We start from the raw sequence: 72,089 nt of genomic DNA, 5'->3' as shown, positions 1-72,089 counted from the left end.
CAAAATATGATAAAAGAACCAAAGACCCAGATTTTATAGCTTCTACCCGGCAAATTCCGCATATGCGTTCACATTGTTGCATATGCGAGCTCCGCTTCTGCGGAACAATTTCGCTTCTCCGAAGCCTCACTGAAGACCAACCTTCCACGCCTACGAGACTTACTACGCTTCTGCGCACATGCAAGTGCAGTGCACAATCCCGCTTCTGTATTCAGTCTCACTTCCGGGCCTATGGACAACGCTTCTGTGCGACCACAGATGCGCCTCAAGCTCTGCATCTGCGATCTTCCTCACCTAAGCTCTCACCTCGCTTTTGCGACACCTTTGTCGCTTCTACAACCATCGTACCTGTGCAAACCAGACATAGATTCGATTACACCAGATCATGCCACTGATCCAAACAATTCGAACCTCGTCCGAAACTCTTCCGAGCCACTCAGGACCCTACCCGATTATACCATCTAGTTCTATAACATAACGCAGACCTACTCGAGGCCTCAAATCATGCATAACAACATCGAAACAACGAATCACACCTCAATTTGAACTTAAATGAATCTTGAACTTTCAACTTCCGAAACTCGCGTCGAAACATATCAAATCAGTCCGAAATGAACTCAAATATTGCACACAAGTCCTAAATGACATAACAAAGTTATTCCAATTCTCGGAAGCACAATTTGAATCCGATATCCTCAAAGTCAACTTCCAATCAAACTTATGAACTTTTCATGTTACACCCCATGTTTTCATATGTAAAAGTACGCCGTAAGTCAATTGATGTAAGCTTGAAATGAGATTCTCTTTGAATGTATATAAAGTGATCTAATGATATTACATCCTGTATTTCTTTTCAAAATACAAACGACTAGGTTGAGGACGATTGCACTTAAACGTGAGAAAGGAGATTTTGGACAAATAAAAATGAGCTGATTGCTTACCCGACGTGCCTGCTTCACCAACTTACTTTTCGTTCTACTTTCTTGAGTTCCTCAACACATGTCTAAATTAGGATGAGACACATGTTTTAAAATGGAAAAATAACCAACATGAATCACCTTGTTGATTAAGTAGGTGACAAGTAGATGCATCACCTACTTAGAGCTTGTAGGTCAAATTAAAAGGGAATGGAAAAGGACATGAGATGGGCAAGTCTTGGGGCAGCCCAAGACCCATCTGCCCAAGCTTATTAGTGGGGCCATACAAACTTAGATATATCTCAATTTCACTTAGAAAATAATTTATAATCTCTCTCTCTATTAAAACATGGAGAAGCTCCAAAGTATCATCCCAAAAACTTCTCTCAACTTTATCCTAGGCTTCAAGACCAAATCCACAAGTTGATAAGGTGATTTCTCTCTTGGAAGATCAAGATCACCTAGTTATCTCTCTACTTTGTTGATTGGAGTAAAGAGCTTATTTGAGCTTGAAGTAAAGCTTAGTTGGACAAGTATTCTTGCTGCCAAGGTAAGGTTTAACTTCTCCTATATATTTAAGATCATCTTTGTATATCTAGTTGATTTGTTAAAGGAAACCTGAACTAGGTTGAACTTCATGTTGAAGTGTTGTAGTTACTGGACTATTTTGGAGTTGAATTCTTGATGTTTTATGGCTGAAAATCAGTAGAAATAACTTAAGAATACTATTGTTATTGTGGTTGATGTGTTTGAAAGAAGAGAAGGCTTGGAAAACTGCAAGTTAGAACTTGGTTGTTGGGTGAGATGGTGTGGACTGTTTTGGTGATGTATTGTAACAAATATTAGGTTATATATTGTATTAAAACGAATATTAGGATATATATATATATATATATATATATATATATATATATATATATATATATATATATATATATGTATGTTTGTTGACATTGTGGATATGTTGGTCTTGTTGTTTGATTTGAGGAAAATGAAAATAATAAGAGGAGGTGCTGTCCAAAATTTCATAGACGAGCTAGTCGCACATTTGTGTTGAGTTCTAGCTTCCGTAACCTTAACAATGGTCCCTTATTGTTTGTTGTAGATTGAAGTGCAAGTTCTTTCAAAATAGATACCAAACTTTAAATATTCGTTCCAAACCAACACCAAATTTGCAAATAATGGTAAATATTTTATTTGAGCATTTATATTTTTTTTCCTGTTCCAAAATAAGTTTATAAAAGCTTTGCAATGATTATTGGAAAAAAAAACTTTTTAATGATCAACCTTTATAACTTGAGATAGAAAGTCAACTAAGCACAAAAATTGGGGAAGCCTTTTAGGTCAAATCTCATTGGTGGATAGAAGAAAGTATTGTTTTTAAATTGTAACGGCTGTTGTAGCACAATTTAATTACTTATATAATTGAGTTCACGTATAAATTCAATTATGATCACGTCTTGAAAATGCAATTTAAATCTAAACAAATGGGGTTCATATTAAACCGATGCCTATCTAAACGGATAAGTGTGACAAATATTAATCAATCAAGCAACAGAGTACCAGAAGACTATAGTTAATCACCAAATAAACTATGACTTTACCATTCAGCTAATAATAGTAGCACGATGGAGTATATACAGACAATCAAATATTATATTCAGATTTGATTACCCAGTGAAGATTAATTTCTTACAAAAGTACATCGACCATCATATCTTTATTTGGTATGTCTACAAATCTATCAACAACTAACAGTCTTTTTAAAATAATCATACATTTGAAGATCAAAGGAGAAACACATAACATGCCAGCCATGGTTCTCAAAAAAAAAAAAAAAAATTTACTAAGAGATTTATGTGGTTCTCAAACTTGGATAGTCACCACTCACCATCATGGAATATAATAGAGAATTGACTTGGACTTACTTCTGAACCAGAATAGAAAAAAGTTGCAAAGAATAGAGCAAAAAGATGGAAAATCTACCCGTTTGAAATGCCATAGAAATAGCGTTGTTGAGGCCCACCTTCTTAACTGGGATTGAACTAAATGTTATGGCTTGAAAAAGTATCAAAAATTGATAATTGAAGAACAAAAGAGAAAGTACAAATACTGACAGGAACAAAGAGGTGAAGAGGTTTTATGTTATGGATCTTTTTTGAAAGAGCGCATCTCTTGACATGGAAAAAATTGGGATCAAGTTACAAGCCAACCATGTGAACCATTTGAGCTTTCATCAAAACCATTCTTACTATTTTGTTTATAGAACAGTTCAATTATGTGATAATTCGTCGGGTTAATTTCACTTATGGTCACTCAATTATGTTTTAATTTCACTAAAGTCACTCAACTATTTTTTGTCACTTAAAAGTAACTCAACTTTCACATTATCACTTAAAAATCATTTTGGCTCAAATCTCTACCATAAATATGACATGACATAAAATTTAATGAAAAAAATCCAAAAATAAATGTCACATAAGCTTAAATGGATCATACCCACTTTAGATCCATTTCTTCCTTAATGCGATTTGACTCATAATCCAAATGGGTTTCAATAGGGGGAAAAAACACCCCTAATAAAATTAGGTCTTGTGATTTTTTGTGAGATTTTTATCGTACAAATACAATGTTTCTTTTGTCTAAACAATTGCAATAGGTTGTCTGTAATTGCATGTTCATTATGAAAATAGACTCTTATTAGCCTTAGTATTGATCTTGTATGCTTATGATACATTAATATGTTATGTAAGATGAATACAATATTATTTTAATTTCACTAGAAAATTATAAATATCTTATGTGAGTTGGATACAGTAGTATTTTAACTTTAGTAGAGTTATAAAACGACTCGGATGGGCATACAAACAAGATAAGAATTTTTTTAGTATAGAATAATTGTAAATGGACATTATATAACAAAAAAGGCAAGAATTTTGTAGTATAGGATACTCATTTTAAACTAATATGAAATTTAATATTTTCTTTTATTGAAAGCATTTGAGTTATGGGTCAAATCACATTAAGGAAGAAATTGATCTAAAGTGGGTATGATCCATTTAAGCTTATGTGGCATTTATTTTTGGATTTGTCTCATTAAATTTTATGTCATGTCATATTTATGGTAGGAGTTTGAGCCAAAATGACTTTTAAGTGACAATGTGAAAGTTTAGTTACTTTTAAGTGATAAAAAATAGTTGAGTAACTTTAGTGAAATTGAAACATAGTTGAGTGACCATCACTGAAATTAACCCTAATTCGACTTAGGTGATTTAAGAACCATATAATGCATTTTTCTTGAACTACAACCACAACTTACATACGATATGACCTACCTATGTGCATGACAAAGTTCAATTTATATTCATAATTTACATTTTTTTTAATAGAAATGAAACCTCAACATAGTTTATTAGTTTTACACTGATGTTTAATTTGCCTAACTTCCCTGTTTTACCTAGACCTGAAATCGGCATATGTTGTTGTCACAAGTGAAATCCAACAACAATGATGTGTGTGTTCTCTTTTGCAAGTCAAATCAAAATTTTGCGTGATTCCACTATGGCAATTCATAAAACCTCTTTGTAGACATGTAAAATATTATTTAGTCCGTATAAAATTTGGATTAAATTCTAAATTACTTTGGGTCGAATAATTAATTTGAACTTTATAAATTAAATAAGTCCATTTTAATATTTTTAAGCCTAAGGTCCATTTCATCTTAAGGCACATACTATACCATGTGTTAAGTGACATGATATATCCACTCAAACTCCATGCCAATAAGGTGACGCCATGTGTTAAATGATGTGACAATCCAAGTCAAAAAACAAGAACCAACCACAAGTCGCCCAGGGGCTAAAATGACACGGGCCAATCAGAATCAAGCAAGAGAGTTCTTATGTAACTTGACTGTCCATCCGCTACAACTATAAATAGAGGGGTTACATAACTCTCAAGGGACATTCAGAGTTGGAGAAGAACACGCCGCAATTGGTGAAGGCATCCACAAACAGAGAGATCAATCATCAAGTGCAGAGTTCTTCAACAAAGGAGTGATCAACGGAGTTTTTTCCGGAGATCAACTTGAAACAACAAAGTGCTACTTAACGTTCTTGGCGATTAAATACATCGCAAAGAGGTCTACATCATTCTACATTCGAGAAAGATGTTTCTCAAGCCCTCGAATCACGGAAAATTTCATAGAAGAGAATCAAGGGTGCATAGAATTGTACTCACAAATATTTATCAATAAAATCTCTCTTTTTTTTAGATTATTTTTGTTGCAAACAAATTTTGGCACGCCCAGTGGGACCAATTCTGCCCTTCATCTCTCCTTCTTGCAAGTTGAAAACTATAAACTTCAGATCTACTACTACAATGGCCTTCCACAAGTGTGATGTTTCATGCAAAGATGCTACTGTTGTCGTATCCGCTAAGCTCAGACATGTTAGCCCAATCACTCGAAGCAAGTTCAAGGCTAGTGGCTTGGATGGATCTGAATACTTCTCCTCCTTGGAGATGGAAAAGAAGAGGAGATCTTATATGACATTCGCAACCGCAATCTCTGGGGGCAACACCCCATTCTCACTGTTTGACAAACTTTCTCAAACAGCCTCAAACCTTGGCAAATTTGAGGATTTGGTGGATTCTTCAGTTTCAATGAAAGTCAATGCCTTGATGACTGACGCAACTAACGTGGACGAAAAGTTTGCCATGATGGAACAGACTATAGAGGTCTGTTGAAGACAAAGACCTTCAAATCGCTCAACTCGTGAACAAATTAGAGGCCTATGCACCTGGAGAGTCAAGCCTTGTCCTTCCTCGTTTACCTGTCTTCACCTCCCAGAAAACAGTTGTCAAGAAATCATTTGCAAAGTTAAACATTCAAAAGGAAAAGAAATCTACTTCAGTTGCGACATTCTATGTCCAACAATTGCAAGACATGATAACAAACACCATCAGAGCTCAATATGGCGGACCATCGCAAAGTTCGTTGTACTACTCTAAGCCTTATACTCAAAGGATTGATTGTTTAACCATGCCAACCAATTATCAACCACCAAAGCTGCAGCAATTTGATGGCAAAGGGAATCCAAGGCAACATATTGCCCACTTTGTCGAGACTTGTAGCAATGCTGGAACACATGGTAACCTTCTAGTAAAATAATTTGTTCGTTCTCTTAAAGGGAACACATTTGACTGGTATATTGACTTGGAGCCCGAGTCCATTGATAGCTGGGAGTAACTTGAGAAGGAATTTCTCAATCGTTTTTACAGTACCCGAAGAACTGTAAGCATGATAGAGTTGACAGGCACCAAGCAAAGGAAGGACGAGCCCGTGGTGGATTACATTAATCATTGGAGGGTGTTAAGTTTGGATTACAAAAGGCCCCAGTGGAGAAACCATCATTAGACAACGAAGCTGATGTCAAGCCAAGAAGAAAATGAGGCTCAATGGACTACTACCAAGCTGCCTAAGAAGGGAACGGAAGAAGTCTCCATTAAGGTATCATCATCTGAAGGTGACATACAGACAAAGACTTGGGAGCATCTGGTTTTTCGCTATGTTCCACGTGAACGTCGAAAGAAAGGGCAACCTTTGCTACAGGAATGTACTCCAAAGAAGCAAATGACTCACAAAGATATCCAACATTTGAAGGAGCATATGACAGTCCCAGTTGCACTAATTCCATGACTTGTGAGTCTGCTAAATGCAATCTCCAAGCTGATAAAATAAAAGGGCACTATGATCCTAAGGCCTTCATACTGCTTGAAAAGTCTGGTTATGACTTCTCTAATCTATCACAACTAGGATAACACAAAGACGAAGTCACTGGTGAAAAGATACATGGGCTCAATGAGTCCCAAATAAAGTTGAGAAAGCAAGGGTACGTCGCCACTCCAAAGTTTGGGTTGGGGTTCAGTTTGGCAGAGCCTCTTCGAATTTCATCAAAGAGAAGCAAAGAGATAGCTTCATCAAAATACACCTCTGTAGAGGAGATGAAGGAAGTTAAGGGCAATAAAATAAAACAACGAGCTTCAGTATTTGATCGTATTGGAGGCTCAACCCCTCCGGTCTCGGTGTTTGAAAGGCTAAGTCACAAAGGTGAACGTGTATCTTCCAAACATCTAAAAGAAGTTTCCACTACCTCAAAGACCTCTATCTTTTGTTGCCTAGGGACCACAAGGAAGTCTCCATATAGAAAGATACTGTCAAAACATAAGGAGCAAGTCCATGAGGAGCGGGATCATTTTGAGGTTGTTGCTAACAAAGAAATCCGTAGTGCTTTCCCATCACGTATGAAGAGGAAGTCTATTTTTTCAATATCTACAGATGGGTCGCTGAAGGTGCAAAGGAGAACCATTGTTTACACTTGCTAGCCTCGTAAAGAAACAAAGAAATAGAAAGAAGTTGTAACGACCCGACCCGTCGTTTTGAGCTTTTGCACTTTGCTCGCCAGTTCTCGGGCATGACTTGCCCCGTGTGGTGTATTATGACTTATGTAAATTGTTGGTGTTGGTTTTTAGGTTAATCAGAATTTAATTTGGAAGAACAGTCTCAGTTGAAAGCTTAAAATTTGAAAGGTTTGACCAATATTTGACTTGTTTGTATATGATCTCGGATCGAAATTTTTATGATTTGGTTAGCTCCGTATGGTAATTTTGGATTTAGGATCGTGCCCGAAATTTTTGAAAGCTTAATTAGGCTTGAAATGGCGAAAATGAGAAGCCAAAGTTTGGAAATTTGACCGAGGGGTTGACTTTTTGATATCGAGATCAGAATCCGACTCAAGAAGTTGGAATAGCTCCATTATGTCATTTATGACTTGTGTGCAAAATTTGGGGTCAATCGGACCTGATTTGATAGGTTTCGGCGTTGTTTGTGGAATTTGAAATTTCTAAGTTCTTAAGCTTGAATCCGAAGTTGATTTGGTGTTTTGATGTTGTTTTGAGTGATTCGAAAGCTCGACAAGGTGTTAATGATATTATGGGAGGTGTTGGTATGTTTGAGTTGAGGTTTGAGGGCCTCGGGTGTGTTTCGGGTGAGTTTTGAGCGAGTCCGGACATTCCTGAACTTAGAAAATGGATGGGGGCAGAAATTTTAGTGCTGAGCGTGGTGAATTTAGTGCTAGGCGCGGTGGTTTAGTGCTGGGCGCTGAAAATGGTCCGCAGTCATGAAGATCCGCAAGTCGTTGGTCCAAATTCGGAAGCTCATATCTTTTGATATACAAGGAATGTTGAGATGATTCAAAAATTAAAGTTGTAGTCCTTCGTGGCTAGTTTCCAGAAAGGTATAGATATTGCAATTTGGACATTTGTAGCAAATGTTATGGCCAAAATACTGAAGCCTGTCACTGCAGAGGAATGTTGTGCGGCCGCGGTCGTTTTTGTGAGGACCGCGGTCGGTTTTGTGCGGACCGCGAAGGGTGAAAACTGAGTTTCTCGAAGGTTTTTCAATAAATTCATCGGGGTACATGAATCTATCACTGAATTCATCATTTAATTCGTGATTTGGGATAGAATTTGGGAAGAAAATTGTGAAACCTTTCAAAAATGTAAAATGATGATGTGAAGGACCAAATGGTATCAGAATTGGATAATTTTGGTATCGTTAGACTCGTGAGGGTATGAGGATTCTAAAAATGTAAATTTTATCCGATTCCGAGATGTGGGCCCGGGGCTCGGGTTTTGCTAATATCGGGATTTTTGATATTTTTCGAATGTTTTCGCTTGGGCTTTGTTCCCTTGGCATATTGTGACGTATTCGTTCTGATTTTGGATAGATTTGATGTGCGTGGAGGCCAATTCGAGGGGCAAAGGCGTCGCGAGCTAGAGAATTAGCCGGTTCGAGGTGAGTAATGGTTTTAAATGATATCCTGAGGGTTTGAAACCCCGGATTGCACATCGTAGTGCTATATTGAGGCAAGATACGCGTTGGATGATGAGCGTGGGGTCTTTTACTCCTGGGGATTGTGACTTGGTCCGTCTCAATTGATGATTTTACCGCGTATTTGACTGAAATTCATTTGTTATCATCATGATTTGGGCTAATTGCCATATTTGGGCTTCGTGCCAACTATTTGAACCCTTCAGGGATTTTTATCACTGTTTCCTCACTACTTGACTTATTATTTGAACTCAGTCCTGTTGATATCTACTGTTACAAACTCAGCCACTTTTACTCAGATTTGAAACTTAAATGATATTTCTACATCATGTTTTGGGCTGAGAACTATTGTTTTACTAATGCCCAAGGGGCTTGTGATGATCTTTGGACTGAGTGAGGCTGAGGGCCATATGTGAGGATATGCTGAGTGATATGAGGCCGAGGGCCTGAGATACTTTATATGCCACGAGGTGGCTTGAGTGATGTGAGGCCGAGTGCCGAGTGATGTGAGACCGAGTGCCGAGTGATGTGAGGCCGAGTGCCGAGTGATGATGCCACGGGGTGGCTTGATATAGCGCTTGGGCCGTAAGGGGCCCCTCCGGAGTCTGCACACCCACAATGAGCGCGGTACCCATTATAATCTGAGAGTGAGCCCGAGGGGCTGATACTGTTTTGAGTGATTGATACTGAGCCCGAGGGGCTAATACTGTGCTGAGAGTGAGCCCGAGGGGATGATACTGTACTGAGAGTGAGCCTGAGGGGTTGATACTGTTCTGAGCGATTGATACTGTGCCCGAGGGGCGGATTTCTACTTGATATTTACCAGTTAAATTACCTGTTTTACTTGTTTTAAAAAGGAATATCATTTGATTTCTTCACTGATTTACTACTTTAAGTAATTTTACTGCTTGATATGGAATTGCTTTGTGCCTTTACGTGTTTTCATACTTTCATCCATTATTTATAATTATTACTCACTGAGTCGAAGTACTCACATTACTCCCTGCACTATGTGTGCAGATTCAGACATCGCAGAGTCCTCTCCTGGGTGCTGATTCTCCTAGTCCGAGCAGTGATTTGGAGACTACGAGGTAGCTGTTGGCGTTCGCAGCCCCGTGCCTCCCTTATCTTATCATTTTCATATTTTTAGAACTATTGTATCAGATCTAGTGTTCAGTAGACTTGTAACCGGATTTCTTAGTTGCTCATGACTTGTTACACCCCGGTTTGGGCTGTGTCGGATGATTTTTGTTGTTAGTATCGTTAAATTCCACAATCTATGGATCTTATATTATGTTTATTACTGTTTATGATAATTAACTGCTTAAAGAGGTGTTCCATTTTGGTCTGGCTGGCCTTGTCTTCACGAGAGGCGTCATCACAATCGGATTCGGGGAATTGGGTCGTGACAAGTTGGTATCAGAGCCTAGATTACATAGGTCTCACGAGTCATGAGCAGGTTTAGTAGAGTCTCGCGGATCGGTATGGAGACGTCTGTATTTATCCTCGAGAGGCTGCAGAACCTTTAGGAAAAACTTTACACTCTTGAATTCTTATCGTGCGTCCTTGATTCAGCTTGGAAAGTAACTTTTGAAATTTCTTCCACGCGTTCGTATGCACGCATGAGCGTTCAGTATCAGATGTGCATCAATGGCTTGTGATCCCCTGATCGAGGGGTGAGATATGATCTCGGTGAGTTGATGTTGGGCCAGTCTGGAGGACTTGAGGCCGGATCTTTGCCTATGGCTTGAGCACCGAGGTGCTGATTGTGTGAGGTAGTGTTTTTGAACTTATATGATCGGTAACACCCCTATTAGTAGGAGTGACGGTTGGGTAACTATGTGATGAGTATTTTAGTACTGCGAAATGTATCTATATAACTTGGAAGTGATGATGAAGGTTTGCTGGAGGATAGAAGAACTATTAGGTGCTTGATTTCCATCTTGATTCGAGGTATAGCCACGAGTTATGGTGTATGAAGGATCTTTCAATGTTTTCCAGTTGAGAATGAAGTAAATTTCATGTTGCGGTATGAGTTCAGACTCAAGAAAACTAAGTAACTACGTACGGTTTGTGACGGTGGAAGGTATATAGAAATGTTAATTGAAGGCAAAGCAGGTGACTTATCCCCTGCGAAGAACTTTGGGGTTGTGTGATCCTTATGTGTCCGTTAGAAGATCTCATTTACCAGTGAAATATAAGTGTTGAAATTTGAATGTGGGTCGCTTCAGAGAGTAGGCTTGACTGTTGCGCGAGTGAATTATGAGATTTGCAGAAGAGTTAAAATTCTAGATGAGCTGTGTTTTCACCAGTTTATAAAAGATTTGAGTTTAATCTCACTATGGTATTGTGGCATCAATAGCGTATAAGTGTTATGAGTTATTGAGAGTATTTTGATCTATGGCTCCGAGCCAAGTGGGGGAGTCTACTGTGAGTAGTTGATTGCACGGTTAGGTGCTACGTTGGTTCCAGTTGGAGGCATGCGGGCGAACCAGTTATGGCTTGCAGAAATTGAGACCGAGGATGGCTCGAGTAATGGAAATTTTTGACGAAGATTATATTATGCTTCATAGGTGTGTGAGAATCACGGGATGTCTTGAGTTGTTATTGGCGAGAATGCTCGGTGCATAGAGCAGGAAGTTGCTTGGTTGTATTGGGATGAGGTTACATTCTGCGGTGTCGGAGTGCCAATGAGGCATGGGTTGTTCGGTTCATTTGATCAGACTAATTGCAATTTGAATAGAGTGAATGACTCTCGGGAATGGTTCTAATAGGTTCAAGACTTTCAGGTAATGATTGGAGATTTTCAAGTGTATAATTGGGCTAGAAACGGAGGTTTGCATTAGAGGGTGCCAAGACTTGTGTCACTTATATATCAATTATGGGATCCTATGAATCAGTATCAGGAAGGTAAAGGTAACGGATTTAGATTCGTAGGAAGTTTCCTCAGAGTAAAGTATTTTGAATGTGGTGCCTTTGGGAATAGATAAGAGAGTATTCAGTGGCTTATGGGTCTCAGACGGTGTGGCTTTATGCTTGGGTCCCGTGTGGTAAGTCTGGGTTGAGGAATTGTGGTGCTACAGCAAGAGGGGATATCAAGTTGAAGGCAAATCAGAAGGAAACTCGGATAAATGGGATAGCTGGGTAGTAGGCTGGATCAGTATGGTAAGGATATGATTAGTTCCTTGGGTGTGTACGGGGTAATGAGTTCCTACAGGTATTTCGCGGCAATGCTCTTAGGTTTTGATGGCTTGCGAAGCTTGGTCGAGTTAGAAGGATTCAGTCCTGGAAGGTCTGGTTTGTGCAAGGGGAACTCGGAGAGTCCTTGATGGTTTTTACCATGGCTTGGAGATGTATATTTTCTATGGGCATGCAGAGCATGGGATGTATAGTGATTTTTCTTCTAGATTAAGACCAATGGAAAGTTCTTGACCAATTGAGTACGTAGATGTTTATGGCTCGGAAGGAAGATGAAGTTCTCATGTTATCCTGAGATGGTATGGTATATGCGGTAGGTTATGGAGGATTGACAATTGCGTGTGGAAGGTTACAGTTCAGTTCTGAATGGAAAGTCATGAATTTTTAGGCAGCATGGGCAGTTTCAGATGATTAAGGAAGTGGTAGTGCTAATTGGGGTGATTGACGAGGGTATGTGTTTCAGAAAAGACAATGTGATTAAGCTGATGGTACTTTGGTAGTATTGCGGCACTTTCTTATTAGATCGACTGGTGATATTCGAGTTTGCTTGGTGGCACAAGGAAATTTTTGAGTATCTATCATGGAATGATTAGGTATTTGAGGCGTAACATGTATTCAAATGGCGAAATTGGGATCAGATATGGTGATTCATGGGCCGTGTGGATTTGGAGACGAAAGTTCTCATATTCAGGCTATGTTGTGGTTGTGGATCGTGTGTATTGGCACTTTTTAGCGACTATCAGGATTTGGAGGCTCGAGTGGATTTTTTTCTTTGTTGGTATGTTAGATGTTGGATGTGATGTTGGAGCTCAGACCGGTTGTCTCAGTGTTGAGTTATTCTGAACTATTACGCTATGGGCTATGCTGGAAATGCCACGGGTTGAGTGGCGAGATGCGGCAGATTATGTTCTAGTAGAATGGTTTATATTTCAAAGACTCAGCGAACGGTTGGGAAGGATTGCCTTTCTTAATTGAGCCTTCGTGATGGATGTCAGTACAGAGGATTCTACCACTGATTCAGTTTCAGTGTTGATGGACTCTCCAGATGTGTTTCTTGTGGCCAGGCATGTTGCCGGGCAGGGTTGTTGATTTCGGTATTGAATTGGTGCCAAGCACCGTATTGTATGGCTCCGGCAGGAGTTATAGTAGTGAAAGGAGCAGCTTCAAGCTTCCTTGATAAGGAGTTCGTTGGCAAGCCTATGTGGATGCGTGTTCTAGCTGAGTCGGCTTAGTTGTCCCCAAACTGTATTATTGAGGGACAGGTTGAATCGACCGTTATTGAGCTTACTAGTGATTTGGGAGATCTATGAGTTGCCTTTCTGTGTTGCAAGACATTATGATTTGTTGGTTATGGGCACATATGGTACGGTTCTATTGGGGTTCATAGTCAAAGTCGAGCGGGAAGAGTAATTGGGTGTTTCTCGGTGAGTGGCGTATCGGTCATGTCCTATCGGGTTTGCGTGGTATATGTTACTTGTTTCACCGTGGGTGTAATGAATTGCTTTGGTTCCAGACATCAAATTGTGCGTGGTTGTCGATTTCAAGCATAGTGGCTTGAGGTGGTTCATGTGGAACAGTGTTTGGATAGAGTCGTGCATCGCAACGAAGATTATGTGGAGGTATGATCTTTCGGGTTAAATTCGTGTGTTCTATTTCTATGATGTGTGACGGGTCCTCAGCCTTGTGTTGTGGTGGTTCTGGTGAGCTTGAGGTACAACTCTTTTATTTAAGTCATTTTCACGATTTGAGTATGTTCAGACTGTTGCCTATTGGTGTGTGTACTGCCCAAGTTGTGGCCTAAGCCTGTATTGATGTGTCGTGTCGCCAGAGTAGTGTGTTGGATTAGAGAAGATCGATGGGATCATTAATGAATACGAACAGATTCGATTTCAGTATGCTGGAAGAATAATATCGAGGTTCGACTCGGAAATTTGCTATGGTATTTGCCAAAGGAGAAGTGGCTTCATGAATAACTGATCTGAGAAATAGTTATGGTTTGTTGCATGTTTCATTTATCGTTGGCAGTCTATGAAAGTATTGGGGTGAGACTTTAGTTGATAAGAGGTTTTTATACCAGTATTCGGTTTTGTGGCCAGCTACTATGAATAGAAGTTATCGCTACGAGTGTTTGAGTTATGTGGTATATCATGTGATTGCACCGGAGACCACAAGTATGGGTGACTACAGCTTGTTCGGGCTTATTCTGAAAAAATAGGTGTGAGATTCTGATCTTGTGAATGATTTCAGAAGTGGAAATGTGGTTCTAAGGCTTATGGGCTAGGTTGGAATGTGAAAATTTCAGTTATATTGTGTTATCGAACCTATGTGAGATAGGGTAACGTGGGATCACCCCCGGGTATATGTGTAAGCACGTGATTTTTGCCAATATGAGAATTACTCCCAAAAAATTTCAAAAATAAAATGATTTTTCTTTGGTGTGCAATTTTGTGATATTTTGTGATATTTTTGAATAATTATTGTATTTGTCTGTGCATGTTTATTTGTTAAATTAATAAAAATACAAAAAGATGTCGCATTTTGCATGTAGGATTTAATCCTACAATTGTTAGTAATTAAGTTTGTTTTACAAAAAAATAAAAATTACAAAAATAGGCATCGTTTGCATTTTTAGCATTTAATGTCCAAATATACAATTTTATGCTTAATTATTACTTAATTGTGCGTTAATTGTTATTGGGAGTTAATTTGCACTTTTATAACTTAATTTAGTTCTTAATAATAATTTAAGTATTTTTATAATTTAGTTTTAGAAAAATAAAAGAAGAAAAGAGAGCAAAAATATAAAGAAAGTCGGAATTGGGCCTTTTCTTCAAATTCAAGCCACAAGCCCAAAAAATACCCAATCTTCCAAAACGACCCAGTCCATTTCGAACTGGGTCGACCCAATCCATACCCAAAGACCTAATACCCCTATTATCTTACATTTTTACAAAACAAAACAAAAGAAAACCCTAAAAAAAGAGTTAACCAATCCGCCACCCCCCCTCATTTTCCTTCTTCTTCCTCAAGCTTCACCAAGCTCCATCAATGGCTGCCCTCCTTCTCCTTCTCCAACACACACAGCAAACATATACTTACACACACACACACACAGCAACGCAAGCACACACACACACGTCGTCTCCAAGCTGCCCTCCCATGAACAACCTCAAAAACCATGAACGACCTCAAAAACCACCATCGCTGCTGCTTTTTCTTCTTCCTCCCCCTTGTGTCCCATGAACGACCATCTGTTGGATGACCTCATCGCCGGACAGAATCCCAGACGAACCCAGTCGCCAAGTTATCGCCCAGGCATGAACTGTTGTTGTCGCGCGATATAGCTAGTCGCGAGCTACGTGAACTGCTGCGGCCGCGTATAGCTTCATCATTATCTTCGTCGTCGTCACGTCCAAACGACCATCGTCGTCCATGCTTCTTCAGCTCGTGCTTCTGATGTTTCTTCTCCTCCGAGCTGCTGCTTCTCCGCCATGGACGAGCACGCACAGCTGCTCACGTTTCTGCTTCGGCTTGCCGAGTCACCTTCACGCTTTTGTTTTCTTGCTGCTTCTTATATGGACAAAGAAGCCCAGTTGTGGTTGTTTCATCTTCTTCGTTGTTCGTCGTTTCATTTCCGGTTAGTTGGTTTTTGAGTCTCATTTATTGTCCGTAATTTTGTTTGATATTTTTCGGATCCGAAATCGTTAAATGTTTGTTTCGTTCATTATTTTGTGAATTTTTCAGTTTGTTTCATGTTTGTTTTATCGTTCTTGTTTATTGTCTAGGTAAAAGTTGTTAGTTTAATATTGGTTAGATACAAATTGAAGTTTAATTAATTGTTTCTTCAATTTGTTTCATGTATTTTATGTATTTACCAGAAATTGTTACTATTGTTAAGTTCAAGTTTAAATTCATAATTGTTTCTTCTTAGGTTTTGTTTTGTTATTTGCCTAAAAGAATTTAGTTGTAAAAGAGAATTGTTAGTTTAAGTTCAATATTGTTAAATTTAGTTTAAATCATGTGAATCCGTCATGTTTTGTTGTTTAAAATAGATTTAATTCATGTTCATCTTTGATTGAAGTTCGCTTTTAATTTAGTAATTTAATGTGAAGTTATGTTTTGGTTTTAATTTTTGGATCATGTATCTTTGTTATAATTTTGTTGGATTTGATTTTATTGATTATTTGAAGATTAGTGATTTGAATATGTTTATTTGTTTTGTTTAAGTTTAATTCGAAGTTTGAATAAAGCTTGTTGTTGTTGTTGTTGTTGAATCTGAAAATAGGTTTGTTTGTTGCTAAAAATATTGTTCAATCAAAATTTTAGTTGTTCTTTGTTGTTCAATTTGTGTTCATGTGATATTGTTGTTGTGTTGTTCATCCGTGTTCATATGATTTGTTGTTTGAATTTGTGTAGAAATTGGTCATATTGGCTATATTTTGGTTGAGTTTGATTAATTGATTTGTTATAGCTGATGGGGGTAGTTTGGTAATTTGCCGTACGTTCAGGGTTAGTTTGGTAATTTCAGTAAAGGCAGAGGGGCATTTTTGGAATTTAATTTCTGAATAATTATTTATTTTGACTGTTCTTTCCATTAAAATTAAGATAATATTAAAGTAATTAAGCATGGGGGACAAAATGTAATGGGTTGAGTTTTGATATAATTGTTTAATTTAATGCGGGACAAGACAAAATGTAGTGGAGGGGAATATGGCAATTGTTTATGGTAGGCATGGGGGACAAGATGTAATGGGTTGGTTTGATATATTAGTTTAATATAGTGGGGGATGAGTGGGAAGATAATGGGTTTGGTAGGAGAAAATGGGTTGATTTGAATTGATTAAAAGATTTCTGGGATGGGATATAAAGGAGAGGTCTTGATACAAAAGAAAAAGAAGAAGACACGGGAAGAGAGAATAATAAGAGAGAGAATAAAAACACAAATAGAAAAAAAGAGCTGAATATTTAAGAGAGAGAAAAATTCTGAAAAATATTCAAACTTTCAAATAAAAAAAACTAAAAAAAAAATCTTCTGCTTTCTTTCATTGTTTGAAATTAGCATTAATTGTTGTTGTGTCATCAAAGCTTGAAGCTTTTGTTTTGGGATTAATACTCCACCGGTTTGCAAACTCTGTTCCTGGGTTGTTACTGCTGCTGGACTGTTGTTGTTGTGCTGTATTATTATTACTGCTGTTGATTCCCATCTTCATCTTCTTTTGTTTCCAATACCAGGTACACGACTGTAATACTAGCTACTGCAAGCTAATAATGTGGAAGCATGAATACATATGAAGAATGAAATTTTGAAGTTTTAATTTCATTTTTTATTTCCTTTTATCGATTGTATTTAAGCTATTTCATGTATTACTGAATAATAATTGAAATAAGAAAAAAAATAACATAAGTTAGTCTTTAATGAATCGGTTTGGCAAAACGGGTTAATTCACTAGTTATGAAGGTTTCAAGATTATCAACAGTAAGTTAATCATGAACAAGTAGCTAAATTTAGCTAAAGCATGAATTTGAATTAATTTTCGTAAATTAGGCATTAAGGCATTTGAGTTCAGGCAAGATTAGAAACTTCGTTTAAGTCTAATAAACCATCTAATAAGCTTTAGTAATTATGGTTAAATCTAGTTTCAAATGGTTGTGAATAATTAATCTCAATAGTTTTTTTTTATAACAATGTTGAGTTTTAATCTAGCTGTATTTGATTCTTTTGAATATTAGTTGTCGAATTTCTATTTTTTTTATAATTTCGATTTTTTTTTAAATAAAATTCCTTTTCATCAATATTTGTATTAATCTAGCAATTAGTATGTCATGCTTTCTTAAATAAATAAAATAAAAACTCGTAATTAATTAGGATTTTCTTTCTTTATTTTAGAGACTAATTTTAATAGGAAAAATGTAGTCGCTTTAGGATTTGTCCATTTAAAATAAATGAGACGAGCCTCGCCAAATAAAACACACAGATTGTGGGACCCTCACAAATGTATGTATTAATTATTTAGAACATCGGAGTTGGCCGTCTAGTGAAATTTTACGGCATTTCCCAAATCAACAATACGCTAGTCGCTCTAGGCGCGTCTTTAACAAATTATTTTCTTAAATATGGGTGTGCATTTATGTAACCCAAATCCAAATCTCAACGGAGTCGAAATGTGTCGATAACCACGGGTGTATTGATTGCGACGTGGTTTGAAATACGTTTTCACAATGTTGCAATTCTCCGTAAAATAATAACAATAAATAAAAAATAATAAAAGCGGCTAAAGTTTATAATAAACACCTTCTCCCGGGTTAACAGAATTCCTTATCCGGATTTCTGGTTCGCGGACTGTAATACAGATTCATTCTTTTCCTCGATTCGGGATTAAACTGGTGACTTGGGACACCCTAAATCTCCCAAGTGGCGACTCTGAAATAAATAAACAAATTCCGTTTCGATTGTCCTTTAATTGGAAAAACTCCCTACGCCCCCCGCGGGGGGGGGGGGGGGGAAGGAGGTGTGACAATATGCAGGGTAAAGTTATTCAGCTACAGGTTGGCTTTTAGAACAACTCTGGGTACGTTCGAGGACGAATGTGTGTTTAAGTGGGGGAGGATGTAACGACCCGACCCGTCGTTTTGAGCTTTTGCACTTTGCTCGCCAGTTCTCGGGCATGACTTGCCCCGTGTGGTGTATTATGACTTATGTAAATCGTTGGTGTTGAGTTTTAGGTTAATCAGAATTTAATTTGGAAGAACAGTCTCAATTGAAAGATTAAAATTTGAAAGGTTTCACCAATATTTGACTTGTTTGTATATGATCTCGGATCGGAATTTTTATGATTTGGTTAGCTCCGTATGGTAATTTTGGATTTAGGATCGTTCCCGGAATTTTTTTTGGAAGTTTGTAGCTTAATTAGGCTTGAAATGGCGAAAATGAGAAGCCAAAATTTGGAAATTTGACTGAGGGGTTGACTTTTTGATATCGAGATCAGAATCCGACTCAAGAAGTTGGAATAGCTCCATTATGTCATTTATGACTTGTGTGCAAAATTTGGGATCAATCGGACCTGATTTGATAGGTTTCGGCGTTGTTTGTGGAATTTAAAATTTCTAAGTTCTTAAGCTTGAATCCGAAGTTGATTTGGTGTTTTGATGTTGTTTTGAGTGATTCGAAAGCTCGACAAGGTGTTAATGATGTTATGGGAGGTGTTGGTATGTTTGGGTTGAGGTTTGAGGGCCTCGGGTGTGTTTCGGGTGAGTTTTGAGCGAGTCCGGACATTCCTGAACTTAGAAAATGGATGGGGGCAGAAGTTTTAGTGCTGGGCGCGGTGGTTTAGTGCTAGGCGCGGAAAATGGTCCGCGGTCCGCGGTCATGAAGATCCACAGGTCGTTGGTCCAACTTCGGAAGCTCATATCTTTTGATCTACAAGGAATTTTGAGATGATTCAAACACGAAGGTTGTAGCCCTTCGCGGCTAGTTTCCAAAAAGGTATAGATATTGTAATTTGGACATTTGTAGCAAAAGTTATGTCCAAAATACTAAAGTCTGTCACTGCAGAGGAAAGTTGTGCGGTCGCAGTTGTTTTTGTGCGGACTGCACTGGTTTGTGCGGACCGCGGTCGGTTTTGTGCGGCCCGCAGAGGGTGAAACTGAGGGGTACTCTATAAATACAAGGTTTTGGGTTTTATTTGATATTTTGACCTAGAGAGCTCAAATTTTGGCGATTTTTCGAAAGTTTTCAAGAAATTAATCGGGGTAAGTGATTATAACTCAGATTTGGCTAGAATATATGAATCTATCACTAAATTCATCATTTAATTCGTGATTTGGGATGGAATTTGGGAAGAAAATTGTGAAACCATTCAAAAATGTAAAATGAAGATTTGAAGGACCAAATGGTATCGGAATTGGATAATTTTGGTATGGCTAGACTCGTGAGGGTATGAGGATTCTGAAAATGTAAATTTTACCTGATTCCGAAACGTGGGCCCGGGGCTCGGGTTTTGCTAATTTCAGGATTTTTGATATTTTTCGAATGTTTTCGCTTGGGCTTTGTTCCCTTGGCATATTGTGACGTATTCGTTCTGATTTTGGATAGATTCGACGTGCGTGGAGGCCAATTCGAGGGGCAAAGGCGTCGCGAGCTAGAGAATTAGACGGTTCGAGGTGAGTAATGGTTGTAAATGATGTCCTGAGGATTTGAAACCCTGGATTGCACATTGTAGTGCTATATTGAGGCAAGATACGCGTTGGATGATGAACGTGGGGTATTTTACTACTGGGGATTGTAACTTGGTCCGTCCTGATTGATGATTTTACCGCGTATTTGACTGAAATTCATTTGTTATTATCATGATTTGGGCTGATTGCCATATTTGGGCTTCGTGCCAACTATTTGAATCCTTCGGGGATTTTTATCATTGTTTCCTCACTACTTGACTTATTATTTGGACTCAGTCCTGTTGATATCTACTGTTACAAACTCAGCCACTTTTACTCATATTTGAAACTTAAATGATATTTCTACATCAAGTTTTGGGCTAAGAACTACTGTTTTACTAATGCCCAAGGGGCTTGTGATGATTTTTGGACTGAGTGAGGCCGAGAGCCATATGTGAGGATATGCTGAGTGATACGAGGCCGAGGGCCTGAGATACTTTATATGCCACAAGGTGGCTTGAGTGATGTGAGGCTGAGTGTCGAGTGATGTAAGGCCGAGTGCCGAGTGATGATGCCACGAGGTGGCTTAATATAGCGCTTGGGCCGTAAGGTGCCCCTCCAGAGTCTGCACACCACAATGAGCGCGGTACCCATTATAATCTGAGAGTGAGCCCAAGGGGCTGATACTGTTCTGAGTGATTGATACTGAGCCGAGGGGCTGATACTGTGCTGAGAGTGAGCCCGAGGGGCTGATACTGTTCTGAGCACTGTGCCCGAGGGGCGGATTTCTACTTGATATTTACCTGTTAAATTACCTGTTTTACTTGTTTTAAAAAGGAATATCATTTGATTTCTTCACTGATTTACTACTTTAAGTGATTTTACTGCTTGATATGGAATTGCTTTGTGCCTTTACGTGTTTTCATACTTTCAGCCATTATTTATAATTATTACTCACTGAGTCGGAGTACTCACATTACTCCTTGCACCATGTGTGCAGATTCAGGCATCGCAGAGTCCACTCCTGAGTGTTGATTCTCCCAGTCCAGGCAGTGATTCGGAGACTACGAGGTAGTTGTTGGCGTTCGCAGCCCCGTGCCTCCCTTATCTTATCATTTTCATATTTTTAAAACTACTGTATCAGATCTAGTGTTCAGTAGACTTGTAAGCAGATTTCTTAGTTGCTCATGAATTGTGACACCTCGGTTTGGGCTGTGTCGAGATGATTTCTGTTGTTAGTATCGTTAAATTCCGCAATCTATGGATCTTATATTATGTTTATTAATGTTTATGATAATTAACTACTTAAAGAGGTGTTCCATTTTGGTCTGGCTGGCCTTGTCTTCACGAGAGGCGTCATCACGATTGGATTCGGGGAATTGGGTCGTGACAGAAGCCATGCTGACCATCCAAGGAAGTTAAAGAAAAAAGTCAGACTTTGTGGAAACATCATATCACATAATTGTGGAAGATAGCCCATGCCTTAACGTTGATGATGGAGTACATGAGGCTCCCCCTCAACTAGAAGATGGTGGGCAATGAACTGTGGATGAGCTTAAAAAACTCAATTTAGGTACTCCGAAAGATCCATGCCTCACCTTCATTAGTGTGCTTCTTACGCCTCAAGAGGAGGAGGAATACTCCAAGTTGTTGACCGAGTACAAAGATGTCTTCGCTTGGTCGTATAAAGAAATGCCTGGTCTTAGTCCTAAGGTAGTTGTTCATCATTTAGGGATCAAAAGTGGAGTACACTCTGTGAAGCAGTCACAATGCATGTTTCGACCCGAGCTTGTATCACAAATTGAAGTCGAAGTCAACAAGCTCATCGAGGCGGGATTTATTCGAGAGGTGAAGTACCCATCATGGATATCAAATATTGTACCTGTCAAGAAGAAGAATGGTCAAATACATGTTTGTGTTGAATTTCGAGACCTAAACAAGGCATGTACAAAAGATGACTTTCCGCTACCAATTATTGAACTCATAGTTGATGCTACAACAGGGTATGAAGCTATGTCATTCATGGACGGGTCGTCCGGATACAATTAAATCAGAATGTCTCCAAAAGATGAAGAGTGTACTACTTTCCGAACTCCAAAAGGGATATATTGCTACAAAGTGATGCCCTTCGGTCTGAAGAATTCGGTGCCACCTACCAACGCGCGATGCAAAACATCTTTGTCGACATGCTTCACAAGAGGGTTGAATGCTACGTCGATGACTTGGTGGTGAAGCCGAAAAGTAGGCGTTACCACCTTGAAGACCTTCGAATTGTTTTTAAAAGGTTAATAAAATTCGACCTGAAGATGAATCCACTCAAGTGTGCATTTGGAGTTACCTCAGGAAAGTTTCTTGGCTTCATTGTGTGTCATCGTGGAATTGAAGTTGATCCTGCAAAGATTGACGCCATTTAGAAAGTGCCCAAGCCAAAGAACTTGAGAGAGCTTCGAAGTCTCCAAGGAAACTTAGCATTCATCTGGAGGTTCACCTCTAATCTAGCCGGACGGTGTCAACCCTTCAATCATCTATTGAGGAATGGGATCAGTCATGTCAAAATGCTTTTGAAAGCATCAAAAAATACTTATTGAATCCACCTGTGCTAGGGGCACCAATGCTTGGAAAGCCATTGATACTCTACATCGTGGCACAGGAACGTTCACTTGGAGCACTACTTGCTCAAGAGAATGAGGAAGGAAAGGAAGAATCCTTGTACTACCTTAGCGGAACTCTGATAGGAGCTGAGATGAACTATACGCCTGTTGAGAAAATATGCTTAGCGTTACTTTATGTGATAAAGAAGCTAAGGCATTATTTTGAAGCATACACCATCAAACTCATCTCTAGAGCAGATCCCCTGAAGTTCGTGATGACTCGACCTGTTCTTTCTGGACGCCTAGCAAGATGGTCCATATTGTTTAACCAATATGAGATCACATACACACCTCAAAAAGCTGTGAAAGGACAAGCACTAGCCAATTTTCTGGCTGATCACCCTCTTCTGGCGGAATGGGAGCTTTCGGATGAGTTTCCAGATGAAGACGTTTTGTTCATCAAAGAGTTTCCACCATGGACAATGTTCTTTGATGGATTTGCACGTCGTAATGATTGTGCGAGGGCAGGTGTTGTGTTGATCTCTCCAGAAAGACAAGTCTTGCCATTCTCCTTTGTTTTAGGTAAAACATGCTCCAACAATGCCGCAAAGTACCAACCTTTGATCGTCGGTCTCGAAATGGCATTAGAAATGAAGATTCTACAGTTGGAGATCTGCGGTGACTCTAACTGATCATCAACCAACTTTTGGGAAGTTACGACGTAAAGAAGGAAGATCTATTGCCATACCATCAATACGCTTCTGGTTTACTTGAAAAATTTAACCAAGTGTTCTTAAACCACGTCCCAAGAGAAGAAAATCGCAAGGCTGATGCTTTGGCTAACTTGGCTACGACAATGGCACTTGGAGAGAATGCGTCAACAAAGGTATATGTGTGTCATCGATGGGTTATTCCTAGACTTCTGGATCTTCAAATCAACAAAAGCCATCATACGTCTGTTCAAGTGATTGAAGAAGAATATTTGAGGCAACCACTAATAGAGTACCTTGAACATGGAAAGTTATCTGAAGATCCGCGACAAAGAATAGACATCAAATAAAGAGCACCACGATTCATCTTCTATAAGGGGATATTGTTTCGCCGCTCTTTTGAAGGATTATTCTTGTGATGTCTTGACAAAGAAGAAGCCCGCCAAGCGATGGAGGAAGCACATTCTGGCTCATGTGAAGCACACCAATCTGGTCCCAAGCTCCATTTTCGCATCAAGAGGATGGGCTACTACTGGGCGACAATGGTGAAGGATTGCATGGATCATGCAAAAAGATATCAAGTGTGTCAATTTCATGCCAACTACATCCACCAACCTCTAGAGCCTATTCACCCAACTGTAGCTTTATGGCTTTTTGATGCATGGGGACTTGATGTTATTGGACCACTTCCAAAATCATCAAAGGGACAGATGTACATATTGGCTGCTACGGACTAGTTCTCTAAATGGGCTGAAGTTGTTCCACTCAGGGAGGTGAAAAAGGAAACCGTTGTTGATTTAATCAAGTCATATATAATTTTTAGGTACGACATACCCAGATGCATAATCACTGAAAATGGAACGCCATTTGACAACAAGCTCGTGAAGAGTCTGTGCAAGAAGTTCGGTTTCAAACAACATAAGTCTTCAATTTATAATGCACCCACCAACGGCCTTGCCGAAGCTTTTAACAAGACACTTGGTAACCTTTTGAAGAAAGTTGTTGAAAATAACAAGAGAGACTAGCATGAGAAAATTGGTGAAGCTTTGTGGGCATACCGAGACAACCTTCAGAACTGCTACACAAGCAACTCCTTACTCTTTGGTATATGGCGTGGAAGCAGTCCTTCCGTTGGAGCAACAAATTCCACCATTGCAGATCGCAATCCAAGAAGGACTCACGTATGAAGAGAATGCTCAACTTCGCCTAGCAGAGTTAGAGGCATTGGATGAGAAAAGATTAGAAGTGCAACAAAAATTGGAGTTCTATCAAGCTCGACTAGCTAGATACTTTAACAAGAAAGTGTGGCCACGATCATTCCAAGTGGGAGACTTAGTCCTAGCTATTTGATGACCCATAATCCTCAACAAACGCATAGGCGACAAGTTTACCACAAAATGGGATGGGCCATATGTTGTGAAGGAAGCCTATTCAAGTGGCGCATACAAAATTGTCGATAAGGATGGTCTCAAAGTTGGTCCGATCAACGGAAAATTTCTGAAGCAGTACTTCCCATGAAAGTCACCGACGCTCCTCGACGTGCGATCCTAAATTACAAGTCATGACGCTCCTTGATGCATGAGCCTAAACTGCATGTTTCTACACTCCTGGCCCGCATGAGTCTAAAGTGTGTACGACAAAAAAAAGAGTCTGCTAGGTTGAAAACCTCGAAAGAGGCGGCCTAAGCAAAAGTCAAGACCAAAAAAAAGATCTCATCCTTCTAAACTACGTTATGACTTGATCCTCTTCATCGAGGTACGTAGGCAGTATAGAGTTTCATTCTAAGTTCAGTCGCATGAGTTTAAAAAGAAAAAAAACAAGGGTTTGGCATCATAAGATCATCATATTAAGTCTATTGAATTTAAAGACATATGAAATTGAGGAAAAGAAGACAATTTGGTGCCAAAGCATAAAAGATATTTTATTGCTTCAATATAGAAAGAGTTATGTACATCAATGTTAAAAGCAGAATGAGACATCATCCTATACAAGGAATCTAAAGTCATGTAAATGATCGAAAGATAAACATGGTCGCCAACTCGTTCGTGACTTCTCCATATGATGGATCATCCTTGATGGCGTGCCCATGATATTTAACAGCTTCCATAATCACTTAACTACGCATCTTGTTGTTGAGTCGTGGGCACAATGGCCTACTTCTTCTGTTTGAAGTTCCCATACATGAGCATGCACCTAGCTCCCAAAAATTCTATAATTAGTGATCACCTTGGGCAAGCTTCATGAATATCAAAAAACATAGAGTATACACGACTTTTGGGAAATGAGTACTTTCACATGATAGTCTCTCTGCAACAAGTTCGTCTTTTGCAGGGCGGTTTTGCTTGTTGTTGGTTGCTCGAAACATCAAAATATCTAAATATTGTGTACCTTCTTAGTTTGACACTAAGACATTTTGATCTCCTTCGCAAGTCTGCAAAAGAAATAAACAAAGAGATAAGATTCGTGATGATAGCCAAATCCATTACAAGGCTGTAGAATCAACTTCAAAAATATTTGTTAGGCTAACTAAGAATGAATGGAGCTTCATCTTCAACAATATTAGAGTTCTCGATGTCGGAATTTCATAGGATCAAACTGTTGGTGATTTCGACGCTCCTAGTTCAAGATACAGTTTTTCTGGCCAAAAGCACGCACACCTGAAAGTCCCCTGCGGTCAGTTCGACTTTCAATACTTTTTTGTTTCTAGCCCGAGAGGAGTTCCGGGATGAAATTTTTATGTTGTAGCTCTAGAAGTTTTCTTTCCAACAGCACAAACGGATTATAATTTCGATACTCCTAGATCAAGATACAATTATTTTCGCCAAAAGTACACAAATCTGAAAGTTCACTGCAGTTGAGTCGACTTCACGAATTTTTTGTTGACAGTACGAAAGGAGTTCTGTTATGAAATTTATATGAATATTACATCTCCGAGTCAACTTTTTGATACCACAAACGGATTGTAATTCCAATACCCTTAGCTCAAGATACAATTATTTTCGCTAAAGGTACACAAATCTGAAAGTTCACTGCAGTTAAGTCGATGTCGCGAATTTTCTGTTGATAGCCCGAAAGGAGTTCTGCCATGAAATTTGTAGGTACTTCAAGTCTCTGAGTTTTCTTTCTAATGGTGCAAACAGATTGTAATTCCGACACTGTAGCTCGAGATATGAATTTTCCACCAAAGCGCGCAAAGCTGAAAAGCAATTTCGCGGACAGATGGGTCAAGTTCAGAAAGTTGCTGCGGACAATCTGCTAGGAATTCTTATATGATATCTTGAGGATTTCATTATCTCTGAGTCTTCTTTCCAATGGCGTAGACGGCTCACGATTTGGACATTCCTAGCTTGAGATATATACGTTTTGATGACAGCATAGAGTGCAGTAAAGTCAAAATGTTAGATATGTATACCAGATTCAAAAGTCGACTCCGACTAATCCTCAAGGAATTTATTCGTGAGTTCTTTAAAGGATGTAACTTTTCAAGTTTTGATTCTTTAAAAGTAAGAAGCTTCAGATTTCATTGCTCCTACATCAAGGAATTAATAATTTTGCAAAGGTTCGCCAAGCACTCGCCTGCCAAGGATGAAATATGGTCGCTCGAGCTCCAAGCCTCTTTCTTGCCAAGTTGCAAGGCTGAGATGCACCATGTTCTCGCTCCCATGTTGCAATGTGGATATGGATCGTCGATCAAGATCGCTTAGGAATATTCTAAATGCCTCCCTTCAAGCTGCAAGAAGGGATGTACCAAGTTACTGTTGTACTCTCTTTAAAACCTGCAAAAATAAGAAATGATTTTGGAGCCCTCGGTGCCAATAAGATAAAGTTTTTGCAGATACGGTGCGAGTATCATGATGATCATCTCGATTAATGGATATCGGTGCCATAGCACGACATTTCTGCTTCTACTGATATGATTCCAGTAGCACAATGCTTTGATTCGGTATGATGGACATCGAGACTAACAACGTGATTTTCCAAATCGGCATGGAAAGGGAAATTAAAATTTGGGAGCCTAATTAATCTCTAAGCCTCGACCATGAGTTAGGTCATTGAGTATCCGAAATCAGAAGTTTCACCAGCCACGCGCAAATTAAAGTTGACTGATCGATATTGCTTTGTAGGCATGCGAAGTTGACGGATTGATACTGCAATAAAAAAAACTCAAAGATTAATAAAAAGAATTAGAAGGAAGAAGTGAAGGGAAAAATGAAAAAAAATTAAAGCCTTGAAGTAACCATAAGCGAATCCAATTCAACAGCGCTGCCCAACATTCAAACTTGAGAGCAGCTCGGTATCGTAATCGTTTTTAGGTTTGTTTGCCCTTATCCTATGGAATTTTCTCAGGAGATAAAGTCGATGCCCGTGTATATGAACTCCTCAAACTTGAGAGCGGCTCGGCAGTAAATCACATGGAATAACTTTTAGCAAAGTGTTGTTTATATAGATGTTCGAAGGCGATGGAGCTTTTCTTAGTATACAAGAATTTTCCTTCGAAGTAATAGTCGAGGAAGTCAAATATGGAAAAAATATTACTAGTTCCTGAGATGCTCTTGAATTGGAATTAGTGCCATATTATATATGGGGTTCAAATAAAGAAAGACTAATTTCATGCCAATATATATCATTCTTCGGACACTCCTAATTCACTAAGGACATGGAACCTAACCTTCCTTCATATGTAGTTGAAGTCGAAGACATGCTCAAAAATTGATAACGTTATGTTATGAGGGAATGGTATCTACTTGACAAAGTGGTTCAATTAAAATTGAAATTACTTTGAGAGCTCTGAACCATCTCAAGTGCAGACTTGGAGTTAATTTTGCAAGGCACGCGCAAAGGACTTCAAGTTTATCGGGGATTCATGACAACTATATTGTCTTCATTGGTACTTCAAGTCTCGTCTTTATGGCTCGACAAGTCTATATTGAGACAAGGCTTGAAGTAGGGGGTATCTGTAGACATGTAAAAAATTATTTAGTCCGTATAAAATCTGGATTAAATACTAAATTACTTTGGATCGGATAATTAATTTGGACTTTACAAATTAAATAAGTCCATTTTAATATTTTTAAGCCCAAGGTCCATTTCATCTTAAGGCCCAGACTATACCATGTGTCAAGTGACATGACATATCCACTCAAACTCCAGGCTAATAAGGTGATGCCATGTGTTAAATGATATGGCAATCCAAGTCAAAAAGCAAGAACCAACCACAAGTCGCCAAGTGGCTAAAATGACATGGGCCTATCAGAATCAAGCAAGAGAGTTTTTATGTAACTTGATTGTCCATCCGCTACAACTATAAATAGAGGGGTTACATAACTCTCAAGGGACATTCAGAGTTGGAGAAGAACACGCCGCAATTGGTGAAGGCATCCATAAACAGAGAGATCAATCATCAAATGCATAGTTCTTCAACAAAGGAGTGATCAACAAAGTTTTTTCCAGAGATCAACCCGAAACAACAAAGTGTTACTTAACGTTCTTGGCGATTAAATACATCGCAAGAAGGTCTACATTATTCTACATTCGAGAAAGACGCTTCTCAAGCCCTCGAATCACGGAGAATTTCATAGAGGAGAATCAAGGGATGAATAGAATTGTACTTACAAATATTTATCAATAAAATCTCTCTCTTTTTTATATTATTTTTGTTGCAGTTTATTTTTCGTACTATAAAAATTTGTTGCGAACTAGCAAGAACGAAGCTAGACTCTAGTTAGGATTGTCATTTGATCACCCTTCTTCGGAAAATTACACTGCATATATAGATAAAATATTAGGTTTTAGAGGTATATAACATATACTGAATACCCTTTGTCAGGGATTTTTTGTATTTCTTTCAAATTTGAATAACCTTAGAAAATTTTTTGGCTTCGTCACTATCCATTAGGTATTTATGTCTTACATTTCTATGTTGCTACTAATCTAACTAATGATTAAGACATTGAGCATACAGAAGAGAATTATGACTTGTGTGTATATATATACACACCCATTATCGGATTACACTTGAAAATACTGCTATTAAGTCCACTTCTACTATGCATTAAGCTCTCCTTCCCCTGGTATGTCTCTTGGTTATTTCATACTTTTTATTCTTGATAGACTGGTTTTCCTATCTTGTTTGTTTATTCCATTCCTATATTCTTGGGGTTTATTTCACAAATGGTCATATAACTATGACGTGTTTTCATTAAAGTCATATAACTTTGTTTTCTCAAACAAAAGTCATATAACTATGACTTTTTTTCACTAAAGTCATATAACTTTGTCTTTTCACGCAAAAATCATATAACTATGATTTTTTTTTTTACCAAAATCATATAATTATATTTTCTCACACAAAAATCATAAAACTTTTACTAACTCGCAAACATCACAGTGATCGGAAAATATAAATTTTCAATAGTATTTTCTTTGTAGATTTTTATTTTCTTATTTTCAGCTTAATAAATAATAATCGAATTAAAATAGGAATGACTCAATCTGACCTGGCCCACCCGACCCAATACTCATATATATAAATTAAAATAATACTAAAAGTGAATAGTAAATCCTTCAAAACATGAAACTTCTATTGTTTATTTTAATTTTCGAGATTTTTATTCAAATTTATAGCATTTTTATTTCAAGTGCTCTCTAATTACACCTTTTATTTCTTTATTTTTCTTTATAAGAATCTCATGTATTCCGAATTGATTTTTTATGGGGAAAGAATTCACTTTTAGTAAATAGGAATGACCCAACTTTTAATTTATATATATGAGTATTGGGTTAGGGTGGGCCAGGTCGGGTTGACTCATTCCTATTTTAATTAGATTATTATTTATTAGGCTGAAAATAAGAAAATAAAAATCTACAAAATAAGAAAATACTAGCGAAAAATTATATTTTCCGATCACTATAATTTTTGTGAGTTAGTAAAAGTTTTATGATTTTTGTGTGAGAAAACATAATTATATGATTTTGGGAAAAAAAATTTATAGTTATATGATTTTTGTGTGAAAAGACAAAGTTATATGACTTTAGAGCCATAGTTATATGATTTTTCTGTGAAAAATAAAGTTGTAACTTTTGTAAAAAAAAGTCATAGTTATATGACTTTTGTGTGAAAAAACAAAGTTATATGACTTTAGTGAAAAAACGTCATATGACTATTTGTGACCGGTTATTGCTTGGCTTATGATGTTGGACTTTGTTTATCGGTTTTGTGATTAGTTAGTCTTCTAATTTCATTCTTTTCTCCATGTTGGAGGTCAAGTTTCATGTATAAGCTGTGTGTCAATGACATGGTCATCTCTATTAGGGTTTTAGTGTAGGAATGCACAGTGTTAAGGCCATGGCTCCTGTTTCTCTAAGTTCTCCCAATCACATTTGATGCTAAATAACTATAATGTGAAACTTACCTATGTGAGCTGTGTATAACCTGTCTCAAAACCAGATCTAACACCTATGTTGCGTTGGTTGATGGCCAGTGTAAAAATAGTCAAATTATAATTAATCTTTATAGTAGTGAATGCGTCAGGTTGTGCTGGCAATTGGCCTAGATAGAGTGGAAAATATAACAGAATTTATATAGCCAATCCCAATTTTGCTTGAAATTGATGCATAATTGACTGATTGATGATTGCATTTGATGTTATGAAGAAAATACTTTCCTTTTTGGTTTCCGGAGTCAGGTCTGATGACAAGCTAATTATGTTAGGCAGTGGATCTTATTTACTGCTGTCCATAGAAATTAATTCCCTTCTGATCTAGCAGAACTTTCTTTAACAGTTCGATTATTTGTAAAAACTTAAAATTCTACTCTTTTTATGAAAAATGTTTATGGTAATTGGGCATTCCTCTTGTAGTTAATTTTTGTATTCAGTTCTTCTGTCACCTGAAATCTTCTAATTAATACCTGATAAATAACTGTTGCATATTGACAGGTCTCTTGCTTCTGTTAGGAGGAATATCTGTTCCCTGGCTTGAACTTTAAACATCAAATTTCTGTTAAGAATCTTAAAAAATGACCTCTCTTAGTAACTATACCACTGAGCTCAGACATGGATTTTCAAATACCCTTGGGCATGAGAAGTGTGGTGCCTATTTACTTTTCCATAATGAAACTTCTCTTGGCGATGGTGTTCGAGTCTTCTTGTATTTTACGGGTCTTGCCTACTGTTTTATTGGATTGTCAGCTATAACTGCTCGATTTTTCCTGTCCATGGAAAATGTTGTTAAGCATACTCGGGCTGTGGTGGTGGTGGAGATAGATCCTTGCACAAACAAGAAAATAGTTAGTAATGAAAAGGTGTGGAATTACACAATTGCAGATATCACTCTGCTGGCATTTGGGACTAGCTTTCCGCATATCTCCTTAGCTATAATTGACGCAATACGAAACATTGGAAACTTATATGCTGGAGGTATGTTCTGAGTTCTGTTTCTATGCACAAAATGTTTTGTTTTCTCGTTCATAATATTGATGTAAAACCGAGATTTTTGTAAGGATCGAAATAATAAGGTGTCATATGTTAGTCAAGCAAACCTTGAACGATAATAAATCAGACAACAAAAGAGAAATCTACCAAAAGAGACACAAATATTTAACGTGCTTTGGTCATTTGACCTATGTCCACAGGCGGAGATGAGCAATTCACACTATATAAAAGAGAGTACAAAATATTGAGAAAATAACCTCACAAAGAGGCAAACACAAGTGACACAGTAACACTTGTCCTGAAAAGTTATCCCCCTAAACAAGACTCTCAAACCCCTAATGGCTGCATTGTGGATGCTACTAAACGAGAAGGAAGGATCCCAATTTATAGAAGTTCAAACCTTTTCCTCCAAGAAAATGGACTAGCCAAATATGAGAGATTATAATTTCCTTCTAGGAAAAGTAAAACTCAATTATGGAAAATATGTTGTTCTTTCCTTCAAGAGACATGAAAACCAAATATGGTAAGAAAATCAGGACAAATACCTAACAAGTTGTTGGTTACTTCTTTTTTTCCAAGTAAGAACCAACGCATTTGAAACTGGACATTGTCATTCCCTCTGCAATTTATATGGCACTTTTGCATTTTGGGACTTTCCGAAATGTTTGACACTATTCTACTAATAGTATCATACTGAAGAGCTTTTACAAGTTTGAATAAATAGATCACTTAATTGATTAAACTTAAGTTTTTCATATGATGTTTTTTAATATAAAACTAACTAATTTCTTTGATGTTCTCTTCCAAACTATTTAAATACTATAAATTGGGAAGGAGGGAGTATTAACTCACTGAAAGGGATGTCTCACTATGTTGGTTTTATGCATATAATCTCCAGGTATAAGAGCCAATTGTAAGATTGTTATGCAAAGTTATTCTCTTTCTTTTCCCCTAAAAGTTTGAGTTTACTGCTTTCGCCGAATATCTGGATGTTTTAGCATGTATATCAAATGGATATCTCTCTCTATTGAATTTGGTCTCCTTTTTCCTTCATGATATCCTACTTTGCACTTGTTATATTTTCCCAACTTCCCATTCAAAAACTCTCTTTTCCTTTGCAGATTACGACTTGTTTCATTTCTCTAAAGGTTGCACCGCATACATTTCAGTGTCACTAAGTGCTGCATCTTTCTTGTATGCAAACTTATATGCTCTATCCGACCGCATTATATTGAGAAGTTTTAGCCATCTCTAGTTTCCCTTAGCTTGTCCAAATCTCTGGTCCTGATAAAACCCACTGTGAACTTGCTTTTCGGATATTGAAGAACATGCTCGAAAGGTGTCCCTACACTCTTCCACCTTTCTTTTAAAGGAAGCTAACATGTGTTGCTGAAATAGTTGACCATCTGATTAGTCTGTTGAGATAATTTCATGATTATATCCCTTTCTGGTTTCCAGAAATTGACTGAATCTCTTCTGACCATTGCTATCTTGCTAATAATACATTGTGTTTTTGACTCGGCTAATAGGTTTGGGTCCAGGAACCCTTATTGGCTCTGCTAGCTGCTTTTGATCTGTTCCCGATACATGCTGTTTGTGTGGTGGTTCCTAAAGCTGGAGAGTTGAAGAGGATTGAAGACATTGGAGTTTGGATTGTAGAGCTATTTTGGTCTTTATCTGGCTTTACATTATTTTAGAGGTTATCTACATTTTGTATTTAAACTTTGGAAAGTCATTCTCCATTATCCTGTTTGCTTCTTAACATCGAAATGTCGATGGTCTAATAGTGAAATGGTATCATGTCTTAATCCTCCTGCACTTCTTGACAGAAAAATTAGGAATCATGTAATAACATCATGTCGTTGAACATTATTGATTTTGTAGGTGTGGACTCCAAAGGTTGTAACTCTATTTTAACAGTGTTGCAATTTGGCCTCTTGCTACTACATGCCTACAAGCGTTGGCCCTATATATCCCTTCCTCTGTATGTTTTTTCGTTTGTTATCATTAAGTTGTTCCTTATTCCCTTTTCATGTTTGTTTCATCTTAGTTTTGCATGGATAAATGCCCTAAATTCTGCACTTTGATGTTTTCTGCATATTTCAGAGCGAAAGGTGAGAGACCAGAGGAGTGGGTGCCTGCTGAGGAAGCTGTATACCAACCTCTTCGTGATCAATGCTCTGAAATAGTTCAACTTGGTGAAGAAGAGAATCGAAGAATGGTTGATATTTTCTCTACTCATTCAGGAGATTGGACAGGTAACTTTTAGAAAGATTGGATGTTCGACATTATTCTTGGCAATTAGATGTTAAGAGAAACTCTGGAGATCATATATAAATTCTGCACAACAGGCATTAAAAAACGATGACGGTGGTTGAGGAGTGTTTAAAGGGAACAAGAGCAAACTGTTGTTCCATAAGAAATGGTGATATTTTTAGGTTTTTGCGCAATGTTAAGAATTTCACATGGGTAGAGGAAATGAGTTGTTGTCTCCTGGTCTTGGGGGATCCTCGTCTAATGAGCTTATTTTGGGGGTTGAGTTAGCCCCAAGCTTCATTTTCTTACCCAATGTTGGGTCCTATGTTATATTGTCCACACACCAAATGTCCACTTCTGGGAGTGCGGTGGGTGTTAAGTGTCCTACATTAGTAGAGGGAATGTATTGTTGTCTTCTTATATAGTCTTGGACAATATTCATCACGTACAATATATTATAAAAGTACGAATATAATATTGATAGATCGAAATACCCCAAAAATATTAAACAGAAGAACTCATAGGGAAAGGGCATAGCTGTACTAACTTATTTTTTTGGACTACAATAACTTATATGTTAATTTTTTAATATTTAAGATTTTAAAATTAATACAAGCTTGTCTATTAAAATCTTATTAAAAATATGTAGGAAGTTTTAATAAAATCAATTTCATAAGAATTCTCCATATTGGTAATACATTACCACTTTATAATATTCAATACCGAAAAAAACGTAATGCTAAACGGACTGCCTAAAGCGCTGAAATTGAGGAAAAAATACATACGATAATATATTATTATATTATATTTGAACTGCTTTCCTACTCAAATAATTTTTTTTTGTTATTAATTTTTTGTGTAATATAGAAAAATAGACCAAGTTATTATAGAACAACTAAGAAATTTTTTTAAGAATATAAATGTGTGAGAAAAGAAAGAAAAACGTTGGTAAGAGCCAATACCACTAATGATTTTGTAAACATAAAGATCTAAAAGTGGAATGTCATCGATCTTTTTACTCTTTGAAAATAAAATTTATGGTGGATCAAATTATAATCACGGTTAAATATTCAAATATGAGATTAACTAATATTAAGAACATAAATCAACAGAAAATAAAATCAAATAATTAAAACTTTCAATTAATTATTTAGCAAGAGAATCCAATTAAATTATTTGTTAAAATTCATCATATGAGTAAATTTATTTTTTTGAAATTGAAAAAACATATAATATTACAAAGGTCCATACAAGTATTTGAGGAAGCACAATCAAAGCTAAATTCTGAACAGGAATAAGCTTTCAAGACTATATTATAAAAAATTAATCCTGGTATAGCACGATTATTCTTTGTAGATGCCTTCGGCGGAATCGATATAATATTCCTATGTCATGCATTACTTGCAAATGTCAAATCAAGAGGCATGATATTGTTAGTAATTAGAACAAGTAGTGTACCAGCAATAATTTTATTATGAGGTCGTACAACTCACTTTAGATTTGATATACCTCTTCAAATAACTGAAATAACCATCACAAATATATAAAATCAGATCAATAGTACTAAATTTATAAGAAAAGCAAAAGTGATAATATGTGATGAAGTGTTTTTGGCTAATCGTCAGACGATCGAAACAATCGCCCAGAGTTTTAGAGATATATTGGATATTGATGAACCGCTTGGTAGAAAAGTAATAGTTTGGGAGGTGATTTCTGTCAGTACGATCAATAGATCCAAAATTGACCAAAGCAGAAACTGTAAAGCTACACGTGCCATTATTAACGTGCAACGCACGTTCATAAATACTATTATTTTTAAAATTATGGGTTCATATCTACTATTTTTGCAATTTTAATGAATTTTTACATACAAATTTTTACTCAACGTCGAAAGTTATGGGTTCAGTTGAACCCGTAAGTAGTACACTACATCCGCCTCTGCTTATGTCATTGCATTCACGGCGCTAGCTGCTGGAACTTCATGGCCTGATCTTGTGGCAAGCAAAATTGCTGCAGAACGGTAGATAACAGCCGACTCTGTCATTGCTAACATCACTTGCAGGTTTCTTATCAACTACTATATGTTTATCCTGTGAATAAATTAGTTGCCTGAGACAGTGTTAAAAAAAGTGGGTGATTCCTCGCTTTAAGCGAGAAGCGAAGCGGAACGGAAGGGGCATCGCTACTGCCATTAAAAGCGGCTCAGGTATGCATAAGCGACCGCTTCTCTCTAAAAAGAGAGAAGCGGTGAAGTGCATAGAAGTGATCGAAGCGGACGTTTTTTCAATTAAAAGACCCAAAGTCTTTTTTCAATTAAAAGACCCAAAGTCTTTTTTCAATTAAAAGACCCAAATCGTTGTTTCTGTTTTAGCACTTTTTCGACTTCTTCAGCAACAAACTAGGGTTCTTCAAACCAGCGATTTCTTCCTCACTTCAAGCAGCGATTTGTTCAAGCAAACTAGGGTTCCTCTTCTTCTTCTTCTTCAACAGTACAACATCAACTTTCAACAGGTATGTTCTGCACTTTTTATTTTCATTCTTCTTCTTCTTCTTCTTTTTGGAGTGCCACCATTTATTCATCATTTTTGAAAAATTTGCATCCAATATTTGCACCAAGCAAATAAGACTGAAACATTTATATTCTACATGCATTTATGTGTGTTTGTCTCTCTTTGGAATCGGCGACACTTCCTCTGCAACACCCAGTCAAGTGCCGCCATCGATTTGTCTGCACCTTTTATTCCTTTACGAAAATCGATAACTCTGCTTCCATACTTGTATGTGCTGATTTTGTCAAACCCACTTTGATTAATCTCTCTTTACTATTACTTTTTTGTGTTTAATTTCTTTACTTAGAACTAAATATAATTTTGGTACGGATTTTTAGTGTTGCACTCTAAATCTTAATGGATTTGAAGTTGTGAAACAAAAACCCTTGTTGCACTTGAATGATTGTTTAAGGGCTTCTCGTGCTTATTTTCCCCTAATATTTTCAGGTTTCTATCATAATTTTTTGTCATAATTATTTGTCATATTACGAAGATCTGTATTTTGTCAAAGCAAAGGTTGGATCTCAAAATCGAGCTTTGTTGGAAATCCAGCCCCTTTTGAAAAACAACTTTCAGATTACGCCAACTCAAAGGTAAAGTAAATCAACATTTCAAGAATCGTGCATAATCTAAAAAGATTATATCTTCTCTGTTTTTATTACTGAGATTAGCTTTTTATCTTTTTCGTTTTCTGAATTAACGGCTAGTTTTATATTCTTGCTGTATCTGTACACAGGATTTTGTTGGTAGAGTCCTGACTTTACAGTGATTTTGTTAGGCTCTTTTGTTTCTTCGATCTATTGGTTCATCAAGTTTTTAATTGAGTTTACAGTGAATTTTATCGAGCTCTCTGGATTCACTGATCTACTGCGCAATCGAAATTTTGGCTTGATTTTGCTAATCGTCGGAAGCTAAGTCAGGTCAATTAGATTGATTTTCTTGATCAGATTGTATTTGTGCTTGTTATATGCATACTTTTACTATATTTTAAATAATTGAGCAGATTGTGCTGGTTTCGATTTTGATATTGTTCTACTCCCTTTCTTTTGCTCTACAATCTGTGAAATCCTGATGTTAGTATCTTAGTTTTCTTCTTCTCCTTTCTTGGTACATTTTATATTGTTGGGGCAATACCAGTGGTAGCGGTGATAGCTCCTTCTGGTTTTTGGGTCGTGGTATTTTCTGTGTTTTCAGGAATTCTCAGAGTATCGGAGACAAGTTGGGCGCACGAGCACTCGCAAAGGAGAGCAACCTGGGCGAGTGTCAGCAAAGGGCGGTAGGAAGTGGTGCGTGAGCGTACAACTGCATCGAGTATAGCAAATCAGCCACAGGTTTTGTTATCGGGAGTTGGTACCTCCTGTTTTAATGTTTTCCTTTTGGTGTTAGCTAAATTACTGTTACTTTACTTCGCAATAGTTAAACCTTTCAACTAGGTTACTAGTTACCACTTGTTTCCTTCTAGTTTGATTTGCGTACGTGTGCACTAGCGAGTCTTCTCTAGATTGTTGTAGGTGTAGTGGATGCAGTCTGGGATGATAGAATAAGGGCATGTCCTCGGGTGGGGCAGAGTGTGGGGCTGGGGTCAGGGAGTGAGACAGGGTAGCAGGGGAGGTAGAGGGGGCAAGGGGGCCTATAGGTTGAGAATCGGGTCATGGAACATAGGTTCACTAACGAGTAAATCCATAGAGTTGGCGAAAATCCTGCAGAAGAGGAAGATTGATATAGCGTGTGTCCAGGAGACTAGGTGGGTCGGATCGAGGGCGAAAAACGTGGATGGGTATAAGTTGTGGTACTCTGGTGTCATGAGGGGTAAGAATGGAGTGGGTATCCTGGTAGATAGTCATCTTAGAGAGTCCGTGGTAGAGGTCAAGCGGGTGAATGATAGACTAATGACTATTAAGTTGGTGGTGGGTGAGGGTACTTTAAATGTTGTTAGCGCGTATGCACCGCAAGCAGGCTTGGATGAGGATATTAAGAGGCGCTTTTGGGAGGGGTTGGATGAGATTGTTCGTAGTATACCGCCTTCTGAGAGGTTATTCATAGGAGAAGATTTCAATGGTCATATTGGGTCATCTGCAGGTGGGTACACTGAGGTGCATGGCGGCTTTGGTTTCGGAGAGCGGAACGGAGGGGGCATTGCGCTGTTGGACTTTGCCAAGGCTTTCGATCTAGTCATTGCGAACTCGAGTTTTACGAAGCGGGAGGAACATTTGGTTACTTACCAAAGTTCGGTGGCGAAGACTCAGATTGACTATCTCCTCCTCAGGAGATGCGACAGAAGGTTGTGCGAGGACTGCAAGGTTATCCCAGGTGAGACCCTCTCAACGCAGCATAGGCTTTTGGTGATGGACATTTGTATTAGGATAAGGAGGAAGAAGAGGTCAGTACAAGGACGCCCCAGGATTAGGTGGGGCGCCTTAACTAAGGATAAAGCTAAGGAGTTGGAAGGAAGGTTATCGGCAATGGGAGCTTGGAGAAGTAGTGGGGACGCAAAAACAATGTGGTCGACGACGGCGGACTGTATAAGAAAGGCGGCAAGAGAGGTGTTAGGGATATCTACAGGCCACAATGGTGGCCACAAAGGAGATTGGTGGTGGAATGCAGTTGTCCAAGATAAAGTGGAAGCAAAGAAGGCGGCTTACCTGCGGTTAGTAGGGAGCACTGACGAGGAGGAGAAGAGAGAGAACAGTCAAAGGTATAAGGTAGCTAGGAAGAAGTCAAAGATGGCAGTGATGGAGGCTAAGACAACAGCTTTTGCTCGTCTGTATGAGGAACTAAGGAACAAAGGCGGGGAGAAGAAGTTATTCCGACTCGCTAAGGCGAGAGAGAGGACGACTCGAGATCTGGACCAAGTGAGGTGCATAAAAGATGACGACGGCAAAGTTTTGATGGGAGATGACCAGATTAAGAGGAGGTGGCAGACCTACTTTCATAAACTTCTAAGTGAAGAAGGGGATCAAGATATTAGACTTGGGGAATCGAGGAATACCGACAGTCGCCATGAATTAAGTGATTGTAGGGACATTGAGATCGATGAAGTCATGGAGGCAATGCGTAAGATGAGAAGGGGCAGAGCTACCGGGCCAGACGAAATTCCGGTTGAACTGTGGAGGTGTGTAGGTAGAGCAGGCTTGGAATGGCTTACTACACTGTTTAGTGTTATATTCAAGACTAATAGGATGCCCCAATCGGTGGTGATCCAAATGTCGCATCTTGTCCTAAAGTTCCGAGGCATGTGAAGGAAGAATTGAAATCATACCTTCAACAACAACAAAAAAAGTTAAAGACTCAAATGATTCATGAACAAAAACTTTATAATCTTGATGATGATGACGATGAAACATAATAAGGTGACGATGCTTCGTTGCTTCCACCAAAATCACAAAAGCGGGGAAGGATGCTTCCACCAATGTCTTCTAGTTGTGGATCTACTGGCAAGACCAAAGGTCCTATGGATTGTTACTTCCCGCAAAAATCTAGAGATAAGGGAGGAAAAAGTGGTAATCCTCAAGTTGATGCAAAAACGATTTTGAGGGACCGTGCAATTACCTTTTTTACCCGGTAGATATATGATGCAGGTCTTCCTTTTAATTGTGTTAATTATACTGACATTTTTGCTGTTTTTATTGAGGTCGTAGGCTAATATGGTCCAGTAATGAAGCCTCCAACTTATTATGAAGTTAGAGGGCCATATCTAAAAAAAGAGGTGGCAGAGATGAACAAAATCGTGGAGGAGCACAAAGTAGAATGGAACAAGTTTGGTTGTTCCATTATGATGGATAAGTGGACAGCGAGAAATAGAAAAATGATCATCAATATCTTGGTGAATTCTCCTAAGAGAAGCCTGTTTCTTGAGTCTGTTAATGCAAGCGACTCTTCGACTGATCAGCCAAACTGTACTCCTTGTTCAAGAATACAATAGACTCTATTGGAGCAGAAAATGTTGTTCAAGTTGTCACGGACAAAGGCAATGAAAATGTTAAAGCTGGTGATATGATGTCTGCTTGCTACCCGCATATCTATTGGACTCTGTGTGCAGCACATTCTATTAATTTGATCTACGGTGATATTTTCAAGGAAAGACCCTTCAGTATTGTCTTTAATCAGGCAATTAGAGTGCATTCCTATATTGTTCAAAGGCCTTTGTTATTAAACATGATGAAGAAATAAAGAAGCTTGGTGAAACCTGCAAAGACAAAATTTGCTACTGCTTTCTTGACTTTGGCTAGGATGTATGAGCAAAAAAGCAATTTGAAGAAGTTGTTTGTTTCAGATGAGTACACTAGCAGTGCCTATGGAAGGGAAGCTCGAGGGAGAGAATCTGCAGATATTATACTTTCTCCTTCATTCTGGAACAATGTGGTTCATGCATTGAAGATTGGTGGCCCTTTAGTTAAAGTGTTTCGTTTGGTGGATGGGGAGCAAAGGCCACCAATGGGCTACCTGTACGAAGCAATTGATAGGGCAAATGAGGTTATTCAAGCCTCTTTTAGTGATCAAAGAAAATACAAAAAAGTCTTTAATATCATAGATAAAAGGTGGGATAGTAAGCTTCATAGCCTTTTACATGCAGCTGGACTTGTTTTGAACCCGGAACTGTTTTATGACAATGAAGAGAGGATTCTAGGAGATGAACCTTTGTGGAATGGATACTATGAATGTATTGAGAAGTTGATACCTGAAAAATCCGTGCAAGATAAATCCATAGAGCAATTTAGTATTTATAGGAATGTTGAGCAACTTTTTGGAAAAAACATGGCCATTAGACAAAGAAAGACGAAGTCACCAGGTGAGCGAGTGCTTATATGTTGTTTTATAGTTAATAAGTTATTTCTTTATCAATATTATGTTTTGAAAAGTTTTCCATCAAAGTTCTAAGTCTAACATGTAGCTCATCCGGGTGTGAAAGGAATTGGAGCGTGTTTGAGCATGTAAGAACTAATAAGAAAGATTTAGTATATTAAGATAATTAAATTATATCTCAATTGTCCTAATCTTACTAATTACGTATTATTTGCAGATTCATACCAAAAAGAGGAACAAACTAACCTTGAAGCGTCTCAATGATCTAGTCTTCATTAAGTACAATAGAACATTGAGGCGTTGTTATAACGCTCGCAATGTAATTGATATAATTAGTTTGGACAACATCGATGGTGCTAATGAATGGCTAACTAGAGTCCCGGAAGATCATGCAAATGAAGAAGTATTTGAGGATACTTCTGATTTCACTTGGGGTGATGTTGCGGAGGCACGTGGAATTGGGGAGAGGATTTATGGTTTGAGGGAGAGTACCTCAACTTCAAGTTCACAGAGGAAGGGAAAACAGGCACCTACTTTGTCCCTAGTTGATGAAGAAGATGAAGTTGAAGAAGATGACGAGCAATATAATAATGATAGTGGAATACAAGAATTTGACAATCTTGTAGAAGAATATGATGCTCATTTTGTGCTTTAATTGATGTTACTCTTTAGTTTTTTAATTGAAGTATTGAACATTTGCTTACATGTGTTGTCTATACCGTATTTATTTTAATTTTTTTAAAAATTCCGCTTCACTTTAAAAAAAGCGGGCGCTTCGCTTCTCGCTTTTCGTAAAATGGGGGTTGTCGCTTTTTCTCGCTTCACGCTCTTCACAACACTGGTCTAAGAGCAAAGATATTTTGCAGAATTGCTTTCATTTACTTGTTTTTGAAGTTTGACTGATATCAACTAGCTATTGTAGAGTTCATAGATCTTAATCTCCTATTAGCAAGTTAAACGACAAAAATTAGTAGTTTACTAAAACCTTATTCATATACTGCCTCCATTCACTTTTACTTGTCCAGTATTCTAAAAATAGATTTTCACTTTTACTTGTCACTTTTAGCATATCAATATTAATTACTCATTTTAAATTATTTTCTCAAATCTATAATAAATATACATTAATTAATATGGGTATCATGGTAAATTATGCACTTCATTTATTATTTCTTAAGGGGTTTGCAAAGTTCATAGTGGACAAGTAAAAGTGAACGACGGCATTGGCGGAGCAAGAATTTTCATCAAAAGATATCAAAATATAAATAATTAGATAAATCGAAAAGTCAAGGAGAGTCAATGTATAGTAAATATACATAAAAAAAATTATCTAGCAATATAGTGTAATTTTCCGGCGAAGGGGTGTCGCTTGACACCCCTTGGTTCAATGTGGCTCCGCCACTGTACGGAGGGAGTAAATTATAAAATGAAAATTTTCAGTTACTAGCCTAAATATTTTCATGATCCCTACCGCCAAAGCGAGGCTAGTGTATCAGAAGTGTGTGCTTATACATTTCCATGCCTTGAACTTGAGACTTTACCGTGTTATAAAAGATGTGGATATTCGAGTACCTAATGTACTTACATCCTTCCACTCTTCTTCCTTGCAGCAATTCAATGAACATTTATGCAGGCATTGGTCTGCCCTGGCTTATTGACACACTGTACAACTATATCGCATACAATGAACCACTGCAAGCAGAGAATGCAGAAGGACTAAGTTTCACTTTGCTTGTTTTTCTTCTGTTGGTTGTATTGGTGTTTTGGTATTCAGGCGACTGACTTTGGGTGCTGAGCTTGGAGGACCAAAACTTTGGGCATGGGCGACTTGTGTGTATTTCATGTTGTTATGGCTTCTATTTGTTGTACCATCATCTCTTAGAGTTTCTGGTGTCATCTATAGTCTGAAGTTGGGGTTGCCAAACTTATGGCTTGTTTTTAGCACTTTTTAACTTTTTTTTTTGATGATCGAGAAATTCGTCTGGGGTCGATCCTTTGGACCAACCGCAGCCTTCAAAACTCGGTGAATAATGGGTCCGCCCCTCTACCCTTCTCCACTTAAATACCAGGTTTTGCTTTGCATGGTGTGGGGCCTTGAACCTGTGACCTAAGACACAAATCCACCACCCTTTGCCACTTGAGCTAGGCCCTGGAGGCTTTTAACTTATTTTAAGCATATTTTAATATTGCCAAACACTGAAAATAGCTAAAAATAGCTTAAACGCTGGTTTGACCAGACTCATGTTTTGGGGAACCATGTTTCTCACACACTGAAACATTGAACATATATTTCCTCAAGTATTTTCTCTGTTGTGCATGTTCTTAAGATACAACAACAACAACAACCCAGTGAAATCCCACTAGGGGGTCTGGGGAGGGTAGTGTGTACGCAGACCTTACCCTACCCCGAAGGAGTATAGAGGTTGTTTCTGAAATACCATCGGCTCAAAAAGACAAAAAGACAAAAGAAGACAATATTAGTAACACCACAGAAATAAATATGGAAGAAAATATATATATATATATATATATATATATATGAAAAATAAGAACATGAAATCAAGAAGAATGATACAAAGCAAAAGCAAAATAATGTCCCTACCAAGCTAGTCTCACAAAGTTATGGCATAAAACAAGACTCAACTACCTTTTAACCTACAACCCTAATACTCGACCTCCACATGTTCCTATCGAGTGTCATGTCCTCGGAAATATGAAGCATCACCATATCATGCCTAATCACTTCCCCCCAATACTTCTTAGGCCGCCCTTTACCTCTTCTCAGGCCCTCCGCAACCAGCCATTCGCAGCTCCTTACCGGAGCATCTGAGCTTTCCGCTGAACGTGCCCGAACCACCTGAGTCTTGCTTCCCGCATCTTGTCATCAATGGGAGCCACGCACACCTTCTCCCGAATAACATCATTCCTAATCTTATCCATCCTACTATGCCCACACATCCACCTGAACATCCTCATTCTTGTTACCTTCATCTTCTGGATATGTGATTTCTTAACCGGCCAACACTCACCCTCATACATCATGGTCGGCCTAACCACCGCTTTATAGAACTTACCTTTGAGTATCAGTGGCACTCTCTTGTCACACAATACTCCAGATGCTAACCTTCATTTCATCTATCCTACCCCGATACGGTGTGTAACATCCTCGTCTATCTCTCCTCCCCCCTGGATAACCGACCCAAGGTACTTGAAGTTGTCTCTACTTGGGATGACCTGTGATTCAAGCCTCACATCCACACCCACTTCCCTCTGCTCAGTGCTGAACTTACACTCCAAGTATTCCGTCTTTGACCTGCTAAGCTTGAAACCTTTAAATTCAAGATCTTGTCTCCAAACCTCCAGTCTCTCGTTAACACCGGTTCGCGACTCATCAATCAGAACTATGTCATCGGCGAATAGCATGCACCATGGCACATCCCCTTGAATGTGATGTGTCAACGCGTCCATCACCAGGGCGAATAGGAACAGACTGAGCGCAGAACCTTGGTGTAACCCCATAACAACCGGAAAATCCTCAGAGTCGCCTCCTACTGTCCTAACCCGAGTCTTTGCCCCATCATACATGTCCTTAATCGCTAAAATGTAGGGAACCGACACGCCTTTTGCCTTCAAGCTTCTCCAGAGAACTTCTCTAGGAATCTTGTCATACGCTTTTTCTAGGTCAATAAACACCATGTGCAGGTCTTTCTTTCTATCTCTGTAGTGTTCAATCAACCTCCTCACAAGGTGTATAACTTCAGTGGTAGAACGACCCGACATGAAACCAAATTGGTTGTCGGAAACGGACATCGTCATCCTCAACCTTGCTTCGACCACCCTCTCCCATACTTTCATAGTATGACTCAGTAATTTGATACCCCTATAATTGTTACAACTCTGGATATCACCTTTGTTCTTATACAATGGGACCACCGTACTCCACCTCCACTCATCCGGCATCCTCTTTGCCTTAAAAACAACATTCAACAACCTAGTCAACCACTCCAAACCTGTTTTCCTCACACACTTCCAAAATTCTACCGGAATTTCGTCAGGTCCGGTCGCTTTGCCCCTACTCATCTTACTCATAGCTCCCACGACCTCCTCAACATTGATGCGCCTGCAGTACCCAGAGTCGATGTGACTCTCGAAATGCTCCAATTCACCGAGCACAATATCCCGATCCCCTACTTCATTAAGAAGTTTTTGAAAGTAAGTCTGTCATCTCCTCTTAATCCGGGAATCTTCCATCAATACTCTACCATCGTCGTCCTTGATGCATCTCACTCGGTCTAAATCTCGAGCTTTCCTCTCTCTCAGCTTGGCCAGCCTAAATAACTGCGTCTCCCCTTCTCTTTGCCCTAGTTCCTCGTACATACGACTATAAACCACAGTCTTAGCCTCCGTGACCGCCAGCTTCGCTTCCTTTCTAGCTACCTTATACCTCTCCATGCGTGCTCGCCTCTCCCCGTCAGCTATGCTCCCCAGTAACGTCCAGTACGCCTCCTTTTTCGCTTCCACTTTACCTTGTACCACTTTATTCCACCACCAGTCTCCTTTGTGCCTACTGGAGACGCCCGTCGAGACCCCTAACACCTCTCTCGCAGCCTCTCTTATACAATTTGTTGTCGTTGACCACATAGTGTTCGCATCACTACTGCTCCTCCAAGCTCCCTGTTCTTAAGATAATGAGAACTAATATTTTCTTCAATTGCATGCCACATTTGTTATTTAAGTTTAAAGAAAGCTAATCCAGGAATGTTTGTTGGCATATCTGCTTCAACTATCGATCAAATAAAAGAACTTTTAAGATGGTAAAGCAATGGCGGCGAATTCTTTCATATCCAACACTTATTGTCTAGATAAATTGTGTATCATTGATGAATACTTCAATATCAAGACAATCCAACTCTAAAATTCCACGGCTAAACTTCTGGAAAGAATCATCAAGATACAAAAAGAAAACCTCCATTCTCCTCTTGGAATAGACCATCCTCAAGCAGCAGCTCCTACACAAGCAGTAACAGGAGCAGCACTATTTTGTTTCGCAGTGCTGTATTTCTTGGTGATGAATCTGGCACACCAGAACAGAATGTTATCCAAAGAATAATGGTAAAATATATGGTAGAAGCTGAATAAGATTCAGAGTGACATATTGATGTCATGAAAGCCTTCCCTGCAACACTAAAGGGTGGGAATTATTCCAATTAAGTGTGGGATGAATATAACACTGAATAAAGGTGAAACAAGCTCCATGGTTGTAGGAGCTAAGCTACATGCCGTATTACCTGAAAAAATCTCTCCATAACAGCTCATACATTAGCCAGTTCAGCCCAGTGCCACTACCACCGTCTTTCTGGCTAGAGGCAGCTGAAATCGTTCTGCAGCACAAAGTACCAATAAAGCATTAACCAGTTATAATAGTCTCACGGGCATTAATTAGTATCAGGATAGAAACAAACTATTGATCAGACAATACCTTGAAGTGGACTTTTTCAATTCATCAAACATGGAACGAGGAGAGAGACATCCCATAGCGAGCCAAGGAGATATTTTGCAAGAAAAGTTTGCACCATATATGCTGTCAGTAGTGCCATCCTTGTTTTCCTTATTGGGTTGGGCTTGGCATTCGGCTGCAAATTTTCTAAGTCTCTGCAGAGCTTCATTCTCTCCTCCCAAAAGGGAAGCATTAGCAGGTGGTTTTCCATTCTAAATGAGGGGCAAATGCAAATGATTAAGTATACCAAGATAAAATAAAGTTTACATTTGCCATAGTTTGCTAAGTAACTGAAACAAATCAACTTTGTCTGAATCGTTTGTGATGTTAAACAACTTACAATTCCTAAGTTTAGCATGAGTTACAATTTCAAGTCAGTGAAATATGGAACAGTTTCTTAAGTGATTACGCACGGTGCATGTAGGTAATACTTAAAAGAAACCTCCAAACATTACTCCCTAAAGAAGGTTCTTTCCAGATTACAATTTTGAGCCAGCAAATAAAAGCTGTTTGGTGTGCTGTGTCCGAGTTGGTGACCACTTAATAAGTTCATCCATATATTGATCAACAATTTGTCAAAGCTATGAGCTTGATATTTCAGTGCACAGAACTAGTCCATACAAGGATAATACAAGTAGAGCAAGGGTCATTTAACTAACTGATGCTCAAATCCCAAACCTTAAACCTACTTAAACATGGGGTTAAATCTTATAATGTTCACAATACAAGAGATGCATTGGATTAAACCATCAAATATTTCTGACTTGAATCACTTCCACTCTGTTATAAAAAAGGACTCTTGATCGTCTCTATCACTTAAAATGAAGTAGCTAAGAAACAGAAAGCAATGGGAAACTAAAGAACAACAATTATACCTCAATCTCAAACTAGATGGATTCAAGTATTAAAAAATAAAACTAGTTGACTTCAACTATCTGAATTCTTACCATCCGCTATATTACATCTGAACCCGTGTCATTCCAATACTCAAAAAGAATTTGTCTTTTAAGTCAAAATTTGTCCTTTAAGCAAATTAGGAGTTCTCAAACAACAGAAGTTTTCTACATTTTCTAGATACCAATGTAAAACACGTTTCGTTCTATAACAACTAAAACTCGTTTCATTCCAATACTAAATTATCTATCTTAGGTGTTCTCTACATTTCTAATGATCAATGTGAAACTATAAAATAGTAATACCTGACCCATGGTGGCGCTCGGATTGAGGCCCAAGTCAACCAAAGAAGGAATCTCCCCAGTTTCCACATCACCTCTAGCTGGCAATCCCCTCAACTGATCCAATGCCTCAATTGTCTTCCTTACCTCCAACCCTTGCACTTTCTCTCTAAACCCTCCATAATTCGTCGGCATTTCCTCCAACTTAAAAGGCAAATCATCCACATGGTACAATGTACTACCCCAAAAATACTTAACCTCCACTCCCTCATCCTTCATTACACTCTCAATCTTATCTTCCCCTTTAACCTCATCATACGAAACTTCTCTATGAGCATACACTGCTTCAGCTCCGACAGCCTTAGCTATTTCAACCAACACAGTCTCTGGTTTTCCAATTCTAACAACAAGATCAGACCCTCTTGACTGTAAATTGTTCCTAAGGTCAGTGACGGATTCAATCAGGAAACTAGCGCGATATGGGCCGGTTTTATCAAACCCAGATGAGGATTTGCCGTAATCTCTCGGGTCAAAACAGTAAACGGGCAAAACAGACATGGACTCATTGTGGGCCGCGTTGAGGGACTCGTTGTCGTGGACACGCAGATCGTTACGGAACCAAACGATGGATGCTCGTCGAAGGCCTGCGGCATTAGAAGGCTCAGAGGGGCGAAGTGGGTTTAGAGTGAGAGAATCCTGAAGTGGGTTAGCAGAGAAAGTGGACTTGAAGTTGGATTTTGTAGGAGGAGGGAGAGAGGCTGAAGCAGAAAGAGAGAGATTTGAAAGAGATGAAATTTGGGTTGGGATTTTAACTTTGTTGGGTCTGAAAACGGTGGAGGAGATTTTGGGAGGAGTAAGGAAGTGGGTGGGGAGGATTGTAGAGAGAGAAAGTGAGATGGAGGCTATGGGTAGAGGTTGACATGGAACAAGTTGTTGGTCTTCTTGAGGTGTTTGGTTTTCTGGGTTGTCTGAAGATTGGTTCTTGGAATCCATTTAACAGAAGTAGAAGAAGAAGAAGAAGAAGATGGAGAAGATGGGGAAGATGATGATAAGGGATGGGTTTATGCCCTCCAAAGAATTTGTTGGTGTGGTATTCTGTTAGTATATCAAAATGGTTTATTATGCATAAAGTCTTGTCTCGTTGTCTTTTGCTAGTGTTAGGTTTATGAGTTTTTATTTTAGAGGTTGGTGGAATAGTGAGTACAAAGCTCTTGTCTGCGTGCTTACATTTCCCTTACCTAATTTTGCGCCCAAGTTGGGGCCTGGAGGGGAGTTGGTAAAGGCCTTAGGGTGGGAATTAAGTAGGTGTTTCGTCATTAAAAATGTGAGATTTGAAAAATATAAATTTTCAAGTTAAGTTTAAAAGGGTAGTTAAAAATTAAAATTGTATTTGGATAAACAATTTACCTGAAAAAACTGTTGCAATGTTTTGAAGGAAAATATTGTTTACTTAAAAAAGTGATAAAAACTACTTTCAAACTTGATACTGATCTTAAAAAAATTTCGAAACTCATCTTTAAAGATTCAGTTTACTGTATAACCAAACAATGTTTTGAAGATGAGTTTCAAAAAAAAAAAATATGGATCAAACGGTCTAAATAGGTCAATAAGCTTGAATAAATAGGAAGAAATTAGCTAATAATTTTTGTCTTTATTAAAATTTAAACCTTGATCTTTCATGATTTTCACCAACTTCATTAACCACTCAATCACACCCTTGAGTGCGTGCTACTTCTAATCTTATGATTGAACAGGCCCTCCCCCATCTTCAATTTTTATCTTCCTTCTCTTTCCCTCTTATTTGATCTATACGGTCAAATACATAGTAACTTTCTCTTGTTTTCAGAGATTCAAAATAATGCAACGGGGGGGGGGGGGGGGGACGTAATTTACCACGAAAAGACAGTAGAGGAGCACGGCAAAGGGTAGCACTACCGCCCAAGTCTTACTTGTAAGAAAATGATCAGCCAGCTAACAGCATGACCTCATTTTGAAACATGAAACTCAAGAACTTGACCTTCATTCGACTTATCCAAGTTTGAAAAGCTTTGTACTGCATTATCAAGAATAAGAACACTGAATTCATCACATAAGCCATCACACTATATTCGGTGTCTTTTAGAAGAAGAAATTATCACTGCAGAAGAGATGCGGGTGGCCGAGGTCTGACAATATTGAGCACCCCTTTTGCTTTTGCCTGTTGATAAATTTTTAAAGTAATATAAATTAAATAAGCAAATTAAATATGAAGTTTCCACGTAACCCCAGAAGGGATTTACCTCAAAGAAGGAATTGAAATTGAGTCGCAAAAGAAATTGCCTAAGGAATGGGGCTCTCTGGCTCCCAGCAAGCCTGCTACTACGTAGTATTGTGTATAGGGAGTTTGATTTCTTGTTGAACTCCTGAGAAATCATAAGAAATAAGAACTATTGCAGCAGGAACCAATCCATACAACAAATATAATAAATAATTCAAAATAGCGATCATCGACCATAGAGGGAAAAAAAGGATCAAATTCAAATACTTAAGTAAAATAAGATTTCATCATTCGAAAGTAATAAGTTCTTCAACGAACAAAAGCCACAGAAAATCTAGTGCGGGAAACTAAATTATCTGTCATGGCATAGTTTATATCATAGTAATATTGATGATAACAAAATAAGGTGCCACCACATCTTTGTCAGCACTCATTAGTCAGATAAGTTGAGGTTAATCAAGTGTTAGAAGGTGGAGAATGACAAGCGAGCAAAACATCAATGAAAAGACGCCTTGGCTTTTATTTAAGAGTAGTGTTACATGAAGAACGTCAGAGGTGGTGAGCAAAGGACAGTATTTTGACCCAATTTGTGTATGGCAAATTCTTGCTTCTTAGTGATGAATTTGAATGGACCAGCCATCAGTCATTCTCTGAACATGTTCTTGACTATCATTAGAAAATGAAAACACTAGAAGCATAAATCAACTTAATAGTACCTCAGCTATGTGCTCCAGCTCCTTAGTACTTCTATTGCTTTCGTCGCTTTCGATCTTCCAACAGAACTGCAAGCATAGTTTCATTATTCCATCCAGAATTCTTGAGACAGAACCGATGTCCAAGAAAGATTGTGAAATCAGTGCAGCCAAGTAACTGAAAAACAACCCAATGTCCATCAACTTTTTATATCAAAGAACAAGCAGCAATCACAAGATATGAGTAGCAACGACATAGTAATCTTGCCAATGTTGAAACTAAGGGCAGCCCCGTGCACGAAACGTCCGGCATTACTGAAAAACCTACTAGAAGTTCAATACTATGAGAACTAAGGTGCAGTAGTTTCGTCTCTCAGGACAACAAACAAGTCCCCAATATACACAACAAGATTCTTGATACACTTCTAACTTATGTCGCAAATTAAAAATTTGTGTATGTTTGTTGCTTGTATGTGAAAGCTTACGATGGTGGTTATGCAACTGTCTTCACATTGCAAAAAGTAGTACAAAAACAGACAACCTATATCTGAAATAGAATGTCCCAGAGATACAAAAAGAGCAAACTACAAGTCTACAGCTTAGGTTGGTAATGATGATCACGTTCTAGTAGCTCCATTTCATTAACAATATGATATAATTGCAGATTAATGTTTCAAGAACAAATTAGTGGTGATAATCTTTGACAATATACACCTGAAAAGGACGACAGAATTCTAAGAAGCATAGAGCAACAGTGTAGAACTAGGAAGATTCAACAATACATACAAATTTCAAATTCCGAAAGGCACTGATAGCAGCAGTTGCAATCACTATTCAATAGTTACAGGCAGCATAGTACATGTCAAAATGTCCAATTACTTACTCTTGATGGAAGCCCACAAGTTCTGTGAAATCATGAGAATTCTGAATATGAGATTGCAAAACGTTCCATTGAGATTCTATCACATCCACCTGAGAAATTAAATGTGTTTTTAGGTTTTTGCAAAGCCATTATGGCGGAAGACAACAAAGAGACAAGACTTTCAAGGTTGTCTAACAGAGAACCTTCTTGTGATTGCTTCATCAACTACCGACCTAAGAATTAGAATCACAACTTTAATGGTGATGGACTATGACATGTTCTTTCATATAAATTAGTAAAGTTGTTTCCGATTAAGTTATAGAACGTAAAATTGTGACTTTCACATCATATGTAAGAATTGTCAATGAAACAACCTTTCTGCAAGTTATAAGGTATCAAAATTCTTAAGTATAGGACAGGGCATGTAGAAGTAAAAAGTTCCAACATTCAATCATATGCAGGTCCATGAAAATAAGCCCAGTTCTGAGCTTCAAGAGTCTATTTCAGCTGAAGGAAATGAAAGAAGCTAACTGCCTGATTAGTTTACTATATCATAGCTCATTTATTCAAGTGATCGTGGAAATTTATCACTTTAAAGAAGAGCCTTTTAGCATTAAATCTATTACACGACAAAGCATTTGGTTAAGAAAGTTGGATCATCTATTAAGCAATGATAACTGACAGGATGCACACAGATATCTTAGAGGAAATACCTGAATATAGAATTGAAGATTTCTGATCAAGAAGGCCATGTGCTCTCTAACATGCCACATTGGTCTAAGGCGTTGCCTTCGATGCTGAGACACAAATGACTTTCTAGAGTCATTTCGAAGTTTAGCAAAGTCAAAATGATCTTGATGCATAGCAAAAGCCCATGATTTTTCCAACTCCATTTGCGTCCTCTTAAGACGGAGAAGATACTGGAATATCCTTTGATACCTAATGCAAAATAGCAATTAATAAAAAAGAGTAGTTGCTAAAGGTTTTGGCAAACAACAATGTCCATGCATCGTTCCTGTTCACATCCTCATTTTATTCTGGTGGGTTGTTACTAAAGGTATTCTGGGTGGTCATCCAAGACATTATGCCATTAGAAAAACCATATACCCAAAAAGTATTTTTCAAATAAGAGAAATATTTCCTCTTCTAAGTTCACTATTTGGATTTAAAAAGATATAGATTTCATGGCAGCTGTAAATATTACTTGGATAGCACTTCCGGCGTAACAAACAGCTGCAATGGCCAGTTAATAGAATATTCAAGGGAAATGCCATCCCATCCATCAAGGGACACCTCCAAAGATGCATCTGGGTGCCCTACTGAGTCTCCATCTTTATTCACTTTTACCTTGGGCAGATCAACTGGTGAGGGTTTTAAAGCAATTCCAAATGATGGCATCCTACATTAGGAAAAGTTAATGTGACATAAACTGTTTAGACATTTCAAATATAAGAAACCAAATTATAATCTTACCGCAAAGACACCCTTGAAAAGTATTTGTCCTCTTCACCAATAGTCTTTAAAGCAGCCTGCAATGTAACCAAGGTAGTTCAAGACTTTAGATATCTTTAATGATTGTAAACCACGACAAAAACCATGCCACGCCAAGAGCAAAGAAGAAGCAACTGGACAAACAAAATTCTGCCTCTGCCATTACGCTCCAAATTTGGTTGAAAATAAACAAAAAAATAAAGAAGCATTTAGAACAACAACACCCTTCTATATTGTGATTTTTTTTTTTGGGGGGGGGGGGGGGGAGCTGAGGAAACACAATAGCCTTCTTATAGACAACTTATCAAAGACCTCAGCACATCAATAACCATTCAACCGAACTTCTCAAAATCATGGATTGTACTTCAGGCAACCAACATCAGTTACCTTTTAATGAGGCAAGACAAGAAAGAAAAGAACCAGTATGTAAAATGTAAAAATTATTTTGGAGTTGGAATGCAGAATGCAAGACAATAGAAAAATATGAAAAACAAAAGGCAGTAGTCGATACAAGCATTATTGTCCTATACAAAACCTACTAGTTGAAATGGGACCATAAGATCCGCTTCTGCAGTAGATTGGCGAGGTGGTAAACGCATCAGCTGGCGACTCTCCTCGAGGAAACTCTGTCAGAAATACCTTTTGTCAGTACTACTGAAGAAACAAAAACTTCATTTGCAAAAATCATTAAAAGGAATAGCTCTCAAACAGCACATGCTCTTTATGCATACAACTAGAATAATACTAGCTCGTTATGGCATATTCATTAGTCACCTACACTTCTCACACATATTTACAACAAATGAAGTTAAATATAGCTGAGCCATGACATAAGAAATTAGCTCTACTTATGTTGCATCAATTAGTGCCTATGTCCTTTCCACCAATAGAATAGAGAAAGAATAAAAAATCACAAGCCTATGTAAGTTTATGACTACTAACTGATGAAACTGCTAATTTTTGCTGCCTATTAATATACATAGGTAGTTTATATTTTGTCAATGATGTATTTCACATCAGCATGAATTTCATTTATATACAATAACAAATTTTATTATCCAGAAAATCTTCAAGAGCATCTGGATACAACAACAACAACGACCCAGTAAGATCCCACAAGTGGGGTCTGGGGAGGGTAATGTGTACGCAGACCTTACCTCTACCCCGAGGGGATAGAGAGGTTGTTTCCGATAGACCCTCGGCTCAAGAAGACGAAAAGAGACAATACATCAGCACCATCAACAAAAAACCATAGAAATAATAACATCACAAGAACCAGTAAATAAATGGAAAGCAGATGTAATAACCAGTAAATAAGGCTCGACACTATGAAAACGGAAGAATAGTGTAAACACAACATTGACCACTAGCAGTCTAAGACTAAATCCTATCAGCCTAGCTTCACACTGCTAGACTAAGTATACTCAACTACCTCCTAACCTACAACCTTAATGCTCAACCACCACAACTTCCTATCGAGTGTCATGTCCTCGGAGATCTGAAGCCTCGCCATATCCCGTCTGATCACCTCTCCCCAATACTTCTTAGGCCGCCCTCTACCTCTCCTCGTATCCACCAACGCCAACCGCTCGCATCTCCTTACCGAAGCATCCAAGCTTCTCCTATGTACGTGCCCGAACCATCTGAGCCTCGCTTCCCGCATCTTGTCATCAAGGGCAGCCACGCCCACCTTCTCCCGAATAACTTCATTCCTAATCTTATCCATCCTAGTGTATTCGCACATCCACCTCAACATTCTCATTTCTGCTACTTTCATCTTCTGGACATATGAGTTCTTAACTAGCCAACACTCAGCCCCATACAACATGGCCGGTCTAACCACCGCTCTATAAAACTTACCTTTGAGTAGCGGTGACACTTTCTTGTCACACAGGACTCCAAATGCTAACCTCCATTTCATCCACCCCACCCCTATACGGTGTGTGACATCTTCGTCGATCTCCCCATCCCCCTGGATAACCGACCCAAGGTACTTGAAACTTCAAGAGCATCTGGATGATACTAATATTTCCTTCATAAGCACCTTCAGCATGTTTAAGTTAGGTTAAAAACCCTAGGCTTTGGAGAAAAAACAGTAGCCACATAGATTATTCAGAATACTAGTATATCTGGATGATACTAATATTTCCTTCATAAGCACCTTCAGCATGTTTAAGTTAGGTTAAAAACCCTAGGCTTTGGAGATAAAAACAGTAGCCACATAGATTATTCAGAATACTAGTATAAAACATAAAATGCTTCCTTCTATTGATCTTTAATTGAATTATGCAACTTTCTCTCTGAGCTGTGCCAAAAATTGGAAAAGAAACAACCATCAGGAGAACATGATATCATTGACAACCTGTGAAACATAAGTTGTAGAAGTCAGTTTCCTTTACCTGGAAGAAATCACCTTTTTCTAAAAGAAAATAGTCTTTAAGAGCCTTCAAGTGCCCATTTAAGTCGGCACGCACAACGACAAGCTGCAAACAGAAATGATTCGTAAGTGCATTTTCTGCAGCAAGGGAAGAAATGGTACTGTATGCATGCACCTGCCACAGATGACTGGCTGCAACTGCTTTTATTGTATCAATGGCATTCTCGAATGATCTTTTGTGAAATTCAGACGACTCCTACAAATGAGATAGTTTTAAATTTAGGCCAAACAATAGATAGAATGTGCACTTAGCTTCAGGAGGGAGAAACCCATAAGGAGCAGGTTAAAAAAGGTTCCAAGCTTTAATACATGTGCCAAAGAAGATATATCGCACATATCAATATTAAAGACTGAGAAGCTTATTGTACCTTTAAGTGTTGAATCAGAGATTCAATCTTGTCAGCCTCTGCCTGTGGGAGTAAATCTTCTCCAATTAACTTATTATCCAAGGAGTTATTCTGGAAAGATATCGCCGTTGTATATCCTTGGGCCCTTTGAGGTCCTCTTTGTATTTGCTGATGAGATGAACCATCCTTCAATTGGAAACTGGGACTTGGATTGCGAAGAACCCTAACAGCTTTTCCTGCAAAAAGAATTGATTCTGCAACATGCATGGTAATATACTCTGGCAGCATATCCTGCATGGAGGAGAGTGTACAAATAGCTTAAATGATGTATGGTAGTAGGTTGATGGCAAAATCTGCTCTATTCCATGTGAAGAAGAGAGAACGAGAGGGAGCAACGAGAATACATAATGGTGGAGGTTTACGGCACAAGAGGGCCAAGAATAACAGGGAATGTGATAAAGTAAGCTGGGAAAGAAGAATGACTCATATTTCAACAATGATATGACGATTTTATTGTTATATCAGTCCTAGTTCCAGCAAATGGAAAAGAAAAATTTTCTTGTAGTCAGTTCTTGCTGTATCGAAGGATTGATATAGAGAAAAAAATTCCTATGCTGCTTATTTAAGCCCACCTACTGCCTTTCTTCATGAGCAATAGAACATCTTTCTAACTTTATTCAGAATACTGGTTTCAAAAATTATGCAATAGAATTGCAAAGGTAAACTAAAATCCTTTTCAGATATGTCTCACGAGAATGTTATAGATAAGGCCTTCGAATTTGCAGCTGAATAACAAGTGAACAACGTAAACATACATGACAGAGGCTAGTATAAATCATATTGCACAATCAAAATAATGAATGTCGTATCTTCCTAGATTCACCTAAGTAATAAATAAAGCAGGAATAATAGATTCTTTTTTTTTTTTTGATAAGGTAAAGATTTTATTGATAAAAGGACCAAGATGGTACATAAAATTACACCAAGATCAGACAACACCCATAACAGCATACTTCCAGTTACAAATTGCTTAGCACATCCAAAAACACTAATAGATTCTTTAATGAACCAGTTCCATTTCCCTAATCATATATACATCACAAAGAAGACAAAATGCCAGAAAACTAGAGTTTCTGAATGGTTGGGATGCTAAATACACATGGGGCTCTCAATTGTCTCATCAAAGAACTATGAGATGCAAAAGACTAACGACATGTCTATCGAAATATATCTCGAGATCTGAAACAAGACATTTTACAAGGGCAATAATAGAGAAACATTCATAGACGACAACCAGAAAAATGAAATGTTGTACAGATCCAGAGGAAGAACATGAAGTAGCAAATACTCCATTCATCCAATTTTATCTGTCCTCTTTAGACTGGGCACTATTATTAAGACGAAATGTGGGGTCAGAATTGGAGATAAAATTAACTTCTTGAAGAATCCGAACCAGCTTCCCCATAAATATGATATCTCTTTCAAGGAAAATGCAGAGAAAGTGTGCGAGAAAAGCTTCCTTTCTAGGAAAATGGACATAATTTTGGGAAAGCTGATTAAATAAAGTAGGAAACAAAGTTTGGGGCAGAGGGGGTACTTTATATATAGAAGCAACAAAATGAACAATGCAAAACATACCAAAGAAATATGGAAGCCCAAGTGCCAATCACTTAAAGATGTATCAGCGACTGACAAGCGTGTCAGTTTCTCAAGCAAATGTGGAGCTGATTCCTGTTCAGAGTCTTTGTCGTCCTGACTAAGACATAATCACAACTTACTTAGATATGTTACATATGGCTATTTGAAAAGTTACAGGACATTATAGTGACATACTGCACGGTGAAGTCTTGTGAATGAGTAGTTGCTCGAGAAAAATTTCAAGTACCGGACAGTATGATAATAAACAACAACAACAGACTCAATGTAATCCCACAAGTGGGCTCGAGGGAGGGTACCATCGGCTCAAGGAAAACGAACCGGATAGTATGATAAGTTCTATGCAAATTGGGGAATCTACTGAAACACACAGCTCACTGTCATAAGTCCTTAACTGAACAGTCAGCATCAAGCTATGGACCATTACCTATTACTAAGTAAATTTTAATTAAATGCCAAATGCTGCAGCAAGCATAAAATTATCAAACAGAATTAAAGACACCCTTCTCAGGGCTTACCTGCTGATGTAGAATTCTTGATATGGATCATGAAGAATTCCATATACCACCCAAGAAGCAAGCTGATTATACATGACCTGATGCCCATGCCAGAGGAGCCTATGCTTCAAGAAAAAAGAAAAGAAAAGAAAAAAAAGGAAAACACATGTAAGGAAGAGAACAATCGTTATTTTGGATCCATAAGCCACTGTACTAGCAGAGACACCATCATAGAATTTGCAGCTTCCTATTCCAAAAAGAATAATTCTTTTCCAAGTTAATCAAATTAAATAGTAAGAAAAAGAATCCAATGGCTGGCTACATTCTTGCAGGGAGAGAAAACATTTGCATCCTCAATGACAGAAAAAAGATAAGCACACGTAAATTCTAAGGCACTATTTTGAAAACATTCCTGAGACTAGTAAACTCAATCAACTTTCAAATCAAATGTGCTGTTTTACTTTTTTAGGTTTGTTCAATTCAGTGACCACTTTGAGTATAAGTCATTACCAGGAAACGGAAGCCACTTTTTATTTCCAAACGACTAATTTATCAAAAGCATCTCTAACCCACATTCAACTCTCTTATCTTCAATCATATTTTGGTCATGAGGTTCTCGATCATATTCAGAAAACAAACAACAATAAAAGAAAATATTAAGCAGAATAACTTATCTAGATAGAGATCCTTTCCCACATCAGTTCTTGAGGATACAGGAAACAGTGATGACCTAGCTCCATCATAGTGCTTTCAACAGTCGGACAAGTGGAGTAAATAACACTCTGTTACTTTTAATTTGGAAAGTTTTGGAAGGGGATGGAGAACAGGCAGATAAACAAATACAAGCACCAGTAAGGGGCAGGTCAGGTACCCACGTTAACACAAGTACTATAAAGGACCAATCTTGACTAATGATATCAATTTAAGTTCCTCGCAAAATGCCCCATGGGTTGGTGTATTTCTGTGAAGACATCTGAATGCCTTACCAGAAGGAAAATACAAATTGTACAACCGCTTGCATAGTATTCAAAGACCAAACGTGTAAGCAACTTTTGAGAAGTACGGCAACAACCACGACAAATAGATAAGCCACGAAAAAAGAAAGAAGAAACAAAAAAACAGTTGAGAGATGAGACGGCAAAAGAATGTGATAAAGTTTTTAAATGCTCACCTCTGAATGCATGTCTGTAGTTCCGGAACCCCACAGTGGCAGCATTTGTGTAAAAGGTTGAGAAGTTTTCCTCCATAAATGTTATCATGTTCAATCTCTAGAATCAGCTCAAAAAGAGGAGGCAAAAGAACAAAGAACTGAAATAAAATATGTTAGTGAGTCATTTAAGGAACAAAAGCAAGTCATTGAATGTATTGAAATAGGAAGATCAAGAAAATCAAGGGTGGAAAAATACGGGCAACAAGAATAATATGAAACTTGAGGAAGCACCATCAAGTCTTGATCAGAGAAAAATAAGTGCCACATCATGAAGTAATAAAAATTAGTGAAAAGCAGAGAAGTGCAGGTTCAGGAAGAAGGCATAAGCTACTAAATAAAAAGAAAAGAAAAACAGAAAACTATAAAATCAGCCAAGGTCACTTACAGTTGACTAGGATAAAGAAACAAGGAACTATGTACCAGAAGAAACAAGCAAGAAAAAACTTGATACAGCCAACGCAACCAGCCAATCCAACAATTTCCTATCCTAGTTTTTAGTATCCTATAAAGTTAAACAAATGAAAAAGAACAACCCTCATACAGATCTACTGATTCAAATTCAGAATTCCACGGCAACATATTAAAGTGATGATTTACATTTCTGCTTTTGCTTGCTGTAGACAAATATTCATCAATAATATGATCAGTAAGCAAAGAAATAATCAGAACACAGTGGTACATCATAAGGAACAAACTAACAACCCACCTTATTGAGGCCTTGAGTAAGTGTTGCCAAGATAGGTGGTGAATCAGACAGTAACTTTTGCTCAATATGTAGAACAGCAGACCTATAAACTGATAACACCTCAACAATACCATTCGCAATGGCCCTCCTGTACACACTTTGCTTCACTGTCTTCCCTTTCAATAGTTGGGATGTCCTCGACAGAGGTGACTCATTGGCGGACCTAATCCAACTTAAGTTACAAGACTTGGCTGCAAAGCGCTCTAGCTCCCTATAGTAAAATCCTAGAGTGATAATCCTCTCAATGACATCCCTGCACCCAAACCCAAAATACATGAAATACCTGCACTCCACGGCCCAATAATTATAAACGTAATACATCAAAGGCCCCTAGATATTATAGGAGCATTTATATGATTAAATCACAAGAAGCACCTACAGGTTACAACCCAAAATGTAATATATAAATGCCCAAGATCGGCAGGAACAATTATATGAACTAAAGGTCGAAAACCACATAATACACTGTTTAGCTAGATATGCAGATATTTCTTAAAGTAGTGAGAAGTTCTATATATTTAAAACAACAAAAAAGAAATGAATTATTTCCATGTTTGCTAACAACAACAACTACTACTCAACTAAACTAGTTCGAACTAGCTATATGAATCCTCAGTATCTATTTCACTCCATTCGGACTAGTTTAACTGCAAACATGAAGGATTGAAATACCCCAAGAACAATTTAGGCACAAGCAAAAAATTCAACAAAAGCTATATAGAATAAATTTATTAAACTAGGGAGAGAACTTGGTAGGAGGCTTTTTCACAACTCATAAACTCTTGAATCTCTCTACATTGTCGCTACCTCTCCACAATAGAAAATATGTAGTAACACCCCTATTTATAATACTACAAAATCAAAAACCTATTCCAATATAAAATTGGTAATCAAAACCTAACTAGATATGAATTAAATAAACTACCAAATATCAAATCCTAGACAACATAGGAATACTAATTAATCTTGGTTTAATTTCCGACAAAACATAACCAAAATTGGGCTAAAAGTTGGTTGCCATACATTTTCCACTGACGAATGAATTATACTACCCATAGAATAAAAAAGTAACACGAGAGGATAAATTGAAAACCTTTCACTGGGTTGAACGAAGGAGAGATCAGGGGCAAGCTTAAAGGTGGGTTCCTGAGAGATGGGTGCATCTGGGGACAAGGGAATACTGTGGGTAGAATCATCTCGGTGTTGTCTTGCGTCGATGATGAGATCTCCGGTGTAACCCAACAGCGCCACTAAGATTTCGTGCAGCATTATAGGTAAAGGAGAGAATTGCTTTAAACTGCTGAGTGAATAAAGAAAGAAAGTAAAGGTTTTGATGAAATGCGGTGAAAAGCGGGAAAGGGTTGGACTGGAGAGAGAGTGTCCTGAACTTTTTTGCTTTTGCTCAAAAAAAAAAAAAAAAAATTAAAAAACATTTGTTTGATTATAGAAAGCAATTAGTTTTGGGGGAATTACACATAAATAAATATAACTCACACACATACGGTGCAAGTAGAGGCGGCAATATTATTAAAAGGAAACCGTCGTCCATTCGTATTATCGATTAAAAAATGGGTTGGATAATAAACTTTGTAAAAATAGGTCTATGGATAAGAATCATATTATCCAATTAGAAAATAGTAAACCAAATGTATAACTAATGTGTTTAACTTTTACATTTGTAAAGCCTCAAATTGGGGATTCCTCAAATTTGAGAGACTAGAAATTCTCAAAAAATGATCATATTCAAGAAGTCATATCCATATTATCCGACGGATAATCCGTTTTTAATCCGTCTCAAATACGGATCGAGTCAAATAATTTATCCGATTTTTAAATTACATATTTTGACTCGCTCATATCCGACCCAACCTGCCTGTTTGCCACCCCTAAGTGCAACTAAGTGGCCCATATTTAACTTTACAAAGTTGTAGCCCAAAAATAATATGCTAAAATTCAACATTCAACTCCAAATAGGTTCTGGAAATTACTATTTAATATTAATTTTTAAAAAGACTCAAGCTTTTGATCTAATCTTCGAATTAGTAATTGTGGCTCAAACATTATTTCCATTTGGGTGATAAAAATTAGATTTTTAAGATAATCCATCATTATTGAACAAGCTTAAATAAGTGGATTTCAATTTTAAATTTGGTTTTATGAGAAATTTAGAGTGGATGTTGTTTAGACTTGTTAGAAATAGTATAAGGAGGTTGTATACAAAATTTGAAGTCATTTAATAAGATTTGGACTGGTCCACCATTGTTGAACAAGCTTAAATAAATCGGTTCAAATTTCGAATGATATTGTGAGAAATTTGGAGTTGGGTGTTAATTAGATTGTTAGAAATAGTATAAGGAGGTTGTATATAAAATTTGAAGTCACTTAATGGAGATTTGGTCTGGTTTTAAATAAAATTTTCAACTGAAAATCGTGAAAGAAGTTCGTCTACATATGTTTTGTATAAAAGTGTATAATATTGTATAAGATGTGTTTATACACTCATATACGTTATTATACAAAATTATATATATTATACAAAAATTGACTTCGTCTTCTTCCTTGAGTCTCTTATGATATTTAACTCAAACCAAGCTCAAATCTACTGCAAATCACTTCACATTTAAGTTTTGAACTCCTCTTGATATTTTCAATCAATTGGAGCAACACCCAATCCAAACAATTAACAAACTCAAAAAACCCAGATCTAAAATTTAACTCAAAAATTGTAAAACTAAATCGTGAAGAGTCTCAAAAGCCACCGGGCTCTAGAACAAAAATATTCTTAGTTTTGTAGTAAGATTTTCTTGTCGTAACATCAAACGAAATGGGTAACTTGACCACCTACATTTAACTCCATAGCTTTTAGAAGTAATAGTCGTAAGAAAATAGATTTTGAAATAGGGGTTGTCAGTTATGCTTTTGCTAGTGCTTTCAAAATATGTACAATATGGGCTAGATCGGGTAAAACTTAAAAATATAAGACATTTTTGGTTATGATGTGAAGTCACGTGTATTTTTTTATAATTCTTTCATTAGTTTTTGGGGCAGTTTTTGAAGATAAATATTTCGACTAGTTACCATTTTTCCTTTCTATCTTCAAAAGCTCTTTTTCAAATTTCAATCAAACATTTGTCCAGAAACTAGCTGAGATTCTCTCGACTTGGCCTTCTGTGCGTAATTTGACATATTAAGAAGGTTTCCAACGGTATATTAAGCTTTTATATTGACTGGTATATTATACATATTAAGATAATGACGGAAAAGTTAATGTCAAACATTTTGAAACAACCGAAAATAGAAAAACCCTCATGTTAAACTAGGACTGAACTCGGAAAGAGTACTACATACTGTCTTTGTCTTTTCCAATAGTTCAACAACAATAACAACAACGACCCAGTATAATCCCACAGGGGGTTTGGGGAGGGTAATATGTACGCAGACCTTACCCCTACCCCGAAAGGTAGAGAGGCTGTTTCCATGAGACCCTCGGCTCAAAAAAGCAACAGGAGCCGACATATTAGTACCATAAAAATGCATAATAAAATAACAGCAATATATAAGAGATATGAAATACAGAATACGAAATACGAAATAGATGGCTGGTATAGTAAAACTAGAAGGTAAAACCCTGCATCAATAGACGACCAATGACATTCTTAGTCTAACTCCTAACTGGCTAGTCTCACTCTATTGTGCTGTAGAAATATTCTCAACTCTCCCCTAACCTACAACCTTAATGCTCGACCTCCATAATTCCCTGTCAACGGTCATGTCCTCAGTAATCCTAAGTCGCGCCATGTCCTGTCTGATCACCTCTCCCCAATACTTCTTAGGTCGTCCTCTACCTCTCCGCAGTGCTCCTCCTCTAAATATGCCCGAACCATCTGAGTCTTACTTCCCGCATCTTGTCCTCCATGGGGGCCACACCCACCTTCTCTCGAATATCTTTTCCAATAGTTGATTTGAGAAATAGAACGACAGTTGCAAATTACATTTTATATTGAGTTGTGAATAAGATTATAGTCTGGTAAGGTGACAATATTACATCCAATTTTGGGATTGACAAGTTAGTATCCCGTCACTGTAACGGAGACAACTTCAACACCAATAAATGGTTACAGCACCTGGCATGAATAATAGATAAGACTTTCAGCTATGATCAAACTACACCACAAGCCTTTAGTATTTACTCTACAACATGCAAGAGGAAATTGAAATGCATAATGTTCCAAACAAAAAAGGAGGTGCTAAGGTGCTATTACACAACAAATACACTGGTGAACTTAAATATCCAAGGATCACAAGCTTAAATTTGCAGCTGCGCAACATCCAAACCCTAGTGAAAAATAATGTTTAATTCTACAGACAGCAGCTAAAATATAGTCTATCTACTTCTTTGCATATGTAATCAACATGGGATTCTCAGGGGTAATTTTGAATCCTTGAAGGGCCTGCATAGCAACAGTTGATTGCATCTCATCTCCATATTCTACGAAAGCAATTCCAGGCTTTGTTTCAACCATCCTAACTTCCTTGAAGCCAGGATATTGGAAGAAGAGCATTTGTAGCATCATCGGAGTAGACTGATGAGGAAGATTCTGCACAAACAGTATACTATTTGGCGGAGCAGGAGCCTCCGGTACAGCAGCTTTAGCCCCACCCATGTATGGTATTTGAGAGAACTGCAGCAGTTGGACAAGGGGAAAAAGTTTTTTATTTTCCAGGAAGTCTCTCATAAACAGTATATACAACTAGAAAGAAGCACCAAATTTATTATATTTTAGCCCTGGTTATAAGAAGGTATTCCCGTGCCACACAACATTAAGGTGCCAAAATTTCAGCAGAATGAGAAATAAATTCACACACACCTACACTTCCGGAAAGGTTACCATAGAGGCAAATTGCAATCTAAAAACTAATTCATTAAGTTTTGCCGCAGAGGTTTCTCTCCATCCTAACTCGAAACAACTGCCACTATCCATGCATCATGGTGCACTTTCAAGTAATGCCTAATTGGAAAAATCAGATGGCATCTTTTAAAACGAAATCTACATTGCATCACCTGTTTGCCTTCCTAGAGTACGTGGCGACAGGACAAAAGATAATATAATCCCCACTAATTTAACATATGGTGCCGAAACAGAAAACTCTACAAGGTCTCCTAAAATAAGGGAAAATGCTTACAGGAGGTGCTGCACCATAAGCACCAGCATATGCAGGATTCAGACCCATTCCAGCTTGATTAGCATCTGGCTGGTCCTTTTTCTTTCTACCTGCAGGATCAGCAAACAAATAGATAAAATTTGCAATAATCAGGTAATTGCAGTTTCTTTTCCTTTTTTTTTTTTTTGGGGGGGGGGGGGGTTGTAGGAGAGGGGGAACAGGGAAGCTAATCACAACCACAGATGTTGGAAGGTAAAATTTATCACCCTATTATTATCTGTATCTTAAAGCAAACAGTATGCAGCAAACTGTATGAAGTAACACATTTAGCCTTACAACCTCCTATATGGATTCAAAAGAATATAGAAACCCTCGAAAATTTTCAAATGAAAGACTTTACCTTTATCCTCGTGCCTCTTTCTTTTCTCTCGGGGAACAAAAGTACCATCAGCTTTTGCTACAACATCAGATTTCGTCTTTGCATATTGTATTCTCTGTGACAGACATGTATGTGTGTCAGAATAACTATGTAACCATCAATACAACAACAACAACAACAACAACCCAGTAAAATCCCACTACTGGGGTCTGGGGAAATGTAACCATCAATAGTACCCCCAATAAAACATATAACAGTAGCTATCAAAATGACATCGAGACATAATTGAGGTAAAGAAGTTAATTCAGGAATAAAAAGAGAGACTCCGGATTGAAAATTCCAACCTCATTAAGTATCTAGAAGCAATTTTAATTTTGCTTGATTAATGAACAGATGAACATAGCATGTGCATGCAAGAACCAAAAACAAAGAGGGGACACATTGTATAGCATTCATATGCACTTTGCTAAACCCTGTAATATGCTACCACGTATGTGTAAAGAATAGCATTGCATGTAAAAGTAAAGACTGAAAATTCACAAAAAAAAAGCAGTTGGTTTACTCAACCAGAGAAAACGGAAAAAGTAACATCTTTGATGTAAGAATAACCTATGTAAAACAAAATCCATAAACATTTTAACCATAATACATGTGCATCCTCATAGTTAATGGTAGCACACTATGCAAGAGCAACAAACAACTAAAGTTTAGATGCTTGTACTTTTTGGCTCCTTGGTGTAACATCAGGAATGTATATCACATAGACACTACTTGAGTTAACCTTATGGGAGTTCGAGTTTTTGCCCAGCAACTATTGCACTTTATGGGTGCCTGGGGAGAGCAATATATTTTAATCATATTAATCAAAAATCAAACAGCAAGCAATGAGGTGACACCTAGAACTAGCATTACTAATCCTAAAATCATTAGGATTAGTAAGGTAAGTGCCTATCCCCCTTGTACTATTTCTTTTGAGATATTAATAAAATAACCCACCCAAAAATCCGAGTGAAACCTGGGTGGTTCCCTTTTAAAAACACCTAGAACTAGCATGAAAAAACACTCTCTTAAACTCAAGTGAAGAGGAGAAATATGCAACTAGTACGACAATTGAAATTAAAGGATGTATGATTTGTAAATTCAAGCTCACATGAAGCTAAACCAGCATATATACATATATATTTCAGAATATCCTCATTTGACTGAGGACAAAACAAATTTCCAGGTTGAAATATCCTTGACAAAGACTATCTTAACCAATCTCTGAAACTAGGAGATACAATTGCTTACTGAAACAATTAAAAGGTCAAAGCAAATTATGATTTCAATCATCTATTCTGACTCCATTTTTCCATCTATAGACGTTTATCCACAAGATGAATCTCAGAACACATCTCAAGGATTGGCCATGTCCTATATAGACCTCCAGTCCTGGGTATTACACTATAATGATCGAATGTGCTAAAACGAAAAAGGTATATAAAAAATAAAATGGAGAAAACTTCTATTAAAAAAGACCTATAACCTTTTTTTAAAAACCTATAACCTCTCGTAATCAATTGGGACTTAGCTAAGACACAACACAAAGAAAGTAACTATATAGATGATACTCAACTAGTTGGGAATAAGCTTTAGTTGTTCAAGCTACTCTTCCATTAGTGGACCAGTATTCGGAGTTTCCTAGGATTGTTGGTAAGGAAAAAAAGGGTCATCGTAGCCCATTGAGTTCTCAACCTAGGGTCATCACATCATACATTCTACTTAATATATTTCAGAAAATGCATAAGACTTGTGGAGGCAGTTCCGAATTGATTGGTCCGAGAAGTAATGGCAGAGAGACTACAACAACAACAACCCAGTGGAATCCCACAAGTGGGGTCTGGGGAGGGTATGTGTACGCGGACCTTACCCCTACTCCGGAGGAGTAGAGAGGCTGTTTGCGATAGACCCTAGGCTCACGACATGGCAGAGAAGACTCAGTATGATAATATATTGATGCTATTGAACATAGAATCTTATGAATCAAGAAAGGAAAGCTTTTTCTATCTCCTCTGTCTACCTCTCAATAACGAGATCAAAACCCGCTAATCTCACCCCTTAGTCATGCCACATCTTACCCTCATGCCATTAGCCGAAGAACAAACTAATGTGCCCTTAACAGTCAAGCACTCTAAAATAACAAATATGTTGAATCAAAAGCATGACAGGTTTGGTGATTATTAGAAGTTCCTAGTCTGGTCAGAGATTTGTATTTCAGTATACGATAATTGTAATATCCATAGAGTATCCAGTTTTAGCCAACTCCAATCCTTAAAGACAAACTATTTAGTAATAGAAACTACAATAAAGCGCAATGCATATAACGGATTCATATACCAATCCAAATAAATTGAGCATTGAGGCCGCATTCATTGCTCAATGGACTGAATTCAAACAATATAGATGCCATACTCAATCCAACGATATGCCAAATCAATTTCCTCAAAATTTATTGTCTAGTAGTTTGGTCGATTGCACTGACTAAGAAAGAGGAGGATCGCCTATAAGTTGGTGTTTCATGTGCAAAAGCTCGGGCGAAAACGTAGATCATCTACTATTGCGTTGTCAAGTCGTTAACCGTTTGTGGAGGGTGGTCCTTAATTTATTTGGGATGCAATAGGTGATGCCGGGCACAGTGAAGGAGGCATTGCATAGTTGAGCTCATAGGAAGGGGAAGAGAAGTCCAAGGGCATGGCGTGTTGCCCCATTAGCAATTATGTGGGTTACTTGGGGAGAGAGAAATAGGAGGGCATTTGAAAGGGTGGAACAAGATTTTATAAAATTGCAAAATAGTCTTTTGTTTCTTGTTCCTTTTTGATGTACTCATGAAGTCCCAATTTGTATAGAGGATTGGGTCTCTTTAGTTGAGAACCATATTTTGGTGCAGGTTCTCTTCTTTTGGTATACGGCTTATATATGGGGTTTCCCCCAATTTTTAATACATTTATTTACCTTATAAAAAAAAGGTAGTTTGCTAGATTGCAACAACTATGCCCCAATCCCAAGCAAGTTACACTGGGATAGTGGGATTACACCGGGTTTTTTTTTTTGTTGTTGTTGTTGTACGCCCCAATCCCAAGCAAGTTACAATTGATAGTTTGAATCCTCATTGTCCATGTCTCTTCATTTAAGCCCATTTAGTAGTTTGCCAATGCCAAAAGCAGTTCCACTCCTCTTTCCATATAGCGCAACTAGTTTGAAAACCTCAAGGAAACTTATCCTTACTCCTAGAAGCTCCACCTCCTATATCCATCACATCCCTAAAGTCAGCCAGTGTAATATTAAGACACCATGAAAAATAGTATTCTCTAATTGAGCATAGGTAAGATACCAAAATGCTTGAACATTCAATACATATCTAGGATCATTTATCAAATAAATAGAGTCACACTGAAGATTTAATTCACTTTAGCTCGCTAGTCCCAAGTCCGTATAAAGATAAGGCAGGAAGATTACGGTGAATTCATAGCCTAAAAATAGCTAAATTTTGATAGATCAATCATATAAATCTCCATATAGCCAATCCCAACTAGTTTGAGAGGTATAGTTAATTGATTGATAGTAAAGTTGATTCTTTTAGCAACTGTGAACTATATATTGCAGCAGAGCACATTGCAACAGTTAGGAACTAGATTCCAGTAGTGAAAATTCACAGAAACAAACGGAAATCGGAGTAATGAATACCATAGGCTTATCGTAGAAAGGGAAACCCTGCATCTGGCGAAGTGCATTGCTAGCAGAAGAGACTTCCTCAAACACTACCCACGCCTGTCCTTTGTGCTTTAGGGTTTTGAATGCTAAAACCTCCAGTATCTTACCAAACTGTGAGAACACAGCGTGCAGCGATTTCTTCAGCTCTACAATTCATTCACCATCAATACGTAACACATCAATACAAAGTGAACACATGAGAGGAAAATGTTTTACGTACAATCTCGAGAGAAGCATGGAGTACCTACCTTCAAGCTTTATTTTCTCATTGAGGTTGTTGATATAAATAGTCACATTCGGTGTAACTTCGCCGCCGCTCGGGTTCGGATTCGGATTCGGATTCGTATTCTGGTTCGCCTCCGCCATGGCTGCTCTTCGCTAGCAGAATCAACTTCAGGTAGTCGTTAATTTCTCCAGAAATTTTAGGCACGAGTAGGGCTTCTATTTGGGCTTAGGCTGGATTAACATATTGGGCTTGGACCGTTGATGGTTTGGATTTGCTCTTCTTATCAATCCTCAGCCCAGTCCGACAATAAACGGGGTGGGTTCCGGCAGTTCGGATTGAATATGAAAATTTCAGTTTGAATATTCAATTTTTAGATTTAAGAAAATAAGCCAACTGTAAATAAGCTCGGATTGGATTAGATATTTTAAATTTAATTTCGGATTAATCGGTTTGGATATTTCGGATTTTCGATTTTGAGCCTATAAGTTGAGTTGTTTCTGCTTCTTACAAAAATGAACATCCAAATGAAAATATTCATGTAAAATTTTCTAAGAAATTCTTCTTTCTCACCGCAATCATCTAAATAAAGTTTCAAGTAATAAAATCATCATCAAGAAAATGCAACATAGACATTAATAAAGACGATAAGAATTAGCAATGGTAAATTCATGTCGAAATAGAAAGTATTCTGACATTGCCTTAATAATTAGTATTTAATATACGAGACAATATCTAATGGATAGGGTAGTAGACTCATTATTATTGGCATATGAATTATGGACTAAATATAAAGTATAAAATATTTGGATTTTCGAATATCCAAAAATCTAAAGTACCAAATCCAACATCCAATCCGAAATTTAAAAATTTAAAAATTAAGTTCGACATTCAATTCGTAATCTGAAAATCCAAACTAAAATTTAAAAAAAAAATGAAATTCCATTTGGATTTTGGATTTGCCTAAATTAGGACTACACGCTTAAGCCTAGCAATAAATCCTTTTAGGGAAAGTATTTCAGATAATATCAAGAATTAAAAGGTTCTTTCTTTTGGTAAAATAGGTAAATAGACACTAGACACCTGAATATGTTGAAATCTATTGTTTAAAACCTCTCTTACCCTTAATGACCCTCAATCAGCTAATTGAATAAAATATCAATATTCATAGAGCCGTTAAAATAGGCTTGGCCCATGAGGCCAGCCCAACCCAGCCCGCTATTTGGATAGAATTAGGTTGGAATTGTTTTAGCCCATTTAAAATTGAGGCTTATAAGCCCGGTCCAGGTCAGCTTGCTGGCCCTTGAGGCTTGATCGAGGCTGGGCATGGGCCGGCCCGCAGGCCAACAATTAATTAAATTCATATTTAAATATTTAAAAAAGTAAAAATTAAAAAACTATTAACTATAATCTCCATTTTCTAATCTTAGAATTCTCATTTATCCTTCAATATTAACTAGAATTTATATTTTTTATATGCATGCAGTATGACAAGATTAATTTTTCTTTTGCTTAATTAACAACGAACTAGGAAAGTTTTAAGTGGCCAATAATAATTTTTTTCAAAAGAAAATATTACTTTAAGTGGCCAATGATCAGTTTGATTACTTTAATATATTATTAATTATTAAATTGCTCTTCAGTATAGAAAAAAAGTCAAGTTTTAATACCCAAAGAAAATTAAAAAAACACTAGCAAATTTTAAAATTTTCATGAACTATAATGATGAAATCAACAAATAATGTTAAACCTAAATTAAAAAACCTTAACATATAAACTTATCGAAGCAATTCCTGAACTTAAGAAAAGTGAAAGAAAAGTAATTTTTTTATGTAATGTTAAAAAAAGGAGAGTTAAAGATATAGAGAATTTGCATTTTTATTATGAGATTCCTTGTCAAATATCAAGGTTCTTGTACACTCTAAATAAACAGAAGTTGTTTATATGATTAAGAGATTATGTCACGAAAAAATATCTAAAGATTTGAAGAAATATTTTTTCTAAAAAAGTTGAAGGGGCGGCCCGCCCTAGCCCGCGACCCTCTTAGGGTTGGGTTGGGTTGGCCATTTTAAGGCCCATATAGATGGAGGGTCAGCCCACCAAATTTAAAAGCCCACAAGGTTTAGGCTGGATTGGGCTGGGCTAGCCCGTTTTGACAGCTCTAAATATCCACATCAGATAAAACTATGTCATGTCATTATTTACGA

General features: G+C 37.7%; 4 protein-coding genes and 1 pseudogene across 4 annotated transcripts; 1 reads left to right on the top strand and 4 right to left on the bottom strand.

The window, feature by feature from the left end:
- The first annotated feature begins 31,478 nt into the window (after positions 1-31,478).
- On the top strand, positions 31,479-34,283 carry LOC104211145 (magnesium/proton exchanger-like; annotated as a pseudogene).
- Positions 34,284-45,722: 11,439 nt separating this feature from the next.
- Positions 45,723-46,473, bottom strand: LOC138877706 (uncharacterized). Its single transcript, XM_070157336.1, has 2 exons — positions 46,390-46,473; positions 45,723-46,175 (listed from the first exon to the last, which is right to left on the bottom strand). The coding sequence occupies exons 1-2, from the start codon at positions 46,471-46,473 to the stop codon at positions 45,723-45,725; spliced, it is 537 nt and encodes a 178-aa protein (XP_070013437.1).
- Positions 46,288-49,423, bottom strand: LOC104221306 (blue-light photoreceptor PHR2). The gene is made up of 4 exons (XM_009772338.2): positions 48,198-49,423; positions 46,981-47,210; positions 46,790-46,882; positions 46,288-46,575 (listed from the first exon to the last, which is right to left on the bottom strand). Exons 1-4 carry the CDS (start codon positions 49,164-49,166, stop codon positions 46,497-46,499), a joined length of 1,371 nt encoding a protein of 456 aa, XP_009770640.1. The 5' UTR covers positions 49,167-49,423; the 3' UTR covers positions 46,288-46,496.
- Positions 49,424-49,804: 381 nt separating this feature from the next.
- Positions 49,805-61,746, bottom strand: LOC104221307 (gamma-tubulin complex component 4 homolog). Its single transcript, XM_009772339.2, has 16 exons — positions 61,461-61,746; positions 60,329-60,620; positions 59,584-59,720; positions 58,434-58,532; positions 57,898-58,015; positions 56,281-56,550; positions 56,028-56,108; positions 55,875-55,958; positions 54,015-54,101; positions 53,458-53,513; positions 53,189-53,383; positions 52,698-52,923; positions 52,006-52,094; positions 51,147-51,300; positions 50,453-50,575; positions 49,805-50,370 (listed from the first exon to the last, which is right to left on the bottom strand). Exons 1-16 carry the CDS (start codon positions 61,634-61,636, stop codon positions 50,308-50,310), a joined length of 2,250 nt encoding a protein of 749 aa, XP_009770641.1. The 5' UTR covers positions 61,637-61,746; the 3' UTR covers positions 49,805-50,307.
- Positions 61,747-64,521: 2,775 nt separating this feature from the next.
- On the bottom strand, positions 64,522-70,069 carry LOC104221308 (U1 small nuclear ribonucleoprotein A). Its single transcript, XM_009772341.2, has 5 exons — positions 69,908-70,069; positions 69,633-69,805; positions 65,931-66,024; positions 65,552-65,640; positions 64,522-65,049 (listed from the first exon to the last, which is right to left on the bottom strand). The coding sequence occupies exons 1-5, from the start codon at positions 70,023-70,025 to the stop codon at positions 64,756-64,758; spliced, it is 768 nt and encodes a 255-aa protein (XP_009770643.1). The 5' UTR covers positions 70,026-70,069; the 3' UTR covers positions 64,522-64,755.
- Between the last annotated feature and the right edge of the window lie 2,020 nt (positions 70,070-72,089).

The sequence above is a fragment of the Nicotiana sylvestris genome, chromosome 9 (assembly GCF_000393655.2).
Source record: "Nicotiana sylvestris chromosome 9, ASM39365v2, whole genome shotgun sequence".
NCBI lineage: Eukaryota > Viridiplantae > Streptophyta > Magnoliopsida > Solanales > Solanaceae > Nicotiana > Nicotiana sylvestris.
Note: the sequence above shows the minus strand (reverse complement) of the source record. Positions and strands in the feature narration are given on the sequence as shown.

Coding starts and splice junctions, on each gene's coding strand:
- LOC138877706 (XM_070157336.1), bottom strand. CDS start 46,473: ATGGAGGTTTTCTTTTTGTATCTTGATGATTCTTTCCAGAAGTTTAGC. Junction 46,176..46,389: donor TGGATTGTCTTGATATTGAA/GTATTCATCAAT, acceptor TCTTAAGAACAG/GGAGCTTGGAGGAGCAGTAG.
- LOC104221306 (XM_009772338.2), bottom strand. CDS start 49,166: ATGGATTCCAAGAACCAATCTTCAGACAACCCAGAAAACCAAACACCT. Junction 46,883..46,980: donor TTGAAAAAGTCCACTTCAAG/GTATTGTCTGAT, acceptor TTTGTGCTGCAG/AACGATTTCAGCTGCCTCTA. Junction 46,576..46,789: donor TTATGGAGAGATTTTTTCAG/GTAATACGGCAT, acceptor CTGGTGTGCCAG/ATTCATCACCAAGAAATACA.
- LOC104221307 (XM_009772339.2), bottom strand. CDS start 61,636: ATGCTGCACGAAATCTTAGTGGCGCTGTTGGGTTACACCGGAGATCTC. Junction 60,621..61,460: donor TTCGTTCAACCCAGTGAAAG/GTTTTCAATTTA, acceptor GTTTGGGTGCAG/GGATGTCATTGAGAGGATTA. Junction 59,721..60,328: donor TTACTCAAGGCCTCAATAAG/GTGGGTTGTTAG, acceptor ATTTTATTTCAG/TTCTTTGTTCTTTTGCCTCC.
- LOC104221308 (XM_009772341.2), bottom strand. CDS start 70,025: ATGGCGGAGGCGAACCAGAATACGAATCCGAATCCGAATCCGAACCCG. Junction 69,806..69,907: donor TGAGAAAATAAAGCTTGAAG/GTAGGTACTCCA, acceptor AATGAATTGTAG/AGCTGAAGAAATCGCTGCAC. Junction 65,050..65,551: donor CTTATGGTGCAGCACCTCCT/GTAAGCATTTTC, acceptor CAACTGCTGCAG/TTCTCTCAAATACCATACAT.